Source organism: Sorex fumeus, unplaced genomic scaffold, assembly GCF_029834395.1.
Source record: "Sorex fumeus unplaced genomic scaffold, SorFum_2.1 ptg000001l, whole genome shotgun sequence".
Taxonomy (NCBI): domain Eukaryota; kingdom Metazoa; phylum Chordata; class Mammalia; order Eulipotyphla; family Soricidae; genus Sorex; species Sorex fumeus.
The window spans coordinates 15,324-76,271 of NW_026606058.1; the positions used below are offsets into that span (position 1 = coordinate 15,324).

The 60,948-nt window shown below is 53.3% G+C and overlaps 1 protein-coding gene across 1 annotated transcript; it reads left to right on the plus strand.

Annotated features, from left to right (window-relative positions):
- Nucleotides 1-7,216: 7,216 nt before the first annotated feature.
- GLB1L3 (galactosidase beta 1 like 3) lies at nucleotides 7,217-60,740 on the plus strand. Its single transcript, XM_056112824.1, has 22 exons — nucleotides 7,217-7,345; nucleotides 7,657-7,669; nucleotides 8,218-8,323; nucleotides 32,190-32,315; nucleotides 32,658-32,867; nucleotides 44,030-44,098; nucleotides 44,303-44,398; nucleotides 45,426-45,534; nucleotides 45,794-45,886; nucleotides 46,314-46,395; nucleotides 47,258-47,322; nucleotides 49,025-49,109; nucleotides 51,118-51,255; nucleotides 52,532-52,609; nucleotides 53,025-53,137; nucleotides 54,207-54,347; nucleotides 54,637-54,708; nucleotides 55,880-55,958; nucleotides 56,311-56,398; nucleotides 56,848-56,959; nucleotides 60,379-60,495; nucleotides 60,634-60,740. The coding sequence occupies exons 1-22, from the start codon at nucleotides 7,217-7,219 to the stop codon at nucleotides 60,712-60,714; spliced, it is 2,202 nt and encodes a 733-aa protein (XP_055968799.1). The 3' UTR covers nucleotides 60,715-60,740.
- The last annotated feature ends 208 nt before the right edge of the window (nucleotides 60,741-60,948 follow it).

The following is a 60,948-nucleotide window of genomic DNA, read 5'->3' on the forward strand; positions in this document are numbered from 1 at the left end:
GGTAAATGGTGATTTCTGCAAATGCATCTTATGGGAGGGTTGAATTTGTGAGAGCATCTGTGTTTGCTTACATCCAGGTCCTCCATTCATGAGGCCCCTGACCCCATAATTTTTCTCTCTTATTTCTGTCTCGTTCCTGAATCCTCAGTGTTACTGCTTCAAAGTCTTTTCACCTTGGACTGGTCCCAGGCCACTGGCACCAGAAGAGGGACCTCAACAGTAAGGACTGTCTGATATAGACTCTAATCAGAAAACCCCAATAAACTGTGAGGACTCTGAAGGAGCGGATCCCTGCTGAAACAGTAAGTGAAGCTCCAAGGGTGAGTGTGTTCTGGGAATTTGTTACTCAGGATAATAATCAGCCAAAGTACTTCCAACGACAGGGAGTACCTTCCAGTCCTTTGACAAGACTAAGGTATGTTGTCAGAAGGTTTTAAGAATGTTAAAACCAGCAGGAGGAAAATCAGAGGATTAAAGTTTGCAGTGACATAGGGTACTGTACATAGCAGAAACACCATTGTCATAGCAGAAACGTACACAGCTAAAGTATGGGGCTACTGCTTTAAAAAGAAAATACAATCTGAACAACTGAGAGTCATGAGGGGAACTTCACAATAAAAGGACGCTGCAACGGTTAAAAGTGTACAGTAATAGTAGGTCACAGCAGACTGGACCACTCAGATGGATGGCTTTATATGCTAATAAAGAGTCAAGCAAGATAATGGATACTACAAAAGGACCGTAGGTCATACCCATCATTTCCTAACAGCAACCTGAGCATCATGACAATTTCAAAGTCAGTGAATGACACACACTGGTAACAGTGCCTGGTTCTGTCCAGCTCATTGTGCCCCACCAAAAACACCTGAAATAAGATCACACAGCAATAGAATATGGAAAGCAAACGCAACAGGCAAAGCAATTATGGCAATGCTGCTTAAGGAAGTGCAGACAGGTCCTCTACCTCCTATCATTTCACTAGGAGTCTCAAGAGCTCCACACGGGGCAGAATCCAACCGTGGGCAAATGGCTATAGGTGGCTATTCACAGCATCACTGCTCAAAGGTGAGTAAACGCAAGACAATGGGCAGGTGAAGAAAGGGGGATCTCCAGAATCTGCTCTTCAACTCACTCAGCAATGTGAGAAGTAAACAGAAATTCTACAGGACAAGAGGATAAACTTTTAATAAAAGCAAAAGGACAAGAAATCCATTTACTCTAGCACGGTTTTGCACTGAAAGCACACATGCACCTACCAGCCCTCAGGGGTAATGCCTGGATCTGGGTTGGGGATCATGAAGTCAATGGCAGGGATGCAATCCCCTGAAGGCTGCAGTGTGTGCTCATTTAAAATCACTCATTTAAAATCAAGGGTAAAAATACAAAGAAAATACTTCAGCAAGGGGGGCATAGCCCTTGCACATACAAGATCCAGAGCGAAGTCTCTGGCATGTAGGTCCCAACCACAGCAAGGTCATGTGCAAGTCTGGGGGTCCCTGACCTTCCCACTCTGCACTCCCAGTGGCCAAGAGTGCCCTGGGGCTACCATGGGCCCATCTGCAGCACCTGGAGGGAAGCAGAAGTCCCATACTCCTGCCTTAGGAGGCATTTCTGGACCATACCCCAAGTGGTCAATGCCTGACCCTGTGCATATGCTCAGAAATGAACCCCAGTGCTATTCAGAGGACATATATAAAGGATGAAACTGGGTGATCTGGTGGCCTAAGAGAAAACCAGCACCTCCTAATGTGTAGATCTGGTCCCAGAGTACCAGGACTTTAGGGGGAAAAAACTAGAGCCTGGCAACTGTTACGCCTTCATGATGCAAATGGTGGATTTCTTAAAATCTAATCCCTTATCATGTTCTATAGTGATGTCAATGAACACACCCAGGAAACAGCTGCATGATGTAAATGAACACACACAGAAGACATGCAGCAAGGTTGTACACTACACGGGTTTTGCTGTATAGAAAAACTTCATTCCTGAATCATACTTAGCCAGTGTAAAAACTGGAAAAGATTCACCATAGTAAATGTAACAAAACTTTTCCACGTGATGTGAAAATGAGCATGTGACACACCTGCGTTGTGTGTGATCGGCGATGACTGACCTGCACAGTGCCTCCACCTCAGGCACTCTGGAGCGGGAAGCTGACAGTGTTGCAGCAGGAGCAGGCATGTGGGTCTCTGGTGGAACATGATGAACATCAGGGCAGGCATGCATGCCGGGGTTCTGGAGGCTGGCAGTAAAACCTAGGAAACAGGCCCGTAATGGTGGCTGAAAACCCCTGGATGGATATGGTCAGGACACACGTGTAAGGGCTAGAGTGATGTCACTGGCATGACGCCCAGAACACTCCATCTGTACGGATTTCTCCTTGAGCCCTGGGTGGGTGGGGGGGCGGTCACCCAGTGCTCTCAGACCTGGATGCTCCTATGACTGAATCAATCGCTGTGTAGAGGCAGAGTGGTGTGTGAGGACATGGGACATGCCGCCCTGCACCTGACACTGAGTGCTAGCCACTGTCTCAGATGGGGGGAGCGAACCTGCAATGCCTGGCCTGCCACATGCTAAGCCTGTTGCTTTCCACTGACCCTCACTGCAATGCCTTCGGTTCATTGCAACTGTGAATTAACTCACTGAGAATGGACGCAGTCTGGGGAGGGGTGCTCCCTTCTGCACTCCGTGACCTTTCAGAGCTGCTCCCCTGAGACCCGTAGGCTAGGGAAGGGCAGTGACGGTCTCAGAGTCACACTGGTCACCACGCCAAAGGGGAGTGAGAGGCCAGCAGGAGTCCTACCTGGAAGCCCAGGCGCTCTGGCCTCATCCTCTGGAGCCTGTCCACAGCTCCCAGTGGACCCTAGTGAAGAAGCACGCACAGAGTCAGGTGAGGCCTGTGTCTGGGGCAAGCAAGAGCCCCCCAGCCCCAGGAGGGAAGCTGGGGACGCCGGAGACAAGAAGCGTGAGCTGCAGAAGGGACAGGGTGGGGATGCTCGGATCTCGGGGCTGGAATCCAACCATCAAGGACGACTCACCGTGATCCAATTCAAAACGTCAAAATCAAAAACAAAAAAAGAGCTCTACTTAAAACAATGAAAGGCAGGGGCAGTTCCCGGCAGTGGCGAGACCAGCCGGGCCTCCCTGGGCGCTGAACCAGGGGCCGGTGTGCCGGGACACTGCCCCAGCCCTGAGCCCGGCGCCAATCCAGCGCCCGCGCGCCCGGCCACGACCCGCCCACCCCAGAGTGCCACGACCAACCCCGGCCGCGGGGGTCCCAGGGGCGCCCAGAGCAGGCGGCCACGGCCCTGAGGCTCCAGCCCCAGGCACCCGCAGGTACACTCCACACACACTGACCCGAGGGGCTGGACAGACCCATGAGGGGCGGAGCCTCCCGGGGCAGCCTAGGTGCTGCGGCTCCACCCTCAGCGCCTGCCCCTCCCGCCCACCACCCGCCCCTCCCCCTCCACTGCCCCAGGCAACTCTCGGGCGAGACCACGACCCCACGAGGCTCACACGGGGGGCCACGCCCCCAGGCGGTGCAGGCGTGGCCACACCCTGGGGGCTCACAGGTGAGGCCACTCCCCTAGGCAGGCTCACAGGGGGCGCACGGGCACGGGTGGGCACACCCCCGGGAGGCTCATAGGGAGGCCACGCCCATTGGCAGCTCAAAGGCGAGGCCACGCCCCCAGGCAGCTCCGGGGCGAGGCCACACCCGCACGAGGCTCACGGGGCTCCCAGGGAGGCCACGCCCACTGGCGGCTCAAAGGCGAGGCCACGCCCCCAGGCAGCTCGGGGCGAGGCCACACCCGCACGAGACTCACGAGGCTCCCAGGGAGGCCACGCCCACTGGCGGCTCAAAGGCGAGGCCACGCCCCCAGGCAGCTCCGGGGCGAGGCCACACCCGCACGAGGCTCACGGGGCTCCCAGGGAGGCCACGCCCACTGGCGGCTCAAAGGCGAGGCCACGCCCCCAGGCAGCTCCGGGGCGAGGCCACACCCGCACGAGGCTCACGGGGCTCCCAGGGAGGCCACGCCCACTGGCGGCTCAAAGGCGAGGCCACGCCCCCAGGCAGCTCGGGGCGAGGCCACACCCGCACGAGACTCACGAGGCTCCCAGGGAGGCCACGCCCACTGGCGGCTCAAAGGCGAGGCCACGCCCCCAGGCAGCTCGGGGCGAGGCCACACCCGCACGAGGCTCACGGGGCTCCCAGGCCCCCAGGCAGCGGGAATGGGGCCCAGCCCCAGGAGGCACACCGGACGCTATGCCCCCAGGCTCTTGCAAGCGAGACCCCCACCCCCAGTTGACCCCACCCCAGTTGCGAAAGACTAGTTGAAAGGCGTGACGCTGAGAAATGCGTCCCTCCTTCGAAATGGAACAGCCGGGGAGGTGGCGTGGGCGGGGCTGAGCCTGGCACGTGGGCGGCCCAGTTGGGGTGCCAAACGCCCCTCATTTCCCAAGCACCGCCAGGGGCAGTTCTGAGTGGGAGCAGACCTACCCCAAGTTGACTATAGGATAAAGGGGGTGGGGGGGCTCCCGGACCCCCCGGGTCTCTCTGCCCGTGATAGGACCAGGTCACACCCCCGCCTCCCTCTCTGTCCCCCCCCTGCTCTTCCCCCAGTCTCCGGCCGTGGTGGGCGAGACCCCCGTGCTCTGAGCCTGTCGCTGGACCCCCCACTGCACCGAGAGTCTCCGAGTCCCCCTGCACCCCCCTCCTTATCGCTGCCCAGGCGTCGGAGTCCAGCCTGACCCGAACCTCAGCCGGCCCTGCCTGCAACCGGCCGAGCTGGACCCGAGCAGCCTGCCTGTGCCAGGCCCTGGGGACGGAGAGCCCTACCTGACGCTGGAGACCCGAGAGCGAGAAAGTCCAAGAGCCGGCAAAAGGAAGAAGTGGGTCTGGGGACTGTCTTTTATCCACTCCCGCAGCCCACCCCCCAACCCTCCCATTCCCACTCTGATTGGCCACGTGTTGCCTGGGTGAGGTTTCCAGGGACACACCTGAATACACCTGGCCCGCATTAGTGAGCTCTGACTCCCCCGCCCCCCCTTGGCAACAATCCTAGCAACGGACTTGGGCAGCCCTGGGAACCCCTAAAAGCCAACGTGACCGCATAGGTGCCCGTGAGCCCAGACCTCCGCCGAGGCCCCGCGCCCGCCATGTGCCGTGGCTGTCAGCAGCCGCGACAGTTTCTCTGCTGGACCTCGGACCCCGTGGCCATGGCCGTGCGACGCTGCTGCAGCTCGTCGTGTGCTGGGCATGTGGCCCCCCGCGGGGGGTGGGGGGTGCGAGGAGCGTGGGCCTTGGCCGCCGGACTGTGCAGTTCCCAGCAGCATTCTCTGTCCTCAGTCTCCTCCCGCTTCCCTTCTGAGTGCGGTGCGTGTGTTCCCCAAGGCCGCGGCTGCCCCTCCGGGTTCTACGCCTGGTCATGTTTCATTCGGGGAGCGCCGCCCACTCAGCCCAAAAGGCCTGCCACCTGCAGCAGCTCTTCCAGTCCTCTCCTTGAAGGTGGGTCCACTGGCGGGGTCAGGCTGTGGGAAGCAACGCTGGGCCTGGGCACCTTACACTGGCAGCTAGCCACTGCCACCCACCAGTTTCCTGCTGCCTCGCAGTGTCCACCAGTATCCAGGCAGCATGCAGCCGGTCCCCCCAGGCTGTCTTCTGCAGAAACTTCGAAGCTGGTTGCAGTAAGAGGCTGGCTGGAAGGGTCAGAGCCCAGTTCCCAGCCTCTTCTGGGTTTTGATGGGTTCCACGTGTCGCTTGACAGTCCTGCCGGCTGGAGGGACTCGTGGCCAGCGTCATCGCTCTGTCTTCCGCCAACCGTTCCCGATGCCCACCCTCAGTTCCCAGTTCCCACTGAAAACTTCCTTCCCTTTGCGTGCACCCCGGGCTCCACGCTTGGGCCTCATTTGAGTCCCATTCTTTTGTCTGGCCTTTTTCTGTGGTTTGGTTCCGTTTTGGTGGAATGGGGTTGGGTGTGGAGGGGATCGGGGTAGAACCTAGGGGTCCCCCACTCCGCTGTTTTACCATGCACACCCCCACCCCTTCCCATGCCCCTGAATATATGAATGAGGGTTATTTTTTCCCAAACCTTTAACTTGATAATTCTAAGCCTTCTCTGATTGGCTCCCTGAACAGGCTTCTCACTCCCCATCCTTTCGTCCTTGCCTGAGCGTTCGTCAGACATGACAACACCCCTCCGTGTGACCGCAGACGCTGCTGCTCTTCTGCAGGCTCAGCACCTGCTTCAGCCCCTACTCCACCCCCTAGGAGTGAGTTCAAGGTCTCTTGGATCTTGTCTGCTTTGCAGACTGTGAGCTGCAGCTAAACTATGGTCATCGTACAGCAGGTATTAAAAACATTTTTGGCCAGAGTGATAGTATAGCCGGGAGGGTTCTTGGCTTGCACTTGCTAACACTGGTTGCACTTGCTAACTTGGGAGATCCTATAAGTCTCCCAAGACCTACCAGGAGTGGTTCTTGAGTGCAGAGCCAGGAAGAAACCTTGGCATTGCCAAACCCCAAAATAAATAAATAAATATACTTTTATCCATTGTAACTAATGAGTGGTACTCCCCCCACCCCTTTCTCTCACTGGCTATTAAGACCATTCCGTAGGAACAGGGATGTGACTCGGTGGCAAAGCGTAGACCTTGCCTATGTGAAAGCACTGCAGGAGGGAGGAAGAGGAGTTTCATAAATGTGTTGAGATTTTTATAGCATAAAATTCTTTAGCAATATAGTGACAAAGGGAACATTCTATAAAAAAAGTCTATAGTTGTGAAGGTGGTACTCTAGTTAGATCATCTAATGCAGAGGCTGGGATTACTACCTTCCCCACAAAAAAGAGTAACCCCATGAGAGAAATGGGTAACTTTTATAACTTGGAGAGCACCCACAGTTCTTGTCTATTTTTTGGTGTAAAAATACGAGTAACCCCTGAGCACTGCTGGATGTGCCCTTCCTCCAACCTCCCACCCCCCCCCCAAAAAAAAATGAAGAAAGAACGAAAGGGGCCTCCTGGGCAGGGAGACACCTGGAAAGGCCGGAGTGCAGGGATTCCAGGTACAGCCCCAGGCAGCGCCTGGTCCCCCAGCACCACCAGGAGTGACCCCGGCAGCGGGTCCCTCCTTTGCCAGTCCGTGGAGTCGGTGCAGCTGCCACAAACCTCCCCTGTCCTTCTCCCGGCGCCCAGTGCCTGCAGGTCAAGTTGGCCGTCATGGCTACGAGGCTGGTGGCCTCGAGATTGATGATCCGCAACGCGGCCGTGGCGCTGCAGGAGGACCGGGAGGACGCCGTGGCCCTGTGCTCCGTGGCCAAGCTCTTTGCCACGGGCGAATGCTTCGCTGTAAGTCCCCCACCGCGGCTCAGGTGGATGCAGGGCTCTCCCGGGACCAGGACACTCCTCAGAGTGCCCTGCGTGGGAACCTGACCTCCGTGTCCTCCGGTCCTTTCGCTTCAGCTGTTGTGATCCCCAGGTCACACCTCTTGGGTGTGGTGCTCACACATGCACGCTGCTGCTGGGTGGGCACGCGCGTGTGCTTTTGCACGGGCGCCCTCTGGTTGCAGTCACACCTCTTGGGTGTGGTGCTCACACATGCACGCTGCTGCTGGGCGGGCACACGCGTGTGCTTTTGCACGGGCGCCCTCTGGTTGCAGTCACACCTCTTGGGTGTGGTGCTCACACATGCACGCTGCTGCTGGGCGGGCACACGCGTGTGCTTTTGCACGGGCGCCCTCTGGTTGCAGTCACACCTCTTGGGTGTGGTGCTCACACATGCACGCTGCTGCTGGGCGGGCACGCGCGTGTGCTTTTGCACGGGCGCCCTCTGGTTGCAGTACTCGCATCTGTCCGCCAGGGGTCGCGCTGCACCTGCCCTCACAGCCCTTCTCAGACGCTGGCTGGGTGTATGCGGCTCCCTCCCTGGCTGCGTGCCGGCAGCAGCGATGAGCCTGCGTTGAGGCTGCTGCACCACTAGGTGGCGCCGTGGCTCTGCGCAATCTAACTGCACGGTTCTGTGTTGCACCCACCCAGCTGGAGAGAAGCTGGAAAGACTGAGCCCACCCCCTCCATGCAGTGGACTGAGGGGAGCAGACCCTCCAGGCGCAGAGCCACGCCCTGCTGGGATGGGCTTCCCCGGTTAGATCTGGGCGGGGTTGGAGGAGAACTGCCCGCTGGGTCTGCCCAGCACCGGTCTGACCTTGTGGCTGTGCCCACAGATCTGCAGCCAGGCCCTGCAGATGCAGGGGGGGGCTACGGGTACCTAAAGGACTACGCTGTCCAGCAGTACATGCGCGACTCCAGAGTCCACCAGATCCTGGGAAGGTGAGGCTCTGTCCGTCAGTCCCGGCTTCTCCTCCAGCCCAGCACTGAGGTGACCATGAGCCAGGACGGGGCCCTTGTGTCCTCTGTAACACCAGCAGTGGGGCCGAGAGACGGCACCGGGAGATGCGTGCCCTGCATGCAGCTGGCCTGGGAACCCCGTGGTCACCTAAGGACAGCACAAACTGATTCCTGAGCACTGCCAGAGGCAGCCCCGAATCAAAAGGAAAAACAGCAGTGATTCGTTGTTACTGCTTAGAAACGGTGGTACCAGCCCACAGGCAGGCCCAGCTGCTGCAGCCCAGGCCTCAGAGGTTCCAGAACCTCAGGACAGAGGCGCTCGGGGTAAGTGGCGGGCTGGAACCTTCAGACAGTGGGGAGGGCACTTGCTTTGCATTGGCCGGCCTGGGTTTAATACCAGACATCCCAAAGGATGTCCTCACCGGGGCCCCTTGGAGGGGAGCGGGTTGAGCTTTCCTCCCCGCCCCGACCAGGGCTGCGGCAGCCAAAGACCTCCAGGACAAACTCACGCGGGTTCCGGGGCCGAGATCTCCAAGCCTACTTGGATTTGGGCCGAGCATCCTCCACCCAGATCCTCCAAATTCCAGTAGGCGGGGGTCACACCCACCAACTGGCCCCTGGCGCCGGGTCATCCCATCAACGGCCAAGACTCAGAGACTATAAAAACCAGCTCCTGGAACCACGCGGCCATGACATCCTATTAAGACATCTTATTATCTCATTCCTACTTTGGACAAACTGGCAGGCTACCGAATGTAGCCTGCCCACATGGCAGAGTCTGGCAAACTCCCCGTGGCGTACCCAATATGACAAATACCAGTAACAATGATGGGTCTCATTCTCCTAAAGAGCCTTGAATATAATCTCAGGGCTAGGATGAAGGAGACGTTACTGGGGCCTGCTTGAGGCAATCGACGAATAACAGGATGATTTGTGATTTGTGATTGTGATCCCAAAGGATCCCCCAAGCTCTTCAGGAGTGATCCCTGAGTACAGAGCCAGGAGTAACTCCTCAGCACCCAGCATTGCCAGGTGTGACCCCAAAACAAACAAGCCAGCAGCCCGGGAGGCACATCCAGAGGAACTGTCTCCCTTGGCGTGACTCGGGGTCATTCACCTACAAAGTAAGTGCCTGGCCAGGCAATGGGCACTGTGGGCAGCAGGCCAGGAACGTGGCCACAGCCTGAGCATCAGCTGTGTTCCCCACACTTTTCACAGACCACCCCCCCCCAGAAGTTTGTGTCCTGCACAGCCCTAGGGCAGGGCTGGAAATACTCCCGAACTGATGTGCAGGGGTTATGGGTGCTGCAGGAGCCCCGGGACAGAGGTGGAGTCTGAGAGCTCTAGCCGCAGGGCATTTACAGTCTTCCAGAATCGCACAAGATCAGGGGTCTGTGCCAGCAGATGCCTGAACCTACCAGCCTGGTTTCTGTCAGGGCCTGAGCTCTGGCGCCCATCACCAGCAAGGGCCTCAGAGGAGGCAGCTGCTGCCTACTGCAAACTCGTACCCCCGTCTTGCTCTGTCCATTCTGCTGTGGGCCTCATCCCGCAGGCTCGCCAAGGGAGCCTCCCTCCTGCTGATGCCGCCTTGTAACCTTATTGGGATAAATGGCCCTTGTGTAAAGGGATAGGGCGATTCCAGGCCCCACCAATCTTTTTTGTGGGGTGGGATGCCACACCTGGAAGTGCTCGGGGCTTGCTGCTGGTGGGTTCAGATGATCATTTACAGTGCCAGGGTCGAACCCGGGTCGGCTGCATGCGAGGTTGGCTCTACCCGATGTACTGTTGATCTGGCTCCAGGACAGTTTGTTTTTATTTGACTGTTCTGTTTGTGGGGGCACACACCCAGCAGTGCTCAGGGACTGTTCCAGACTCTGCCCAGGGGTCCCTGGACAGTGCTCACGAATCTGGACCAAGCCTCCTGCACGGGAAGTGTCTGTGCAGCCCCCCTGTTGAGCCGCTCCCTGATCCTGGTTTGTATTTTTCTCTGCTTTTATGGGAGGGCTTTTGTTTTTTTTGTTTTGAGCCACACTCCAGTGATGTGATGCTCAGGCGTATTCCTGGCTCTGCACTCTGGGACCTCTCCTGGCAGTGCTTAGGAACCACATGGGATGCCAGGGATCAAACCTGGGTTGACCGTGTGCAAGGCAAGTGGCCCTGTCCTCTGTACTCACTCCCAATGGGAGGGTGTTTTTTGTTTGTTTGTTTGTTTGTTTTTCTTTTGAGGTTACACCTGGTGATGCGCAGGGGTTACTCCTGGCTCTGCACTCAGGAATTACTCCTGGCGTGCTTGGGGGATCATATGGGATGCTGGGAATCAAACCTGGGTCGGCCACATGCAAGGCAAATGCCCTACCAACTGTGCTATCGCTCCAGCCCCTTTTTCTTTTTTCAAATTGATTTATCACTGATTAAAAATAGTATAGAATTTCAGGATCATAACTTTATAGCTTTATGTGTATAAAAGACTCCTCACACACTCCACCAGACTTCCATACCTGGTACCACCTGAGAGAAACTTTTGTTTTAAATCATTTTGGGGTTGTTGTTGTGTGTGTGTATGTGTGTGTGTGTGTGTGTGGTGTTTTTTTGGTTTTGGTTTTGGGGCCACATATGGCAATATGCAGGGTTTCCTCCTGGCTCTGCACTCGGGTCACTCCTGGCCATGCTCAGGGGACCATATGGGATGCTGGAGAGTGAACCCAGGTCGGTTCTGTGTCAAGCAGGCACCCTCATGCTGTACCATCCTCTGTCCCAAGAGACTTTGTTGCTGTTGTTGTAATATAAAGTTCCTCCTCACTTCCTGCTACTTTTCCACCTGCGCCTGGCTGGGTTTTAAACCTAGCTGGGTTTAGGTGACACTTACCCCACCAGCACCTCCCAGAGCGTGGGACTGGCTGTAGTGTGTTTAATTTTTTATTTATTTTATTTTATTTTTTTGCTTTTTGGGTCACACCCAGCCGATGCTCAGGGACTACTCCTGGTTCTGCACTCAGGAATCACTCCTGGCGTTGCTTGGGGGAACCATATGGGATGCTGGGAATTGAATTCATGTCGGCCACATGCAAGGCAAATGCCCTACCCACTGTGCTATTGCTCCAGCCCCAAGGGACTGGCTACTCTGTCTCTCCCTCTTGCCGGTAGCAACGAAGTGATGAGGATGCTGGTGTCGCGCAGCCTGCTGCAGGAGTAGCACCCAGCCTGGGGGCTGCTGTGGTCAAAAACCAGGGCTGAGCCCCTGTGAGGGGTAAAGGGAGGAGGGCGCCTCCACAACTGCATCAGTGGCCCCTGCAGGCAGGGCTGGGCAAGCCTTTGCAGAGGGACAGTGTCCGATACCGACCACATGCGTGTCTGGGAAAGGTGGCTGGGAGGAATCCCCGCTCACGCCAAAGCCCTTCCTCCGACCCACGTGGTCTTGCTGTTTCTGCGTCTCGCTGCTTCACCAAATCCTTCCATTTGGCATGGTGGAGACGCAAGTGGAGACACTCCAGTACCCAAGTCACAGCCCCTCATCCGAGCATCCTTGAACAGTCCAGCCAAGGAAGGAGTCGGGAGGAAGTGCGTGTCTGACGTCTGAACGAGGTGTGATGTGGGGAACACCACTTGGGTGCTCAGCGCTGAGGGCATTGGAACTTCGTTGGTGGTAGCCTGGGGTCTGGAGTGGTGCTCAGAGCCCCTCCTTGCCCTTCCTGATCCGTTGCTTTGAGTATATATTTTTTCTGAATCGTTGCTTCCTTTTTAAAAGTTAGTTCTCTTTTAAAGTATTTTTAATCACTACATTGATAAATAAAATCGACTTCTCCATAATATCTCCAGTTCTACTGAAGTGGCTTTTAGATTATCTTTATTTCTCTCTAATACCTTTTACAATTATTTTAAAGGTTTTAGTTAATTAAACGTTTACCTCAGGGGCTGGAGTGGTAGTACAACAGGTAGGGCGCTTGCCTTCCACACGGCCGACCCGAGTTTGATTCCGAGCATCCCATATGGTCCCCTGAGCACCACCAGGAGTAATTCCTGAGTGCAGAGCCAGGAGTAACCCCTGAGCATTGCTGGGTGTGACCCAAAAAGGCAAAAAAAAAAAGTTCAACTCAATTTTACATTTTCTCAACCAAGTTGTCTTTTTTTTAAATTGGCCCTTAAAAGTTACTACTAGTTTTGCAAGCTAAGGTTTTGTGATTTGTGAAAGACCATGTAAAGTAATATTTATGATTTGTGAAAGACCATGTAAAGTAATATATAAAAATGGAAGCCTCGTGGAGACTCTGTTATAACTGATCTTCACATTATTCCAGCCCTTATCTGATGTCCAAGAGATGTGAGCTCCAGCCAGTGACAGGTAACCTGAACAGGAACCCTTCTCAGCGCAGACTCCATGGGAGGAAACGTGTGAGCTATTTGAGGGTACAAGGTGTGGGAATACTATAAGGTCTAAAATATGTTTCTCTCCGAAGGCCTTATTCTGAGGGCTGCACTGCCAGTGGCAACAGATTTACAGTAGGAAAGCATGCGTGTTTCCTGAGTGGAAATTCAAATTAAGCTTTTTGAAAGTAAGAAATGTTTGAGGAGACCGGAAAGAGCCAGGAATGGGAGACATGTGGGGTTTGCTGCTTCTGGCTTCTGGCATTGGCCTAGTTTGTGACGAAAATGATAAAAGACCTTCGTGTTTATTTTGTAAGCGAGGCAAAGCCACGGACTGGAGCGATAGCACAGCGGGTAGGGCATTCGCCTTACAAGCGGCCAACATGGCCGACCCGGGTTCGATTCCTCTGCCCCTCTCGGAGAGCCCGGCAAGCTACCGAGAGTATTCAATATGCCAAACACAGTAACAACAAAGTCTCCAATGGAGACGTTACTGGGCCCGCTCGAGCAAATCGACGATCAACTGGAGGGCCTTTACATTTACACGGGTTTATAATGGGTAAGAAATGGTAAGGTGAGGACTGGAAGGATAGTACAGTGGGTAGGCATTGGCCTCACAAGCTGCTCACAGGTTTGATGCCCTGAGCCATACCGGAAGAGATCACTGAGCACAGCGTGAGAAGGAAGCCTAAAGCTCCCCTAACCCCACCAAGTAAAAGTAGTAAAAATAGTAAGAAGAGTTGACTCTGAAGGACATTCTGGGATGTGTCTGGGCATGAACACGAGTGGGGAAGGACAGGTCAGCAGGTCCAGTCACCAGGTTCTCCTGAAAGGCCACCAACCACCAAGCCCTCCCCACCCCACTCTCCTTTATGGTTGTAAAGTATCCTGTAGATTCTCACCCCAGAGGTCGGCTGAGCCAGACTTGTTGGATTTGTGCCTCTCCTTGGTACCTCCCTGGGTCATGGTTGACTCTTTGTTGAGAAAATGGGAAAATATTGATAATGCAATCTGTATCAGAGAAAACATCTCTAGTGCAGTCCGTATCAGATAAAACAGAACCCTAATGTTGTTCATATCGGATAAAACATGTCTCTAATGCAGTCCATATGAGATACAACATGTCTCTAGCGCAGTCCATATCAGAAAATTTTTCTCTAACACAGACCTTCCATATCTAACACAGTTCTCAGCAGGCTGCTTGTACAAAGTGAGCCAGTCTGATGCAAATGTGAAGGGCCTCAGGGACTGTCAAGTTAAAGCACATCAGGTGATGGCCTGAGGGCGCCACTGTGCTGCCCTCTGCCCTGGGAACAGCCTGGGAGGTGTGTGTGTATGAGAGAGAGAGAGAGAGAGAGAGAGAGAGAGAGAGTAGGGAGAGAAGAGGGAGAGAGGGAGAGACGGTGAATGGTGGTGGTGGCCACAAAGCCAGAGCTGGGACACATGTATACACATAGTACACTCCATTCATGCTCACACGCTCACACATGCATGCACACACTCATGCATATGCACACACACTCACTCCTATGCATACGCACCCATGAGTACACACGCACTTCCATAAAGTCGAACACATCTATGCAAGCACACTTGAAGTTGGTGTACTGTGCACCCTCATGGGTGGCTTATGTGAGGCAGGGGGAGAGACTTTCTCCTGACCTGCCCCTGCTCCCCCAGACCTTCTGGGAAGGTGAGCACTGATCAAGCCTACAATGAGCCCCTGCACAACACGGGCCAACACAACCAGGTGGCTGTCAAGTCACACCTGACATCTACTTGGTCTCTGCACGGGAGTTGATCCCCAGCACCCAGTTTCTCAGGGAGCCAGGGACTCAGGCTGGAGTGAGGATTTGCTCTTTGCTGGAAAAGAGTCAGTCCTAGGACTTACCCAGGATTTTGGGTAAGGTTCCTGTCTTCCTTTGCTCAAGGTGACTTTTAGAGGGTTTCTCCAACCAGCCCCCACATGGGGCTTCTACCTAAGTAAAAGTTCATTGCTAGGGCAGTTGCCAAGCGGGTAGATGGTCTTTGAAATTCCTTTCCTGGCCTTTTGTTCCTGCCGGAGCTTCTCCCAGAAGGGGTCCAGCCTTCTCCGGGTCTGTTGCTGGGGCCAGGTGAGTCTTCCCATGGTGAGCCTTGGCCTCACAAGGGGGCTCTTAGTGTTCGGCTGTTGGTTTTCTTACATCCGAGGAATTTCATAGCCATGGGCCCTTCCCTGTCCAACTGCCTACGTCATACTCACATGCTCACACATACATACCATGCAACTTGTTCACACACCCAAACCCCCGTGTACAGTCACTCACATGTGCACTCTCAGACACACACACACACACAATACACATAATCACATGCTCACACACTCGCTCCCATGCACTCACACATGCTCACAAATATTGCACACATTTGCGCACACGCTCACATGACACTCTGGCACACGCTCGCACACACACTTGCGCACGCACACTCACACAAAAGCGCACACACACACTTGGACACACGCACACATGCACACTCATACATACTTGCAGGTCACATGCACTCGCACGCTTACACACACCCATTTGAGTGACAGCAGGTCCCCGCTGGTGCTGCCTCAGTCTCCCAGAGCTGCTGTCCTCTCTGTGGGATGTGATGTGGGCACGGGAGCCACAGGCGGTGCACAGTGCTTCCACGTCCCATGAATCTACAGTTACATCCAAATCCAAACCAGCGATGTCTTCCGACTGCTGAGGCAACCTCCCAGACCTGGCGACTGCACTCCCCCGCGGCTCTCCAGAGGCTTCTCAGTCTTGCTGAGCTCAGGTCCCCGGGCAGCAGGCAGCGGGGGAGGTGGCTGGCCCCGCCTCGCAGGAGATCTGTCTGGAGATCAGATCAGAGCCAGTGAGGTTCCACTGCTTTCCCGCGGCGCCCTCAGACGCCCCAATTCTGAGATCACGCTGGCCCCCTCTCCCCTCCCCGGGCATTGGTGGCAGGACATGGGCTGCACCCTGAGACCCGGGGACAGACACACTGGCTATAGAGCCCACGGAACCCCTGCAGTGGGTGGCGGAAGTAGGTGCCTTCCTGCCTGTCTGTTTCTCTTTTCTCTTGTGGTCTGGGGGCAGCACCCAGGGCCTTCCCAAGCCAGGATGTGCCCCTGAGCCTCTGGCCTCCTCAGGACGTGAGGAGCATCCTGGTCACTAAGTGGACGTGAGAGGGAGGGTGGCCCCAGGCTTGGGGAGATGGGAAAGTGAGGAAATGAGAAAAGGGTGGGAGAGCAGGTCGGGAAGAAGCTCAGGCTGGCTGAGTACCGCTCAGGGAAGTGAGTCTGCAGCATGGGCTGGATCGCGAGCCCGCCTACCTGGCCGCTTCCCTCAGGACATTGTGCCCTGCTGTGGCCACTTCCAGGCTGGAGTGGCCACCTTTGAGGACTCCAGGCTGTGTCACAGACACCCACTGTCCCCTGCACAGGGAGCTCTGGCCAGCTCTGGTCACTTTGCAGTGACTGCTCACTGTTCCAGACCTTACCACTGCCTCCAGCCCCAGCTGCAGGGCCCAGGAGAGGGGCTCCTGTGCAGTGTTGGGGATGAGCCTGGGTCAGACACGTGCACGGCCAGTGCCCTCCCCACTGTCCTATCTCAGCCCCACAGACACACAGCTGTAACCAAGGTGGTAGACCAGGAGTTTTCAGCCTTTGCTGACCTGTAGACCAGCAGTGGTCTGAGCTAGGCCGCAGCATCCATAAAGCCTGCTGGGCCTCTGGAGGAATGAAACAGAGCCGTTTCAGAGTGTCTCCACAGGAACCCATGTCTGACCTCATGTATGCTGGCAGCACCTTGCCATCTGCTTGGCCAGGAGCTGCGGTCACTAGGGCTGGCCCCCAGCCACCTCTTCTCAGCAGGAAGAGTGTCCGCACGTAGGGTGGGGGAGGGAGACAGGGTCAGCACAGGCTTCTGGGTGTGGTGTGGCCTAGGCGGGAACCCCTGGATGTGGTGCGACCCCCCAGGTGTGGGTGTGGGTGTGGCTGGGAGGGACCCTGTGGCTCCCCATCTCCATCCCTCACACCTTCCTCATGCTTCTGCATCCTCACCTCCTAGGCTCCTGCCTCTATGGAAAGCATTCACTGCTCCAAGTGTCCTCCTAAATGTTGGATTCACGCAGCACTTTCTTTTGGGGGATAGGGAGAACTCAATCACTTGATCACTTGATACCCCGTTACTCATCGATTTGCTCAAGCGGACGCCAGTAACGTCTCCATTCATCCCTGTTGCATGCTAGCGTAGCCCAATGGCATCTGCTTGTTCTAGGAACATGAAGACCTCAAACCAATCATTCAAGGTCTTGACGAAGAAGTCTGACCATCTTGTAGGTGGGCATCCACGCGATCTTTTGACGTCCCGTGGAATCCAGTCAGTAATGGCTCTAGTCCAGCAGTCATCTCTAAACCTCATTACGTGTCCAGCCAATCTGATTTTTTATGCCTTGGCAAATGAGACAGCATCCCTGATTCTTGAGCGTTGACGGAGATCCGGATTCTATCTCTCATTTGAGTAAAGTGTGATACTCCAAGCATAGTTCTTTCGATTCCTCTTTGAGAGACCCAAATAGCGTTCTCATCCTGTTTTCGTAGGGCCCAGATCTCTGAGGCATATGTTAATGCAGGAAGGACAGTGGAATCGAAGAGATGTGCTCGGAGCTGGAGGTTCTTTGTCCTCTTAGTTATTTCTTCAACGCTCTTGAAGGCATTCCAAGCCGCTCTCTTCCTCCTGCGCAACTCAGGTGCCAGATCATTCATCATATTGATTTCTTGACCTAGGTATATATAACTGTTGCATTCGGAGATGGTGGTTCCGTTGAGAGTGAATGGAATATCAGGAACAAGAATGTTTCTCATGAACATTGTCTTTGTGAAATTCAGTTGTAATCCGACCTTTCCACACTCACGGTCGAAGTCGATCAGCATTTGTGCCGCTTGGCTGATGTTTGGTGTTATTAGAACGATGTCATTAGCAAAGCGGAGGTGGTGTAGTTGCCGACCATCTATCTTCACTCCCATTCCTTCCCATTCTAGTCATCACATGATGTTCTTGAGGGTGGCACTGAAGAGTTTTGGTGAAATGGTATCACCCTGCCAAACCCCTCTCTTGACATGGATGATTACTTCTTTGTAGAATGGTGAGATCCTGGTAGTGAATCTGTAATAGAGCTCACGGAGGATCCTGATGTTTTGAGTTTGTATGCCCTGATTGGCTAGGGCTTCGATGACTGCTTCCATCTCAACAGAATAAAAGGCCTTCTTTAAATCAATGAATATTAGATAGAGTGGCATATTGAACTCCTGAGAAACCTCAATGAGCTTGGTTATTATGTGGATATGGTTGATGGAGCTGAATCCTTTTCAGAACCCAGAGTGTTATCATGGTTGTCCTTCATCTAGTGTTCTGCCAATCCTATTCAGGATGACTCGAGTGAACAGTTTGTAGATGACAGACAATGGGCAGATTGGGCGATAGTAGCCAATGTCATGGGTGTCTCCATTCTTGTATAGTAGTACAGTCCTGCTGGTTTTCCATTGGAATGGAACCTTGCATTCAGACAGGTAGTGTGTGAAGAGCCGAGCCAGTGTATTGATGAGTACTGACGGTAAGTTCTTCAGGTGTTCAGGTCTGACCTTGTCTGGGCCAGGTGCTCTTTGTTTCTTTACCAACGAGATGGCATGTTGGATTTTGGAAGGGAGAACATTGGGAATGACATATCCATCCTGCGGAATTTGGTATGTGTGCAAGTGGACGTGGCTATTAAAGAGATCTGAGTAGAAGTCATGAATAATCTTCCCCATTGCCCTTCTGGAAGATGTGATAGATCCATCAGGATGTCGGAGGGCAGTCATCTTGGTCTTTAGTTGGTGAAGGACAGGCGGGCATTACGAATGCTTTTCCCGGCTTCTGCCACATCTACCAGCACTGCTTCTCTTCTGTCTTTGAGGTCATCCTTGATTGCTTTTCTGCAGTTTTGCCAGCTCAGACGTTCGCTTGTGGTTGCCTGAGGCATGTGCCAAGCCACGTTGGCGAATAAGTTCAAGAGTGTTCGAAGAAAGGTGTTTTTTTGTGGTTATCTCTCTCTTGGCATTCCTCGCACAATCATGGAGGTGCTGAATCATTCGATCGTATTCCTCATCAATGTTGTCAATGACGGCATCTTCCCTCATTGCTGCAACACAGCCAAAGAGCTCCCAGTTGGCGGTCATTCAGGGAGTTCTCTTATTAAACTTTGCATTCTTTTCTCCCCGTTCTGTGAGGTAGAATTTTGCACGAAGGAGACGGCAGTCTGATCCCGTTTGGAATTTTGGGACAACAGCAACATCGGTTAGGCAAAACCGCCAATTGAATATGATGTGGTCTATTTCATTGTGGAACCATCCACTGGGAGACTCCCATGTCCAATGCTTAGATTCAGACTTTTGGAACTGTGAGTTACCATGGAGAATTGGAGAACTCAATATTTAGGGTTATTTCTGCACGTGACTGGGGATCACTCCTGCACTGCTCTGGGGACCATGTGGTGCTGGGGATCAAACCTGGGTCTCCCACATGTAAGTCAAGTACTGTCACCTTTTGTGCCACCTCCCTGACCCCAGTGAGCCTTTGGTGTCCTCCAGAGAGCAGGGGGCCTCGTGGGTAAGACAAGATCCTAGACAGTGCTCTGAAAAGTGAAGAGGCTTAAAAAGCTGAGGGCATTTGAGCAATGTGGCACATTTTCCATGAGCTTTAATTCCTGGGCACAATAAAAAAAATACCTTCCCCAGGGGGTGAGGAGGTAGCTTAGTAGTAAACACTTGCCTTGCAAGTGTGAAGCCCTTGGTCTGATCCTCAGACAGACAAACAGACACACACACACATAGCAAACAACTGCTAATGGATGTAATCTCTTATGAAACAATTTGGCAAATCAGTAGACCTGAAATGGGGTGTTCATGAAGATGAGGGCCTGTCTATCCCCCACTCCCACTGGTGGTTCTTGGATTTTCCAGTAGGGATGTGGTTGGGAACTGAGGGCTGTCCATGACACACAGATTGTCCATCACACACAAACTGTCCATCACACACTGTTCCTCACACAGACTGTTCATCACACACAATCCATCAACAGAGACAATCGATCACACATAAAATGTCCATCACACACATACTGCCTCTCATACACAGACTGTTTAGCACACACAGACTGTCCGTCACACCAGACTGCCCATCAACACTGAGTGACTGTCACACATAGACTCTCCATCACACACGGACTGACCATCACACAGACTGTCCATCAACACTGTCACACATGGACTCTCACATACAGAGGGTCCATCACACACAGACTGTCCATCACACACAGACTGCCCATCGACACTAACTGTTACACATAGACTGTATGTCACACAGTGTCCATCACACAGAGACTGTCCATCACCACAGGCTGTCCATCACACAGAGTGTCCATACACACAGACTGCTTACCCCCCACACTGCTGCGGTTTCAGGGATCCTGGCCGCTGTCCTGTCTCTCTGGCTCCTTGCCCTGAAGTTTCTCCTTGAGGCACTGCCAAGAGCCTGGACTCTGAACAAGGACTGTCCTGTTTCTGTTCTTTCTTTGCTTGAGTACCAGCTCGACCTTGTCTGAGCCCCTCCGGCTCTTCACACATCGAGGGCTGGAGAGAGAGTCTCAGTCCATGCTGACGAGCAGTGCCTGATCTGGGAACTGCACCAGCAGCATGAGTGTGGGTGCAGGTGCTTGTGACTCTTCCTGCTCTCTGGTTTTATCTCATGCCAACCCCCGCTCCTTGGTCCCTGAGACTCTTCCCCAGGCCCAGCAGATGAAGCTGGCCTCAGTGTGGCCTGATGGCCGGGTTATGGAGACTCTGAGCCAAAACCACCTGCTATCCAGGCACCCTAGTCCACACATAGCCACCCTGGGGCTCCAGGGACCTCAGTCAGGGTATCCCTCACCAGCCTCTGCACGTGTCCTTCTTCCTCTTCTCAGCGCGACCCCAGCCAGAACAGCCATCCTCCCCCTCCCCCCAGGCTCTCTAGCTGGCCATAGGAACCCAAGCTCTGATTGCTCTTTGAGCACTTTCCCACATACAGATGGGGATGTGTCTTTCTAAAGCTTTATGGGCTCGGATGCTGGTGGCAGGCAGCCCTACCAAGCTTGTGCAGAGGGAGTGTTGGCAGGGCTTCAGTGAAAGAGACAAGCACGTCTCACACCATTACACTAGCACAGCCTCCCAAGAGGACAGAGGCACAACTCACAATGGCCATGAACCTATGAGTGGACATAGGGAAAGTGTTTGTAAAGTGTACAAAGAGCATCTGAAGAGAATGAGCCCAACACCTCTCTGTCACACGTGATAGCAGCCTGTCGTTAGATGTGACTGATAATCTGGTAGACCTCAGCAGCCTTGCAGCAAAGACTGGATTAAATAGGAGATTTATGTGCTTCTTGTCAGACCAACAGGCTGGGAATATCGAAGCTGGAAGCATCAGGACTGGCGTGGGTGTGGAATACAGGCATAAACTGGGTGTGGGGTACAGGCATGGGCTGGGTGTGGAGTACAGGCATGGGTTGGGTGTGGAATACAGGCATGGGCTGGGTGTGGGATACAGGCGTGGGCTGAGTGTGGGATACAGGCGTGGGCTGGGTGTGGGGTACAGGCATGGGCTTGCTGTGGAATACAGGAGTAGGCTAGGTGTGGGATACAGGCGTGGGCTGTGCATGGGGTACAGGCGTGGGCTGGGTGTGGAATACAGGAGTAGGCTGGGTGTAGGATACAGGCATGGGCTGGGTGTGAAATACAGGAGTAGGCTGGGTGTGGGATACAGGCGTGGGCTGGGTGTGGAGTACAGGCATGGGCTGGGTGTGGAATACAGGAGTAGGCTGGGTGTGAGATACAGGTGTGGGCTGGGTGTGGGGTACAGGCGTGGGCTGGGTGTGGAATACAGGAGTAGGCTGGGTGTGAGATACAGGTGTGGGCTGGGTGTGGGGTACAGGCGTGGGCTGGGTGTGGAGTACAGGCGGGGGCTGGGTGTGGGATACAGGCGTGGGCTGGGTGTGGAATACAGGAGTAGGCTGGGTGTGGGGTACAGGCGTGGGCTGGGTGTGGAGTACAGGCATGGGTTGGGTGTGGAATACAGGCATGGGCTGGGTGTGGAATACAGGAGTAGGCTGGGTGAGGGATACAGGCGTGGGCTGGGTGTGAAGTACAGGAGTAGGCTGGGTGTGGGATACAGGCGTGGGCTGGGCGTGGGGTACAGGCATGGGCTGTGCATGGGGTACAGGCATGGGCTGGGTGTGGAATACAGGAGTAGGCTGGGTGTAGGATACAGGCATGGGCTGGGTGTGAAATACAGGAGTAGGCTGGGTGTGGGATACAGGCGTGGGCTGTGTGTGGGGTACAGGCATGGGCTGGGTGTGGAGTACAGGCATGGGCTGGGTGTGGAATACAGGAGTAGGCTGGGTGTGAGATACAGGTGTGGGCTGAGTGTGGGGTACAGGCGTGGACTGGGTGTGGAGTACAGGCATGGGCTGGGCGTGGGGTACAGGCGTGGGCTGGGTGTGGGGTACAGGCGTGGGCTGGGTGTGGGATACAGGCGTGGACTGGGTGTGGGGTACAGGCGTGGACTGGGTGTGGAGTACAGGCATGGGCTGGGCGTGGGGTACAAGCATGGGCTGGGTGTGGAATACAGGAGTAGGCTGGGTGTGAGATACAGGTGTGGGCTGGGTGTGGGGTACAGGCATGGGCTGGGTGTGGAATACAGGCGTGGGCCGGGTGTGGGGTACAGGCGTGGGCTGGTTGTGGAGTACAGGCGTGGGTTGGGTGTGGAGTACAGGCATGGGCTGGGCTTGGGGTACAAGCATGGGCTGGGTGTGGAATACAGGAGTAGACTGGGTGTGAGATACAGGCGTGGGCTGGGTGTGGGATACAGGTGTGGGCTGGGTGTGGGTGGGATACAGACGTGGGCTGGGTGTGGAGTACAGGCATGGGCTGGGCTTGGGGTACAAGCATGGGCTGGGTGTGGAATATAGGAGTAGACTGGGTGTGAGATACAGGCGTGGGCTGGGTGTGGGATACAGGTGTGGGCTGGGTGTGGGTGGGATACAGACGTGGGCTGGGTGTGGGATACAGGTGTGGGCTGGGTGTGGGATTCAGGCGTGGGGTGAGTTTGGAATACAGGCATGGGCTGGGTTGCCACGGAATGCAGGCGCCTACTGGAAGAGCAGTAGCTGTTTCGTATTCTAGTGCCTTGGGTGCACTCTTGCCAGGATTGAATGACGTATGAGGGTATAATTCAATATGAAAACCCCTATCCTTCCCTCTCCCCTCCTATAAAAATTTTATTTTACTTTTATAGTTGTTCACAATAATTAATTACATTTAATATTCAAACACCAATCCCACCACCATTGCACTTTCCTACCACCTTATTTCGAATGTTTTCACCCAAAATTCCAAACTATGTCCCCCAAAGCATAACCAAAACAATTAATTTTGTATTTCTTTTTATATGAATAATCCACTAAAAATGGTCTAATAAAGTTTCCTTAGAGGAAAGTGTGTGAAGATTGTTGTATTTCATCCTGGAGCCATTGAGGCCTTGTATAAGAGATTACTAATATGTTTGTTAAAGTTTGGGACTGTGTGCTTACACACACACACACACACACACACACACACACACACGAGACAGTTGCCTTCTACTTTAAATCCCATCAAATGTTGTGCGCTACTCTTGGTACATCAGTGATGTAGATTATGAGAGGTCACGTGGCTGCAAATGCGGGTGCATGCTTCAGAAATCTAAAATTTTAGTATGATTATACAGCAGATTCACTCATGGGTGAGGCTCCTCCGAGCCTGTGGAGAGCGGCCCTGAGCATGGTGGTGATTGAACTCTGGAGATTTTCATCTGTCTGGGCTCTGTTGGGGTGGGGAGGGAAACTCACCTGCCCCCTCTGATTTGCCCTGGTCTAGGCAGCCTGGTGCAGGGTCTGGAGGCATCTCTGCGGCATGTTGTTCTATGTTGCTCTCTTCTGGGAGCTTTATTTCTGAGTCTCTCCTTTTTTAACTTAAATATTTTTAAGAGTTTTTAAAGGTTTTGGGGGGCTGGATAGATACTACAGCGGATAGTGCCTTGCACATAGCTGACTGGGGCTCTATTTCCAGCATCCCATAATGTGCCCTGAGTACGGCCAGAAATGATCCCTGAGTGCAGGAGTAACCCTGAGCATCACTGGGCATGGCCCCAAAACAAACACAATAAAAAAGTTTTACAGTTGTCTAGGCGTATCAGGTGGCCCCAGGACCAGCTCCTTTCTGATGCCACCTACCGCCAGGGGGCACTCTGCACTGACTTGGCCTTGCGCCAAGTATGGAGTGCTCCAGGCACCGGATTCTCCATGCTTCTTTCTTGCCTTGCAGCGGGAAGAGCTGGTCTGCTGTGCAGATGTCCCTGTGGGCTCCTGCTGCTTCTGAGGTGCCCGCAGGCAGCGGGCATGCTCTGGGCCCTGGACACAGACCGTCTTCTTTGTTCTGGTACCTCCTTTTATTTTCCAGGCATTTCCCTTAGAAAAACCCGTTCACAGTTGCTCCTAGCATCTGTGTGCCCAGAAGGAAGAACAGGAGAGTTCAGAACCTCCTTCAGCAACTCATTTCCTTTTTTAGAAAATCACTCCATGTTACCCAAGTTACATGCTTGGGTAAGAATAACAGTCCAACGAGAAACTGACCCTTCTGTTCCCCTCCCCGGCTTACAGAGTCATTTCCAGGCTGTCACTATTTTTAGTTTTCTCCAGATTTCAAAAGTGCATACGTATATTCCTTAGTATGGATTTCAGTTTAGATCATTGCCTTTTTTCCGTTCCGTTTTTATTGCAGTACTATGATTTACAGTACTTTTTTTTTTTTGGTTCCTTCTGTTTTTTGGACCACACCTGGCAGTATTCAGAGCTCACTCATGGGCCTGTGCTCTGACATCTATCCTGGAGGGACTCAAGGGAGCTTATGGGGTTCCAGGGATCGAACCCAGGTTGGCTGTGTGCAAGGCAAGCGCTTGCCCTGCTCTCCTTGGCTAGGGCAGTTGCACCCCATTAGCCTTTGCCACTGGGCCTGTATTTACCCGGACTGTTCTAATGTGTCTCTTGTAGGCAGCAGAAAGTTGGGATCTGTTTTCTGATCCATCCTGCCACTCTCATCTCTCAATTGGAGAGTTCAGGCCGTGGATATTGAGTGAGATTATTGAGATGAAGGAATTTATTGCTATGCTTTTGTAGCATTCATGCATGTTTGTTACATTTGTCTTTTTTTTTTAAAGAAGCTCCTTTAATGATTCTTGCAAAACTGGTTTCAAGGTTACGAGTGTCCTAAGCTGCTGTCTGTCAATGTTTGTTCATGAAGCTCTGTAGCATTCCATGGAATTGTAATGGGAATGTAGCTTGGTAGAGTATTCTTGGTGACATATGTATTTCATTGAGTTTTTTCTTAAGAACTTTAGTCCACCATTTCCTTCTGGCCTACAGCATCTCATTTGATAGATCCATCTGTTGTTAATCTGATCAGCTTGGATTTTTTCAATTTGTGTATACCTATACTGGGACCCTTTGAGTCTCTTAAATCTGGGTGCCAAGCTGGAGCGGTGGTACAGCAGGTAGAACATTCACTATGCACGCGGCCCACCCAGGTTCGATCCCTGGCACCTCCTATGGTCCCCCAGCACTGCCAGGAGTGACTCCTGAGTGCAGAGCCAGGAGTGACCCCTGATCATCGCTGGGTATGACCCAAAAAGCCAAAAAAGAGAACCTAGGTTGCCCCCTCATGAGCAGGACAAATCTATCTTTGGGGCTGGAGCGATAGCACAGCAAGTAGAGTGTTTGCTTTGCACACGGCTGACCCGGGTTCAATCCCCATCATCCCATATGGTCCCCCAAGCACTGCCAGGAGTAATTCCTGAGTGCAGAGCCTGGGGTATCCCCTGTGCATTGTCAGGTGTGACCCAAAAAGAAAAAAATCTGGGTGCCTGCATTCCTCATCTTTGGGAAATTCTTTTTGTTGTTTTTTGTTTTGGAGCCATACCCGGTGGTGGTCAGGGCTTACTTCTGGCCCTCAATGGACTTTATATGACCAGCAATTCTACCCTGGATGTTCATCCCAGAGGAGGAAGATGTGTGTTCTCACAAGTGCCTTCCCCGTGAATGTTTTCTGATTGTTGTGTGCAGCTGGAAACAGAGCAGCTGCTCTGGGACATGAAGGAGAAAGATCCACATGGCAGAATGCTACTCATTCAGCACAAAGGAAAAGGCTGCTGCGGGAGCCCTGGGGCCTGAGCAATTCCCAGAGAGTCACGCCTGTTGGAAATGCAGTTCCCACAGGTCGCCTGCTGTATGCTCCCGTTTATGCCACAATCCCGACATGAGCTGCTCTCATTCTGGAAACAGTGCAGAGCCTAAGTGCAGAGCCACAGGTAAGGGCTGGGCTGGAGAGAGAGTGGGGTGGGGAGGGGCTAAACCAGAGGAGGAATTCGGTGTCTGGAAATTGTTCTGCAGCTTAAATGCATCAGTGTTAATACCCTAAAGGGGGCCAAGGATCACAACTGTATGAGAATCTAGATTTTTTTTCAGAATATGTAGCTTGATTAAAAAATTTTAGGTTTCAAAGGCCTTACCATAAAACAATAAAACACTTGCTAAGAAAGCGACAGAGATTCAAATATATGAACGAAAAAATCAGCAAAGTGAACCAGAGAGATAATATAGGGGCTAAGGTATCACCACCTTGCATACAGCGGACACTGGCACCAAGTATGAACCCCCCAGAAATGACCCAAAGCATAGAGAAAGGATTAAGTCCTGAGCACTACTGGGTGTGGCCCCAAAACAACCCCCCAAGTCAGCAAAATCTAAAGTAGAAACAGATATCACCAGAATAATAGTGGATCTTTTCTTATTTTGGTCTTTGGGCTTACTCCTGGCTCTGCACTTAGGAATTAATTACTCCTGGTGGTCTTGGGGGACCACTTGGGGTGCCAGGGATCAGACCCTGGCCAGCTGCGTGCAAGACCAGCACTGTGCCTGCTGTGATATGTCTCCACAGAGACGCTGGTTGAGCACTGTCACATTCAGCAATCTAGGCAGAACGTCGCCTTTCAATAGAGAATTCCCACATTTCCAGGATGTTCGCATAACTTGATCACTTGATGGTGAGCTTTGGCAGAAGTTTTAAAATTGTCCCAAAGTCAATACCATAGAAACTCTTCTCTCTGACTCCCCAAATATAGTTTAACCGCCGCCATTATTTGCCACGACATGCAGATATACATACACACACGTGCACACTCACATACATGTGTGCTCACATGCCACACTCATAAATTACGCATGAAGGGAAAATCAAAATAGATCTTGAAAAAGACTTAGAATGGCGTGGCAGTGTCACATACCAACAGTTACATCACGGATGCCGGTGGGGCTCGCAGAGACTTAGCTGATGTGGGCAGGAGAGAGGGGGCAGCCTCGAGAAGGGAACCTGCCGCTTTCTCTCTGTCCCCCTCTGCCACCCAGAGATGGCTGGGACATTGAGCTCAGGGGGCTGCTCCTGGCAGGAAAGGGGTCCGCCTTTGCCCAGGCCTTTAGGGTCCTCGCCTTTCCCTCAGGAAAGAATTTCGGGAGGAGACAAGCGGTGAAGCATAACAGATTCTATTTGGAAGTTTTGAGAAGGGGTGGGGTGCAGAGAGAGAGACAGAGACAGAGACAGAGAGACAGAGATAAAGAACGTGGGAAATGCATGACCTGTCTGCGGCCCTATGCTCTTGCCACACGCATACTTGTCTGGCTGCTCGGGCACAAGCTGCCCACATCTCCCTCTTGGGATGTGTACTCTCACTCTCTGTCTCTCTCTCTGTCTCTGTCTCTGTGTCTCTCTGTGCCTCTGTGTCTCTGTGTCTGTGTCTCTGTCTGTCTCTATCTCTGTGTCTTTGTCTGTCTCTATCTCTGTGTCTCTGTCTCTGTCTCTCTCTCACTCTCTCTCTTTCTTTCTCTCCTTTCTCATAATCTCTAAATAAAAGCTGTTTTCAAATCACTATCTCGTCTCCACCTGAAGTTCTTTTCTGGGAAAAAGATGGTGGGCCCAAAAGGCCAGGTAAGGTGAGGACTGACTCCTTTCCTGTCAAGGCCAACTCCTCACCATGCCTGAGCCCGGGGCCCTCTGAGAACTTGGGTGCAGGGATTGGATGGTTCCCTGCACATGCAGAACAAGGGTACACCAGGTGCAGCTTGGTGGCTTCCTGCAGGGTTGGTGGGCTGTGAGCATCCATGCCAAGGATCTGTGCTCACCACAGACTATTGACGATCCTCAATTTCCCAGGGGCTCCCAGGGTGGCAGAGGTGATGGAGAGGAAGCAGCAGTCTCCTCCTTGGTGCTGCCTCTTCTCTTCCCCCAACTTCATAGTCACCAGGGACCCACTGACAACACGAGTGTTCATGGTCACTGCGGGTCCAAGGAGCCATGGACCATGAGTTTCCACTGGCTTCGTGGGTCTGGACCTTCAGGTTCCTGCTTCTGTTGAGAAGCTCCTGGCTGGGGCTGGAGTGATAGCACAGCGGGTAGGGCGTTTGCCTTGCATGTGGCTGATTCAATTCCCAGCATCCCATACGGTCCCCCGAGCACTGCCAGGAGTGATTCCTGAATGCAGAGCCAGGAGTAATCCCTGTGCATCGCTGGGCGTGACTCCCCTCCCCCAAAAAAGAGAGACGCTCCTGGCTTATGTTGATTTCCGGAGAGTCCTGGCTTAGCTGACCCAGCCTCTCCTTGACAAACTCTCATGATGAAACTTCCATTTGGTGGGGATTCCACCAAATTCCATTTGGTCCATTGTGATATATAATGGCACCCCCTCCCCCCATTAGGAACTGCATGGACCCAAAGACCAGCGTCCCTTTACACAGAGGAGCAGCTGCTTCCCCCAAAGACCTTTTCCTAAGAGACTGCCGGGCAGGGCCTGGGGTGCAAGAGGGAGCCCCTGTAGAACTTTGCCCCCGCAGGAAAAGCCGATAGCATCAGGGCCTGGTGGTTCAGTCTGACTGAGTCACAGGCTGTTTCCTGGGCTCCAGAGCAGAACGGTCTTGGGAAGCCTGGACCCATTTTCCACAGACCAGTGGAGCGGCACGGATGAGTCCCCAGTGTTGGAGAGCCAAGGACTCCGGAAACAGATGCAGCCCCGAGGACACTGGGCATTTGTGTCCACTGGGCAGTGGACAGGTGGGAGCTGCTCCAACTAGAAAATGGACTCTGGGTGGGGTAGGCCGGGCCTGGTGGACTCTGCCATGAAAGAAACAGCCCCTCTCACTTGCTCCACCTCCTGCCCTGGGTACTCAGCTCCTTGGCCTCCCAGAGCCACTGGCCTGTTGCACACGGACAGGGCCGCTGTGCACCCTCCCCCACCCCCCCCCCCCGTGCCAGAACTCAGGAGAATTCCTCTCCCTCTAGAGCCACAGAATCTGCCTGAGTCTGCTCAGCAGGAGAAGAGGGATGGATGTGGGTTGGATCATGCTTTCTGCCTGAAGTTCCCATATGAGCTCAGAAACAGTCCCCAGGGCCTGCCAGGGATGGACACAGGGTCATCGCCTTTGGGGCCCAGAGGACATGTGTGAGGGCAATGTAGCAACTGGGGGGTGGGTGCATTGCCTAGGAAAAGAAGAGGGGAGGCTTTACCTGGGGTGAGACAATAAACTTCACCCACTGCCATCATTGGAAGGTGGGCAGAGAGCAGAGGATGAGGGAGCGAGACCCTCTCACCTCCTGTAACAGAAATGAACAAGGACAAGGCAGCCTCCACGGAGGATGTGGGCAGACATTCTGTGGCCCTGATAAGGCCAGCCGGCCAGTGACCCATAGGGGCCAGAGTGTCCCTGCTGAGATAATCTGCTGATAAACCCAGGTCCTGCTGAGATAAACTGGGCTCAGGTCCTGTCACCAGTTCTCCCTTCCTGCACTCCCCAAGGCAACGCAAAATTCTGATGAAGCAAGTGAAAGATTTGACTAAGCATTAGGGAGACAATCACATGCTCATGGATTTGAAGACTCTACAGTGGACATGCCCACACAGTGGACATTCCAATTTCCCCCAGCGGACCTTATAGGCCTGATCAGTCAAACTTTTAGTTCTGTCGACATAGATGAGCTTATTCTGAAATGTGGATGGCAAGGCTTGGACCCTAGAGGAGCTCCTAAAAACTTTCACAAGGCACAGATTTGTGGCTGCAAAACTATAAGACAGGGAAGAAAGAATATTTGGAAGATCAGAGGGAAGGATAAATATTTTTCAAGGATGGCATGGAGAGAATAACCATCTTCAAAGGAATCTATAAAACAAGCCATATTTATAAAACATTGTTTGTATGCAAGATGCAGGATGTTGCCAGAGTCCATTGTTTCCAGTATGAGAATGAGCAAGACATGGAGGGGCCACGACATTTGCTGGTTTCGAGGCAGCAGGACGGGGGCCAGCGGGATAGAGCACCCCCCCCCCAGGTTCCCTGCAAACCCTGGTCTGGGTATCAACTTGATGCTGCAAGCTTTGGCTTCTCCAGAGCTTGCCTTTGGTGCTTTAGAGTCTAACAGCTGGAGCATGTGCTTGGTGTGCAGGAGTCCTGGGTTCCCCAGACCTCAGTCCCCTGAGCACTGCACACAGGAGTCCTGGGTCCCCCATTCTACACAGTCCCCTGAGCACTGCATGCAGGAGTTCTGGGTCCCCCATTTTACACAGTTCCCTGAGCACTGCATGTGGGAGTCCTAGGTCTCAGACCGCAGTCCCCTGAGCTTCGCCATAAGCAGCCCCCACCCTGCGGCTGGGAGTTGCCCCATCTTCGCCAGACACTCCAGCACCAGAACTTGGAGGCCAGCATGTCCCCTGTGCCCACTCTCCTCCTCCCAGCCCTTGGCATTCTGACTTCGTCTGTGTTGGAACAGGGCCAACCCTCAGATGCCCCCAGTTGCCCTCCAAGCCCACTCATGAACCTCAGCCCCGTCTTGCCTTTCTGGGCCCACGTCTCTGGGCCCGGCTTGTCTGCTGCTTTCTGCAAGCTTCCCTGGCAGTGGGCACAGCCCTCCCTACCCACCCTGCATGTCCCTGGGGGGCTGCCTGGCTCCTTGCCTGCTACTTTATAACCAAGGCTCCAAGCGGTCCCCATCACTGGCAGCTCAAGCTGCCCAGGCAGAGCCGCTTCCCAGCTTGTCTTGGCTCTTTTTTTTTTTAATTTTATTGAATCACCATGAGATAGTTGCAAGCTTTCATGTTTGTGTTATTTGCTTATAAATGGGTAGACATGGAGAGTATGATGCTAAGTGAAATGAGTCAGAAAGAGAGGGACAGACATAGAAGGACTGCACTCATTTGTGGAGTTTAAAACAACATGACATGAGGCTGACACCTAAGGACAGTAGATACACGGGACAGGTAGATTGCTCCATAGCTGGAAGCCTGCCTCATGAGCAAAGGGGAGAAAACAGACAGAACAGAGAAGAGATCCCTAAGAAAATGATGGCTGGAGGAACCGGTTGGGATGGGAGATGTGTGCTGAAAGTAGATAAAGGACCAAAGATGATCACCTCTCAGTGTCTGCATTGTCTTGGCTCTTACCACTGTTCTTAACAATGTACCAGGCTGGGTCACTGTGTTCCTTGGAGCCGCCCATGTCCCTGTCCACCCCTAGGTCTCCTGGTGCCCACAGAGCCCCTGCTGGCTCCCTCAACACGACTGGCTCCCAGGGCCGGAGCTCCGGCTCTCAGCGTGGGGTGTTGGTGGATGATCCCCGCCCCGCCTTCGTGCCCTTGGGCGGTGGACAAGCGGAGGAGGAAGTTCAAGCCAGTGAAAAGGCAGGAACTGCCATAGGCAGCACAGCGCAGACAGGCACCCGGGAGCACACTGGACAGCCACGCAGACCCGGCTCCCTGCGACTGGCCACTGTGAGGTGCCTGGACTGGCCCAGCTTATCCCCTCTTCCCAGCGTGATGACCTCGCTGAGGCTCTGCAGGTGACTTCTGCCACTGTCCCCAGGGCCAGGGCCACATGCCTCCCTCATCCGGGACCCCCTCAGCCAGGGACGCCTTCCTGGACCTCCAATCTGCTCTGCTGCCCCCATCTCCCAGACGTTACCCATGAAGGTGCCTGCTCTCCGAGCCCCTAACTCTTTTGTGCCCTCCCCTCCCCCTGGCCCCTCCCCCACAGCCAGGGGGTCACTTCCCCCAGGCAGGGCTGGAGAATAGGGTTCTGTCCCACTAGGTAAAGGTGTTGGGGAGCAGAGGATTTGGGGGGTCCTTCAGGCTCCCCCATGAGGCCCTGCCTTCTGGCTCCTGAGCATTGCTGTGGGGTTGGGTGGGGGCTGATCATGGGGCAGAGCTTAGGGCCTCCTAGGTGTCGTGCACCCCCTAAGCCGCATGGCCCCCCTGACCACTGTCCCCTTGCAGCCTGGGTCTGTCCCAGATGACTTTCATCTGCGTCCTCTTCCTGCCGTTTGTCTTCTCCGGTCTGGCTCCCCGGGCAAAGGACAGCTTGGCCACGAGGAAGACGGAGGGGAAAACCTTCCAGAGCAGGTCAGCTGAGGCCATGCTGGCCCATCCCTGGGGAAACACCGGTGGGGACCAGCAGAGAGTGTCCTGCCCTCAGCTTTGCGTCTCTCTGTCTGTCCCCCTCATTTCTCTTCCTCCAGCTCTCTCCCTGCACCTCTCCCTCCTCTTTCCTCTCCAATCCTCCCCACCTTTCCCCTCCCCTCTCTCCCTCTCTTCTTGTCTCTCCCTCCCTCCCTCTCTCTTTCTCTCCTCTCTCTCACTCTGACTCTTGCTCTCCCCCTGCCTTTCTTTCTCCCCCCTCACTGTCCCCTCCCTCCCTTCCCCGTCCTTGCTCTAGCTCTCTCTACTTCTGTGACTCTTGCTCAGTTTCAGCCTGTCTCAGCTGAACCCCTTGGACCTACGGAATCGCTCTGTGGGGCTCCAGGCCCAGAAGGACAGCTCTGCCCCGCACTTCACCCTGGAGGGCCAGAAGTTCCTCGTCCTCGGGGGCTCTATCCACTATTTTCGGGTGCCCCGGGACTACTGGAGGGACCGTCTGCTGAAACTCAAGGCCTGTGGCTTCAACACCGTGACCACGTGAGTGCCAGCGCGCCTGGAGGCTAGGACTGGGTGCCCTGGAGCTGGGCACGTGGGGACTGGGGCGTGGGGTGCCCTTGGAGTCATTTCCAACCTGTCCTATTTAAGCATTCCAGGGCTTGGGCTCAGGCTTTGTGCTGTGCGGGTTTCTCCTTGGTGGGTCCTGTCAGATCTCCAAGGAGCACCCCCAAGCACCCACCCTCGGCTACGAGGACAGTCCTGAGAGGAGGGAAGTCGCTCCCCCCACCAGCCTCCAGTCACTGCCTCCGGTGGGCTGTATCCATTGCTCTGAATCCTCCCCTTGGCCACTGGGCATGGGCAGAATGCAGAAGAACACGAGCAGGTGGGCCTGGGGCTGGACCTGTGGAAGGAGGCAGCTGTGCATGCCCACTCACTCCTCTGGGCCTCAGGGCTCACTAGGGCTGGCTATGTGGACCGGGAGAGCTGCTCACAAGCTCACTCATGGTCAGCGTCCCCCGAGCCCGAGCAGGATGCAGATGCCCTTCAAATGGGAGGAGACCTGGAGAACAGGGGAGGCGCACGGGACCCCTACTTGATCGCCACCCCTGCAGGACGCCCAGGTTCTGCCAGGTGCAGCTCTGGTGTCCCCTGAGCATCCTGGGGTAGCCCTGGTGGGCGCCGAACACTGAGCTGCTTGCCCGTTTGGCTGAGTATCCCCAGGAATGACCTCTGGCCCCCCCCTGAGCACTGCTCAAGAGGTCCTACCCCTCCCCCAGCCAAATAATAAAACACACAAATATAAGAAACAAAAACCATGTTTGAATGCGGGACCGTGATTTCCATTTCTCTAACGTTGAGAGAAACACCTGGTGATGCTCAGGGCTCACTCCTGACGGGGATAGGGGGACCCTCTGGGGTGCCGGGGATCAAACCTGGGCTGGCTGCGTGCAAGGTGAGTGCCCCACTGCTGTACTACTGCTCCAGCCCCTTGCCAGATACTTGTTGAGGAAACCCTGAAATTCTAAGTCAGCAGAGGCGGGGAGCAGGGCCAGGGGGAGGAGGATCCTCTGGGAGTCTGTGTTGTTGCCGCCATGTGTCTTGTGGGGCTGCGTTCCTGAAAGTTCCAGGGAAGGCAGGAATCTCAGTCCCTCTGCCAGTGTATACTGGAATCGGCCACTTTCCTGGTGCGATTCCCACAGCAGAGGCACCTTCCACGCTGGGTAGGATGGTTGCAAACCACCTCCAGCAGTATCTGTGCCCTGGTGAGGAAGTCCAACAGGGAAGTTCAGCCGCTTCCCAGAGTCACATAGCACGACAGAGAGCAGCTGGGACCAGCAGGGGCAGAGCAGCCTCCCTGTGTCCCGGCGACTGGCATCAGGACAGGCTGCCTGTTCACAGCACTTTGGACCCAGCCTGGAAGTCTTGTTTGGTTTATTTTGGGTTCATACCCAGCAGTGTTTAGGGTTGACTCCCTGCTCTGTGCTCAGGGATCACTCCTGGCAGGGCTCGGGGTACCCTATGGGGCTCCAGGGTCAGCCGTGTGCAAGGCAGCCGCCTTGCCCACTGCACTGTCACTTCGACCCCTCCTGTGTAGGCGGTGAGGGCCACGCACTCAGAGCAGTGCTCCTAAAATTCCTTCACTGCAGGAGGGTGGGTTCGGGGCCTTCCCCAGATGCCTGTCACAGTGGGAAAAGCCTGTCTCAAGGTCAGGCTGTGTGGTCTGATTAGCTGAGGTTCAGACAAAGTCAAAATGCTCCCGAGAAGCTCCAGCTTACCAACTAGAAAGGGGAAGAGCAGAAAACACTAGTTGTGGAGCATATGAAACTCTTTATCTCAAACGGCATTAGCTACTCTGTTTCCTCAGAATGTGAATTCCTCTGTTCTTTAGCATCTCTGCAATGCTGCTTGCCAGAAGGACAGTGCTCTGACTGTTCTCAAAAACAGACTCCAGAGGCCTCGCACACGAGGTCACCAGATTAACACACTACACTTGCATTTTGCAGACATGCAAAGACTGAATTTCAGAAGCTCTTTTTTTTTTTTCTTTTTTGCTTTTTGGCGATGCTCGGGGGTTACTCCTGGCTCTGCACTCAGGAATTACCCTGGCGGTGCTCAGGGGACCATATGGGATGCTGAGGATCGAACCCAGGTTAGCCCCGTGCAAGGCAAACGCCCTACCTGCTGTGCTATCGCTCCAGCCCTTTAGAGGCTCTTTTCTCCCCAGGGCCTTTTGCTCTCTGGTGGCCAAGCTGAGCATAGCCCTGAGAGCGAAGTAAAATGCTTGAAATCCATGGCAGAGTTGGTAGTCAAAGGGGAATTTCAAGCCGAGATGCACAGCACTGATCACCCACTTGCTTATTTTACAAACACTTGAGTCAAAACAAAACAAACAAACAAAAAAAACACTGTTGATTAGCTCGAGTGGGCCCAGTAATGTCTTCATTTTGAGACTTGTTACTGTGTTTGGCATATTGAATTTGTCACGGGTATCTTGCCAGGCTTTGCAGTGCGGGCGAGATACTCTCAGTGGCTTGCTGGGCTCTCTGAGAGGGGCAGAGGAATTGAACCCAGCTCGGCCGGACTGGCTGCGCACAACGCAAACACCCTACCGCTGTGCTATTGCTAATAGCACGGTCCTCCCGTTGTTCATTGATTTGCTCAAGCGGGCCCAGTAACGTCTCCATCGTGAGACTTTTTGTTACTGTGTTTGGCATATTGAATACGTCACGGATAGCTTGCCAGGCTTTGCCACCGGTCAAGATACTCTCGAAGCTTGCCGGGCTCTCGGGAGGCGGAGGAACTGAACCCGGCTTGGCCCAGCCGGCTGCGTGCAAGGCAAACGCCTTTCCGCTGTGCTATCGCTCCTACTTGAGTCAAAAATTTGTTTGAATTTTCATTCAGAAATTTTATTATTTATGCATTAATGAAAGTGATTTGAGGTTTTGCTCCATTCTGTAGTGAAAGCAGCAAATTACTGGATGTTTTCCAAGGGCCAATCCATCTTGGCCCCTGAGACATGGTTTATTTCCTCGGGGTCATGCCCATGTACACAGAGATGGTGGCCTGTGCAGGCCTGATCCTGAGCCCGCTCTGTTATTGGAATGATAATTGATTAGTTTCTGGGCCTCTCTTGATATCAATCTTATAATAAGGTGACTCTCTTATTTTCTAGTCGCTGAAAAATCTCATAAAAATGAATTTTTTTCTGAATGTTTCCAATATACACCATAAAACTCTTTGAACACTATTTTCACAACCCATTTTTTTTGCATGTGTGGTTATAATGTAAAAAATTGGGAGGATGGTATACCTATTGCTTCTCAAATATATCTGATTTTTATTTTAGAGCACGTTCTCCCATCCTCTTGTGTTTTGGACTGACTGGAACTTTATTACCTTTGCTTTCTTTTTTTTTCTTTTTGGGTCACACACATTGATGCACAGAGGTTACTCCTGGCTCTGCAATCAGGAATCACCCCTGGCAGTGCTCAGGGGACCATATGGGATGCTGGGAATTGAACCCTGGTTGGTCGCGTGCAAGGCAAACACCCTACCCACTGTGCTATTGCTCCAGCCCCTAACTTTGCTTTCTTGAAATTCTCATGTCTGTGTGTTACTATCTTTCATGAGCTCAGTTACATTTTCAGTCTTTTCCATGAATTAATTTGTAACTTGGTTAATCATCTCTGTATTTTTTTTTGTTTCTTTTCCACAGTCTCTTAATTTCATGTCTTCTTTTTTTTTAATGTAGGAGTATTGCTATTTATTCAGCCATTGATTAGGCTGACAGAATTGTGCATGAACTCCACCTTACTTTTTTTTTCCATTTTTATTTTTTATTTTATTTATTTATTTATTTGTGGCTATCTCTCTCTTGGCGTTCCTCGCACATTCATGGAGGTGCTGAACCAGTCGATCGTATTCCTCGTCAATGTTGTCAACAATGGCATCTTCCCATGTTGCCGCAATAGTACCAAAGAGTTCCCAGTTGGTGGTCGTTCTGGGAGTTCTCTTTTTGAACTTTGCAGCCCTTTCTCCCCGCTCTGTGAAGTAGAATTTTGCACGAAGGAGACGGTGGTCCGATCCCGTTCGAAATTTTGGGACAACAGCGACATCAGTCAGGCAAAACCGTCGATTGAATATGATGTGGTCTATTTCGTTGTGGAATCGTCCACCGGGAGACTCCCATGTCCATCGTTTAGATTCTGCCTTCTGGAACTGTGAGTTACCATGAATGGTCTTGGTCGACATGATGAACTCAGACAGTCTCTCACCCTGTTCGTTCCATTCTAGGCCATGGGTTCCGATGTGAAGTTCTTCAGCTGATCTTCTCGGTCCTATCTTGGCATTAAAATCACCCACAATGATCTTGTAGAAGGTGTGGTCTTCTTTATAGAACTTCTCTAGCTCCATGTAGAACTTCTCGATTTCTCTTTCATCATAATGAGATGTTGGTGCGTAGACAACGAAGATAGAAACTGCAGGCAGTGAGCCACATCTATTCAAATGTAAACGTCCGATTCGGGTTGTTAGGCATTCGAATGAATCAATGCTCTTGGCCAAGTTTGTGTTGACAAGGACACCGACGCCTCCAACACCTCTTTTATCGCATGTTCCGAGGAACAATTCTTCTCCAGTGTCGAAAACGGCATGGTGAGATTCGTGTCTTCTTGTCTCGGTCAGACCAATGATGTCGTACTTGATCATTCGCGCTTGTACCATCAGGTCCTCGATGGATGCATCTGATGCTAGAGTACGTGCATTGAAAGTACAGACGATCATTTTTGTCTTCCTTCGTTGTGGCAGCCTAGGTCGGCCTTGAGATTTTGTCGGCCTCTCCTTTCTCATCCTTCTCAGTGCTGCCATGTCGGTGAAGCCTTCAGGGTCAGGTGAATGAGACCAGTTGTAGTTACTGGTTTTGGCATATCGAATACACAGCGGATAGCTTGCCAGGCTCTTCCGTGCGGGCGGAATACTCTCGGTAGCTTGCCAGTCTTTCCGAGAGGGATAGAGGCTTTTGGGGTGACCTCTAATCACCCTTGTAGGTGTTACCATATTTGAACCCTATCAAATATGGTACGACAATTCCAGAAGACGGGTATTTAGTGTCTTATGATGTGTCGCGCGGCCGCAAGCGGCCGCGCGAGTCCGGAAAGCGTCCTGGAGTGTGGCGACGGCTGGGTAGTGGAAGTAGTGTCGAGAGTGGAAGTCTGCCAGTGGGGTATTTATCTGGGTAGGGTGGGTCTCCTGTGCACAATTCGATCCCTGGGTGGTTGATGGAAGCAGACAGGGTAAGGTAGGGTGGGGCTCCTGATTAGAATCCCTTTGTCACCTGTGGTGGTGGGAGCAAGCAGAGAAGCTCTGTCCCTGGGTCCGCCGAGCCTGGAGTCCAAAGTCTCAGAGAGTTCCGCTTACCTTGTTCTGTGGGTCTTCAGTTGTGCGTGGGTCTCGGCCGGAGCTGCCGCGCGAGTCCGGAAAGCGTCCTGGAGTGTGGCGACGGCTGGGTAGTGGAAGTAGTGTCACAAAAAGTGCCACAAAAAGTCGCCTATCTTCGAAAACTCTTGAGCTAATTCGCCAGCGTGGTTTGGCACATGCCTCAGGCAACCGCAAGCTAACGTCCGAGCTTGCAAAGCAGTGCAGAGATGCGATCAAGGAAGACCTCAAAGAGAGAAGAGCAGAAGTACTGGTAGATGCGGCAGAAGCCGGGAAAAGTATTCGTAACGCCCGCCTGTCCTTCGCCAACTATAAGACCAAGATGACTGCCCTCCGACGTCCTGATGGATCCATCACATCCTCCAGAACGGCAATGGAGAAGATTATCCATGACTTCTACTCAAATCTCTTCGATAGCCATGTCCACTTGCCGACATACCAAATTCCACAGGATGGGTATGTCGTTCCCAACGTTCTCCCTTCCGAAATCCGACACGCCATTTCGTCAGTAAAGAAGCAAACAGCACCCGGCCCAGACAAGGTCAGACCTGAACACCTGAAGAACCTGCCGTCAGTACTCATCAATACACTGGCTCGGCTCTTCACTCGCTACCTGTCTGAATGCAAGGTTCCATCTCAATGGAAAACCAGCAGGACCGTACTACTGTTCAAGAAGGGAGACATCCATGACATTGGCAACTATCGCCCGATCTGCCTATTGTCTGTCATCTACAAGTTGTTCACTCGAGTCATCCTGAATAGGATTGGCAGAACACTAGATGAAGGACAACCATGTGAGCAAGCAGGGTTCCGCAAAGGATTCAGCACCATCGACCATATCCACACGATAACCAAACTCATTGAGGTTTCTCGGGAGTTCAAGATGCCGCTCTGCTTAACGTTCATTGATTTAAAGAAGGCCTTTGATTCTGTTGAGACGGAAGCGGTCATTGAAGCCCTAGCCAATCAGGGCATTCAAGCCCAATACATCAGGATCCTCCGTGAGCTGTATTGCGCATTCACTACCAGGATCTCACCATTCTACAAAGAAGTGATCGTTGATGTCAAGAGAGGGGTGCGGCAGGGTGATACCATTTCACCAAAACTCTTCAGTGCCACCCTCGAGAACATCATGCGACGACTGGAATGGGAAGGAATGGGAGTGAAGATAGATGGTCGGCAACTACACCACCTCCGCTTTGCTGATGACATTGTTTTAATAACACCAAACATCAGCCAAGCGGCACAAATGCTGGCCGACTTTGACCGTGAGTGTGGAAAGGTAGGACTACAGCTGAATCTTACGAAGACAATGTTTATGAGAAACAGCCTTGTTCCTGACGCCCCATTCGCTCTCAATGGAACGACCATCTCCGAATGCAACAGCTATGTGTACCTAGGTCGAGAGGTCAACATGAGAAATGACCTGGCACCCGAGCTGCGCAGGAGGAAGAGAGCGGCTTGGAACGCCTTCAAGAACGTCGAAGAAATAGCTAAGAGGACGAAGAACCTCCGGCTCCGGGCACATCTCTTTGATTCCACTGTTCTTCCTGCATTAACATATGCCTCAGAGACCTGGGCCCTACGCAAACAAGATGAGAACGCCATTCAGGTCTCCCAAAGAAGAATAGAAAGAGCTATGCTTGGAATATCACGTTTCACTCAAATGAGAGAACGAATCCGGAGTTCTGACATCCGTCGACGATCAAGGATCAGGGACGCTGTCTCATTTGCCAAGGTGTCTAAAATCAGATGGGCTGGTCACGTAATGAGATTTAAAGACGACCGTTGGACTAGAGCTGTTACTGATTGGATTCCACGGGATGTCAAGAGACCGCGTGGCCGCCCACCTACCAGATGGTCAGACTTCTTTGTCAAGGTCATGAACGATCGGTTTGAGGCCCTCCATGTTCCCGGAGCGAAAAGATGCCATTGGGCTACACTAGCACGCGACAGGGACAAATGGAGACGTTACTGGCGCCCGCTCGAGCAAATCGACGACTAACGGGAAGTTAAGTGATTAAGTGATTTATTTATTTATTTATTTATTTATTTTATGTAGGAGTACTGCTATTTATTCAGCCACTGATTAGCTGATTGAATTGTGCATGAACTCCACCTTACTTTTTTCTTTCATTTTTTATAAATTTATTTATTGAATCACTGTGAGAGCAGTTACAAAGCTTTCGGTTCTAAGTCTCGGTCATACAATGAAACACCCATACCTTCACCAGTGGCCATTCTCCACCACCAAAGACCCCAGTATACCCCCATCCCACACCCTCCCCCTACCTGTGGGGCAGATGATTTCCACTTTACTCTCTCTCTACTTTGATCACATTCAATATTTTGACACCAGACCCACCATTATTATTTGAGATTTTACCCCAACACTCAGATCTGCTGAAAAGGCAACAGTAGACAATTTGTTTTCTACTGCTGGTTAAGAATATCATATGATGCCGTGCGACTACAGTAGTGGCCTCGCAATTTTGGAATTCTGAAATTTTAACAATTAAATCTGGAGGGATTTCTGCCAAAACCTGCTGGGTTCTGAGATTTGTTCCTGAGTCTCTTGGATCATGGCCAGTAAGCAGCTTGATCAGGAGCCAGAGAGGCCGTTCGTTGGTCAGCGATTCAGGATCTCGTTGGGGCGGGGAAGAAAGGATCGGCTCCACCCCCATCCCGCAAGGCCCCACTTGTCTCATCACTGCAGGCCCAATCCTGACTGTTCAATGACCTCTGGAGAATGGTGGTCACCGAGCCGCCAAGGGGGAGCAGGCGGAGGAACAGCACCCTGTCACCCTGGGGTGGCCCGGTGACAGTAATCTACTGTGGGGTCCGGACACATTTTTGCCAAAAGCGGCTGGGTTTCAAGATTTGTTTCTCAGTCTCTGAGATCATGGCCGTTAAGCAGCTTGATCAAAGGCCAGAGAGGCCATTCATGGAAGGCAACTCCGAGTCTCACTAGGGCAGAGAGGAAAGGGCCGGCTCCACCCCCATCCTGTGAGACCCCACGTGTCTCATCACTACGGGCCCAAATGGCCTCTGGAAGATGGTGGCCACCGAGCCGCCAAGGGGGAGCAGGTGGAGGAAACCCTTTCCCCCCTGGGGTGGTCTGGCACCAGTAACCCGTTGTGGGGACCGGATGCATCTCTGCCAAAAACCGTTGGGTTTTGTCTCTGAGTCTCTGGGATTATGGCCGTTAAGCAGTTCGATCAGGAACCAGAGAGGCCATGCCTCCAAGTATATAGCTGAGCTGGAGGTGGTTTGTGGGTGTGTCTCCCACATACCTAACTTTTGGCCATTTACTTTCTTGGTAAACTTTGCCTCAAGTTTTTGGTGTCTGGTCAAAGGCACAGAAGCAATTTTGGGGTATCTGGGAGTCTGAAGGCGCCATCAGGCCGCTGATGCACTCAGGTACATGTACACAGGTACAGATTGACCTGATGTGATGTACACAGGTACAAATTGACCTGATGGCAGAACCACACCCCCCTATTTTCAAGTCTTCTTTGTTCCTTGTTCCTTCCCTTCTCTCCAGCAGAGGAATCTAGCTTCAGTTTCTCTACCGGCTTTCCCCTTATCCAATGGAGAGCATGAAGGACCCCCTAAGACATGGCAATGGTGATGAGCCACAGATATTTCCTAACATGACTTCGAAAGCTCTTTGTTTTCAAACATTTCATAATTTATTATTATTTTGTTTGTTTTGGGGGGTCACACCCTCCAATGCTCAAAGGTTACTCTCAGCTCTGTGCTCAGGAATCACTCCTGGCGGTGCCCGGGGAACCATATGGTATGCTAGGGATCCAACGCAGGTTGACCACATGCAAGGCAAATGCCCTATTCACTGTACTATCATTCCATCCCAATTCATAATGTTTTAAAGTTTATTTTTTGACCCACTAGCTCTTAGGCACGATGTTGTTTTAGTGATTTGTTTAACTATGTTTAAAGTGCAACAAAAATTTTAGTTTCAGGGCTGGAGAGATAGTACAGTGCCTTGCACACAGTTAATCTAGGTTCAATCCTCGGCTTCCCATAAGGTCCTTGAGTCTGCCAGGAGTGAGTTCTCAGCACAGCCAGGTGTGACTCAAAAGCAAAAACAGAAAAAAAAAATTACTTTCATTGTAAATATGACTTTGCGTTTGACAAGTGCTTCATGCTTTGGGCTGTGGATGACTTTCTCCTCCTCCTCCTCCTCCTGTTCCTCCTCCTCTTCCTCCTTCTTCTCCTCCTCCTCCTCCTTCTCCTTCTGGTCCTCCTCCTCCTCCTCCTCCTTTTTCTCTTCCTCTTCCCCCTCCTTATCCTCCTCCCCTCTCCTCCCCTCCCCCTCTCTCCTCACCCACCCTCCTCCAAAGAGGGAGGGAGGATGGGAGAAAGGGACACATAATGAAGTCCTGTTTGTTTGAGTTGGGGCCACACCAGCTCCCTCTCAGTGCTTGGGGGACCACGGGATCCAATCTGGCCTCCAGCTCTGTGAGCTGTCTCCTCAGCCCTTTGTTTCTTCTTTGTGTGTGTGTTTGTGGGGCGTTGTGGTGGTGGGGTCATACCCAGCAATCCTCAGGGTCTCAAACCCCAGGTGCAAAGCCAGCTCTCCAGCCCGTTGAGATGCTCCCTGGAATTGTTTCTTGGTGAGAAGCATTTTAAATTTTTCTGTGTTTCTGGGCACCTGTGGCTGGTCCTGGGCTTCAGGAGCTGCTTCACTGGCATTTCTGCCACCAAGATCACAGAAGAGGATCTTCTTCACAGATCACAATTCCTGTTGTTATTGTTTGATGCCTCCTTTGTCAACATCTGCTTAGAGGACATTATTTTCATTTATTTTTGCCTTAAAACCTGTTTTGTCTGCTTTTGATGAATGCTAGACTAATCTTGTTTAATCTATATTTTTCTTCATCCTTTAAAAAATCTTAAATGCTCTTATCCCAAACTTTTGTAAGGAGTTTATCTTGACGGGGCTGACACAGCTTGGATCCCTGGCACCACGTATGGTCTCTGAAGGCCACCAGGAGTAATTCCTGAGTGCAGAGTAAGGAGTAACCTTTAAGCCTCACTGGGTGTGACCCCAAAACAAAACATGTGTTTGCGGGAGGCAACTGTTTGGGGGCAGGCACACCCAGCGGGTGCTCAGGGCTGACTCCTGGCTCTGCACTCAGGGAGCACTCTTGGTGGTGCTCAGGGACTTTGTGTGGTGGTGCAGGGATGGGCGAGCTAGGCAAGTGCCCCGCCCATTGTGCTAGTATTACTTCCACCCCTGGGCACTTTTTTTCTTTAATTAAGAAGTTTCACTGCAGCAATCTGATTGTTTGGGGCGGAAATTCTAAACAATAATGGTGCGTCTTTTGTTGAAATAATGAATGTAATCAATGTAGAAAAGAGTTAAGTAGAAATCATCTGCCTCACAGGCATTTGGAGGGGTGGGAGGAAGGGTATACTGGGGTTCTTGGTGGTGAAAAATGAGTCCTGGTGAAGGGAAAGGTGTTTGATCATTGTATGACCGAGACTTAAACCTGAAAGCTTAGTAACTTTTCCCACAGTGATTCAATAAATAAATATAAAAAGAAAAAAATAAAATTAAAAAAAATAAGGTGGAGTTCATGCCCAATTCAATCAGCTAATCAGTGGCTGAATAAATAGCAGTACTCCTACAAAAAAAAAAAGTTTCACTGCCGTTGGGTCCCTTGTTCCATATGTCAGGATCAGTCACTGGTGTCTGTGCTGCATGGTGGACACTAAGGAACCCGCGTATTTTTCTCTGACAGCTACGTGCCCTGGAACCTGCATGAGCCAGAAAGAGGCGCCTTCAACTTCTCCGGGAACCTGGACCTGCGGTATGTGCTGGGGTCGGGGGCGCAGAGAGGCAGCTGAGGGGGGCTCATGGATCAGCTGAGGGGCCGTAGAAACCTGCCTGTCATCTGCCTCCCCCTGGCTGTGCGGGGTCCCGGGCTGGGGCTACGTGACCTGCTCTGGGGCAGCCCTGGACTAGGAGGGGGCAGCGGGCATGGGCACCCCGAGAGCTGACACTGTCCCCGCAGGGCCTTCGTCCTGATGGCCGGGGAGATCGGGCTCTGGGTGATCCTGCGTCCAGGCCCCTACATCTGCAGCGAGATCGACCTGGGGGGTCTGCCCAGGTGAGCGCAGCTCTGTGTGTGTGTGTGTGTGTGTGAGTGAGTGTGTGTCAGTATATGAGTGTATGTGTGTGAGTGTGTATAAGTGTGCGTGAATGTGAGTGTGTGTGAGTGAGAATGCAGGTGTGAATGTATGTGAGTATGTATAAGTGTGTGTGAGTGTATGTGTGTGCATGTATAAGTATATGTGTGTGAGTGTGTATAAGTGTGTGTGAGTGTGTGTCAGTGTCTGAGTGTATGTGTGTGAGTGTGTATAAGTGTGCGTGAGTGAGTGTGTGAGTGAGAATGCATGTGTGAGTGTATGTGAGTATGTATAAGTGTGTGAGTGTATGTGAGTGTGTGCATGTATAAGTGTATGTGTGTGAGTGTGTATAAGTGTGTCAGTGTGTGTCAGTGTCTGAGTATATGTGTGTAAGTGTAGCGCGAGTGTGAGTGTGTGTGCATATGTGAGTGTATGTGTGCGAGTGTGTATAAGTGTGTGAGTGTATGTGAGTGTGTGCACATGTGAGTGTATGAGTGTGCGTGCATGTGTGAGTGTATGTGTATACGTCTGTGAATGTGTAAGTGTGTGCATAAGTGTGTGTGAGTGTGAGTGTGTATGGGTTGTGTGTGAGGGTGAGTTGTGTATATGTGTGAGTGAGTGCGTGTGACTGGGGGTGGGGACGGGGTCCTCAGGCCCAACCCACGAGTGCATGTTCGCAGCTTCCTGAGCACACGATTGCCTTGTGTTCCCGGCTCCCTGAGCTCATGTCTTTGGGCTGCAGGCCCCGGGCACAGTTCGGCTCCAAGCACAGTGCTGTGGTAGAGGCTGGCTCAGGCAACCCCACCTCACTGATGGTGTCTATGTGTGTGCCACCTGGAACATGGGGTCCCCACAAGGTGGCGAGAATGGTTCCAGAGTCCTAGGGGACTCTTTGCAGGACCCCCAGGTGTAAGCTCAGAGGCTGGACACAGCCCAGATGAGGCGAGGGTGGCAGTGTGGCCCCTGGCGGGCATGAGGCCTCTGGTGAGCGCCCCCTGTCTCCCACAGCTGGCTGCTGCAGGACCCCCGAATGAGGCTGAGGAGCACATACAGGGGCTTCCTGGAAGCAGTGACCGTGTATTTCGATGAGCTGATCCCCATTCTGGTGCCCCTGCAGGTATGAAGACCCCCATCTCTCTCCCCCGGTACTGAGTGAGGGAAGGGGCCCCAGGGGAGGGAGCTGGGGTGTGGGGGGCTGGAAGCAGGTGTGTTTCCAGTCCCAGACCTGCTGAGACGTGGCGCAGAGAGGATGGTGGGTGGCTGAGCCATGGGACAAGGAGGAGACCAGGGGCTGGGGGGAGGCTGGGGTGAGCCTGGGTCTGGGCTGTGGGTGGGGCAGGCAGGGAGGAGACTGCAGGGTCCCTGTCTGATCTCAGTACCGCAGGGGCGGCCCGGTCATCGCCCTGCAGGTGGAGAATGAGTACGGTGCCTTCATGACTGACAGCAAGTACATGCCTCACCTGCACCAGGTTGGAGACTCTGGCCCTCCTGCGTCCCCACTTCTGCTGACTCACCCCCGAACCCCGCCCCACACTGGGCAGGAGGTGCCTGGCAGCACCTCTGCCCCTGTCTCTCTCAGCTGCTGGAGATTCTGGAGCTTGGATGACCTTTGCCAGGGCTAGTGTCTGCTGACCTGCCAGCCAGACGCCCCCTCCTGTGACCTTTGTGCCCCACGGTGGCTGAGCCCCCAGAAACGCCGAGGTGACCTTAGGGGCTTGGAGCCTGTAGCTGAAGCCTCTGTGCTCTCCAGGAAGGAGCTGCCCCGAGGGCTGGGCACTGGGGCTTTGCTGAGGGGCAGGTTGTCTGTGTGTGCAGGGCTTGCTTGTCCTCTTCCCCCGACTTGCGCCTTCTCGAGGGACAAAGGGCTGTGGCCCACGTGCCTCATTTACTCCACAGGCCCTGGTGGAAAGAGGGATCGTGGAGCTGCTCTTGACCTCAGACAACGAGAACGATTTCATCCAAGGCTCCATCAGAGGCGGTGCGAGCTGGCCCCCAGGGGGGCCGGGCAGCAGGGCAGCTCAGGCTCTGCACGTCCTGGTGGAGCTCGGAGGCCTGTCCCCGGGGTTTCCCATCCTGGGGGCCAGACCCCAGAGATGCCGGCTGGAGGAGGATTCCGGTCAGAGCTGCCCCCTCCGAGGCTGGGGTCTCACCCAGCCACTCCCCTGCCTCACGCCTTACCTTCCTGCGAGGAGAACTGGAGGGGCCGCTGTGGCCCGGAATCCATCCCCCCTGCCCCTCCTGGGTGCCCCTGGAGAGGGCGAAGCTGGCCCTCTCTGCACACATGGCAGGGGAGAGAGAAAGTGGCAGCAGGGCCATTGGGGGCAGAGTCATGTGGCAGGAGGGGAGGATGGGCTGGGGGTGCCCTCGCCCCCACCTCTCACGCTTGTACCCACCCACTCTCCGGGGTCCCTCCCCAGTTGCTGGTCCTCTGCACAGGGACTGCCCTTGGAGTGGGGAGACCAGCATTCAACCCCCGCCTCACCCCTGCACCACCTCCCCGGCCCCAGCCTCACCCCTGCACCACCTCCCTTGCTCCAACCTCACCCCTGCACCATCTCAATGGTCCTAACTTCCCTTCTTTGTAGCTTTCAGTTTTTCATTTATTTAGTCCATTAAGTTTTATCATTTTTACCTTTGGGGGGTCTCCTAAGAGACCCCCCAAAGAGCTTGGGGCAGTCCTGGTGAGACTCAGACCAAGCTCTCTGCTCCTTGTCCTGCACCCCCCCAACCCTGCCCCCCTCCCCTCTACTCTTCTGTCCCTACCCCCACCTCCACCTCTCCTCCCTTTCTTCTGGCTGGCCCTCCAGCCCCTGCCCCCGCCTCACGCCCTGTCTTTGCAGTGCTGGCCAGCATCAACATGCAGACGCTGTCCAAAGACCTGTTCCAGAGGGTCAGCAAACTGCAGGTAGGGCCTGGCCCACCCCTGGAGGGGGCACGGAGTGGGGGATGTTCTGCTTCTCTCCCCCCTTAGGGGGCACCTCCAGAGATGCCATATGGGGGCTCGGGGAGAGGGGGTCACTCCTCTGCCAGGACAGGGCTTACAGCCCCTCTGCTGGGAACAGACACTGCAGCCCTGACCTGGGGCTGTTCTGAGCTGAGGCCTGTGAGCTGGCAGTGCCCTCCTTTGCCCCGCGCCTGCACTTTGCCCCTGGACACCCTCTATTTTCCGGTTATTTCTGGTTTGGGGGTCACTCCTGGTCAGCAAAATGCAGAGCCAGAGAGGGGTTCAAAGCACTGGAGTGTAGACTTGGCACGTGGGGCCCCCGGTTCCTATCTCTGGTATCAAATGCCCTCCAGGCACCATGGGGAGTGCCCCCCTCAAGTAGATAAAGGCCAACTGCAGTTAGCTTTGGAGGTACTGGGTGCTAGGACTCAATCCTAAGAACTTGGGGGACACGATGCAACCATGACAGAAGCAACTGGGGATTGTCCCTGGTTCTTGCTCAGAACACCTGGTGGGGTTTGAAATGGTGTCATGGGTCAGACCCTCCCAAGTCTTCAGACTTTGGCCCTTGCCCCTTTGTAGTGGGAAGCAGTCCACTGCCACTGTTCAAAATGCAGTGCTGGTTCCAGACACGCCCACATTTGCCGCTGTACCTTAATTCTGGCCGCCAGTGTTCTAGAGGGATTGCAGAGGACCAAGCAAATGGGCGTCATTCAAAATGATGGAAACCAAATGGCCTGACTCATTCTAGTCTCATGGTCTACTGCATCTCAAGCGAAGCGTGAGAAATGAACAAGTTCGCAGGTGTTTAGAGGTAGAGGTGCACGAGAAGCCACCTTGGAAGGGGAGGCAACATTAAGAAGGGGCGGTAAGCAATGCAGACCCCACGTATTGGAGCTGCACGTCCTACTGCCCCCAACTCACACAGCCCCCTTGCTGTTCTAAATGCTGTATAGGAAGCACACCCAGCAGTGCTCAGGGCCTGGTTCCGTGCTTCGGAGTGACCCCTGAGAGAGCTCAGGGGAACATATGAGGTGCCAGGGATTCAACCCAGGGTCAAGCTGCTGTAGCCCTACGCAAGGCAGGTGTATTTGTTCTTTCTCTCTGACCCTCTTCTTCATTTAAATGCAACAGTTGCTTTATGTATATAAAAGATTCAATCCAAAAACATATAGTAGCATTTATTAGTAGTCATATGTCAAATTAGTAAAATTCTACTAATGATTTTCAACATGTAATAGATGAAAAAAAGAAAAAGAAAATCGTGTAATAGAATGGCCACAGCAGCACAGATGAGGTAGAATAAAATTAAATATGAAGAGAAAATGAACGATCTCCTGAACAGACCTGAGAACCTCATGCCAGCCGGAGCTTACAGGCGTGGCCCTGTGCTCAGTCCCTGGCTGCGCCCTGGGCCCCCCCAGTGAAGGCACGACCCGCCCTTGCTGTTTCCAGAGCGGCTCCTTCCGCCCTACCTTGGCCTCACCGAGGGGACCTGGAAGGTGCCAGGAGCATGTTTAGGATGGGAGGACAGTGCTGTGGGTGACAGTGCAGAGGTGGCCCAGGTGCGGCAGAGGGAGGGAGCAGGCCAAGGGTGAGAGCCGCCGGCCCGTCTCTCTGTTTCCTGGCCGCAGACTTAGTAACGTGTGTGCTTTGTTTCCAGCCAGGTATGCCCATTTTGGTCATGGAGTTCTGGGTCGGCTGGTTCGACACCTGGGGGGGCACCCATGCCACTCGAGGCGCCAAGGGTAAGTGTGCCCTAGCTGCAGTGACCCCGGCTCACGGGGCCTCACGCTTGCCTGTGCTAACCACTCAGCTCTGGCCGCCTCAAGGACTCTCTCAGCCCTGCCATGTGGGAGTGGGGGTGGGGGGCTGTGAGGTGCCAGTGACGCAAATGGCCCGGTATCTGCCCTCCCAGTGTGGAGAGGACCAGACCGCGAGCTGCTCCACTCCCTGCCCGCAGGTAGAAACGCATGGATGGAGGCGTAGACAGAAGGGCTCCAAAAAGAGGTCATCTCTGAAGAAGGGGATGCATTCAATACAAGTTTCATGGGGGACTCCCACACAGTGCTCAGAGCTGGGGTCAACCCCTGTCAAGCAACTAGGTCTAATGGTTCAGTGCTCAACCCCACGATGCAGTGCTGCTTACCTGGTGGTGCCTGGGGAGCCGAGTGGTGTTAGGGCTTGAAATCAGTTCCCAGGTGCCAGGCTTTTGAGTTCTCTTTCCCGCCCTCGAGGTCTGCATTGTCCCTGGAAGAGGTGCAGGCAGGGCTCTGAGCGCTGCAATTGTTAGACGCATGCAGAGGGGCAGAGGGGAGTCCCAGCATGCAGAGGGCAGAGGGGAGTCCCCACCTTCACTCCCGGCCCTGCAGTACCGGCTGGCCCAGTGCTCCTCTGTGTCCGAGTCTCTTTCCAGCCCTGCTCTGGGCTCAGGGGTTCCTTCTGGTGGTGCTGAGGGAGGGAGTTAGGGCCTCTCACGTGCAGAGCACGTGCTGTGTGTGTTGTCCTCTCTCCAGCCCCAGAGGTTCTCAGAGCTCACTGTGAGGATTCAATGTGGAAATTTCCACGAGACCCTCACAACAGTGGCTGGTAGATGTGGTTGATAAACGTGTTCTGCTACTAAAGATGGTTTGCTGTTGCTGCTATGAAACTAAGCCTCTTGCAGCCAACGTAAAGAAAATCACTGAAGGATCAGAGTAAGGAAGGCCGTCTTGGGGCTGAGCCCTCCATTGCTGCCTGACATCCACCATCGGACCAGCACTTTTAAATGCTACCACCATCACTAACATGCCATCATCACACCAGCCACCACTAACTATATCACACCAACTATCACACCAACCACCAGCACCAACTCACCATCACACCAACCATCATCACCAACACCAACACACCATCAACCCAGCCACCAGCACCACCAACACACCAACATACCAGCCAGCACCATCACACCATAATACCAACCACCACTAACACATCATCACATCAGCCACAGCCACCACCCCATCACCAATACCCCATCACAGCCACCACCACTGCCACCACCAACACATCATCACACCAACCTCAACCACCACACCATCACACCAACCACCTCCACCAGGAACACACAATCATGCTCAACCACCAACCCACCATCACACAAAACTCCACCATCAGCAACACACCATTGTTTCTACTTATCACCACCACCACTACCATCACCACAAAAAAACGTGTTTTCAGTCCTATCTGTCAGGCGGTTTGAAGGGCAAGTTTCTTAAGATCTAATGTCACCCATGAATTTGCTCCTCAGTGATGTCATGGGAATTCAGACTTTCATGAACATATAAGGAAACAGTAGCGTGGGGAGAGAAACTCTGACATTCAGGGTCATGCAACCAGGAAGGAGCAGAGACTGTGCTGAACAGAGCGATAGCATACCTATCTGACTTCCTATGACAGTCCATGAAGGATGCTCACTCCTGTTCAAACAGCCACCAAAGGGACAGGGAAGATGGCTGGAGTGCTTCAGGAGCCCTGACGTTGACCCTCAGCACCAATGAGTGTGCGCTCTTGCCCCTCCAGAAAGAAAGAAAACATGAAAGCAGTAATGAAAGGAGGGTTCCCCCTCCATTTGGGGGTTAGAATTTTAGTGGAAGTTAAAAGATAAAACAGTGAAGTTACTTGTGGGCTGGGCTGAGAAAGAGGATTCCCCCCAAAGAATCCTGCCTTCATCTTTAACTTTTTCTGTGTTCTCATCTCCCTTCTCTGCAGATGTTGTAAGAGTTGCAAATCAGTTTCTCAAATATGGCATCTCCTTCAATACATACATGTTCCATGGTGGAACTAACTTTGGGTTCATGAATGGGGGTGTGAGCTCCAGAACACACCTGAGCGTGGTCACTAGCTACGGTGAGTGTCATGGTGGAGCTGCCCATGGTGGGGCTGAAGGATGTTCTGATCTCCTTGGGCTTCCTGACGCACAGCCTATGTCAGTATTGCATATCTTCCCTCCCCCTCTTCCCTTCTTCTTCCCTTCTCCTTCCTTCCTTCCTTCCTTCCTTCCTTCCTTCCTTCCTTCCTTCCTTCCTTCCTTTCTTCCTTCCTTCCTGCCTTCCTGCCTTCCTGCCTTCCTGCCTTCCTGCCTTCCTGCCTTCCTGCCTGCCTTCCTGCCTTCCTTCCTTCTCCCTCTCTCCCTTCTTCTCCCTCTCCCTTCCTTCTCCCTCTTTTCTTCCTTCTTTCCTCTCTTCCTCCCAGCTTCCTTCCCTCCCACTCTCTCCCTTTCCTTCCATTCCCTCCCTCCCTCCCTCCCTCCCTCCCTCCCTCCCTCCCATTTCCTCCCTCCTTCCTTCTTTCCTTCCTTCCTTTTTTTGGTTTTTGGGCTACCCATGGTAATGCTTAGGGTTTACTCCTGAGTCTATGCTCAGGGATCATTCCTGGTGGTGCTGGGGGGACCATACGGGGTGCTGGGGATCGAACCCAGGTTGCATGCAAGGCAAGTACCCTCCCTGCTTCCCTGTCTCTTAACCTCCTCTATTTCCCTTTTTTCTGTGACTGGCAGTTTCTTTGGTCCCCAGGACTGCGTATGACCTGGAGCCAGGCTCCGCTCATCACTGCCTCCTCCACTGGAACTCTCTAAAAGAGGAACCCGGGCTGGAGTGATAGTACAGCGGGGAGGGTGCTTACCTTTCATGCAGCTGACCCAGGTTCCATCTCTGGCATCCCATATGGACCCCTGAGCACTGCCAGGAGTGATCCCTAAGTGCAGAGTCAAAGAGTAACCCCTGAGCACCACCGATATGGTATGGGCCCTGATACAAACAAACCAAAAAAAAACAGAAAAAGGAAAAAGAAAAGAAAAGCTCAGAAATAGGATCCCTGGGGGAGCTTCCTGGGCACCAAAGTGCTCTATTGGGCAGTCCAGATTAGGGAAGAAGGGAGTCCACTAGGAAAAGGAACATGCAGTATCAGGCAGCCTCTGCGGCTGAGAAGTTTGAGGAGAAGGCCCCTAGGTGGCGCTGTTCGCCATCACCCCAATTTTCCCAACACCCAGTCTGAGTAGCCCTGGGCGCCTAGTTTCAGGAACCAGGAGGCTGCATCTCCTGACCTCTGCTGGCGGTGCCCACCAAGGCCCTGGGTCAGGCCCACAGGAAGGGGGTGGGGGCCTGAGCAGCCTCATGTCTTGCAGACTATGACGCGGTGCTGACGGAGTCTGGGGACTACACGGAAAAATACCACGCTTTCCGGAGACTCTTCAGGACCCTCGGTATTCCAGCTATGCTCCGCTTATTTGGGAGGGCTAGGGGTACTGCTTGCAATTAGTGCTTAGGACCTGGGGGCCACTTGTGGAGATCCTCAGCTGACAGGGGTCTGAAGATGCCAGTCCCCCACCTCCCGGTCACCCCAGAGGTCTTGGGGCTTTCGGGGGGCACAGGAGGTGATGCCGGCAGACCCTGTGTTCATAGAGAACTACCAGATGCAAGGAGCTAGCCATGTGCTAGCTCCTGACACACCTGAGCCCCTGTATTAATTAGCTCTCCCGGCCCCCCAACGGCCAGTGACACCCAATGCTCTCAGCCAGAGAGGCGTTGCCCTGCTTCTGTGAGAAACTCCAGAAGGGTTTGGGGTGTCTGGGAGCAGGAAGCCAGAAATTGGGGCTTCTCACCCTGGTCCTCTGTCAGTTCCAGGGCTCTCTCTGCTCTCCTTACCCGAGGAGAGTGCCAAGGCCCAGTACCCACCTGTGAAGCCCTCCCTCTTCCTGTCCCTTTGGGACGTTCTCCAGTACTTGGAAAAGGTGAGTCTGGGGGTGGCTGGTAGAAACTTGGGGTGCCGTGAGGCCTGGACAGGCCTCAAGGTAGCTCCACAGGGAGGTGAAGCCCAGGGGTCTGCGTTTTGCTCAGATGTAGACTCGGGGGGCAAACACCTGCACCCACCCTCGGTACACAGTGGGGGGTGATGGGAGGTGGAGGCCACAGGTGGTCCCCATTCCCAGTTCCAACGAGCCACTGCATGCAGTCACAGGCCCCGTGGAACAGTGTTCTGCGGTGATTGTCCTGTCAAGGACAAAGCTCAGATGCTCTTGGGGTCCACTCTCCCCTCCACGTCAGGAAGAAGGTGATGCCATGTGGATGATGCTCTGACTTGCCCCCACTCAGTGCTCCTGAGAAAGAGTGTGATGGAGCCGGGGGAGGACTCCCGTGAGGAGGCACATGCCTGGCATGTGTGAGGCCCCCAGAGCACAGGGGTCCCTGGCCTGTACCAGATGTGTCCCTGGTGGCCCCCGGGTGGACAGCCGGACCCGAGCAGCTCTGTCCTGCCAGGTTGCTGGGGCCCTGGGGTTGCCAAGTGCCACCAGGCCTGTCCTGTCCTGCAGACAGAAGTAGGCACGGGAGGACTGTGGTGGGCATGCTCCAGTCACCTCTGAAAACATGTTAAGAGAAAGCCCTGGGATCCCAGAATATTGCAAACTAAGGACAAACCAGTGAGAATGTGACAACAGCAAAGCCCCAAGGCGCCCTGAGCATGAGCTCCAGGAAGCCGCCGGAAGCAGAGCCAGTCCCAGGTGCCTTTGCTGGTGTGCATCTGCAAACCTGTGAAGAACAGGGCCACTGGGAGAGAGAAGCTGTGTGCAGAACACCGTTCCCACCAATGGCTTCTTGGCGAATAGAGTTCTTGGAGATGAGCGATGGTGGCAGTGAAAAGGAGGGTCGTGGCTGGTGCCTGAGTCTTTGCTGGATGTAGCTGGTCTGAGTGCTGCTGTCCTGACTCACCTCAGCAGCTGCACCCTCCCCCATGACCACTGGCAGGCAGAGCCCAGAGGGAGAGGCTTTGGGGCGAAGGGCTGACCCCCATTTCTCTCACAGCCAGTCCAGTCCAAGGACCCCATCAACATGGAGAACCTGCCCATCAACAAGGGGAATGGCCAGGCCTTCGGGTTCACACTCTATGAGACGACCATCTGCTCTGGAGGCCGGCTGGAGGCAGAGGTCCACGATGAGGCACAGGTAAGGAAGTTTCGGCCTCTGCTGCTGGCCCAGGTGGTCAGCGTCCCCGCTTGGAAGGATCCTGCCACTCGTGCTCTGTGCACGTGCAAGGCTTCGAACATGTAGTCACCCCAGAGAGGCCACTTTCTGCTCTATCCCAGCTTCAGCCTGCTGTGGCCTCTCGGCCTGCCTCCAGCCAACATGCGATCCCAGACACCTGTTTTCTGCTCAATCTCCAGCCTCCTGAGCCTGGGCTTGGGCCTCCCTTCCCCTTTGGACTGACAGCCCAACACTAGTCCCTGTCTTGCAGGTGTTTGTGAACCAGATGTACATCGGTGACCTGAACACTAGGGCCAGGGAGTTGATGCTTCCTGAGCACAAGGTGTGCAGCACTCTGGGATCCCCCCAGCTATACGTGAACTCCACTTGGTGTCCCCCAGCACGTGGGTGTGACTCTTCTCTGAGGGAAGGCCCAGCATGGAGACTTTAGGGCTGGAAGCAGAGCCATCCCCGCCTCTGGGCTCGGAGAAGGCCCTGCTACCCCTCTGCCCCAAACTGGTATCCTGGGACAGGCTCTCTTCAGACACAAATGGGTGGTGTCACCTCAGCCAGAGCTGCAGGGAAAGGGGGCTGAGTGTGGATGAGCGAGGGGGTACTAAGGTAGGTACTGAAGAGGGACTGAGGGGGCATTGAGGGTCTGAGGGAAATACTGAGGAGGGACTGGCGGGGGAGCGGCTAAGAGACTGAGGGGAGACTAAGGGAGGGACTGAGGGACTAAGGGAGGGGCTGAGGAAGGGGCTGAGGGAGGGACTGAGGGACAGAGAGGGACTGAGGGGGGGCTGAGGGTGGACTAAAGGGGGGACCGAGGGAGGCTGAGGGAATCTAAGAGAGGGACTGAGGGGAGCTGGGGTGCTGGCGGGAGACTGAGGGGACACTGAGAGGGAGATGAGAGAGGGGGATTGGGAGCTGATGGAGGACTGAGGAAGGACTGGGTAGGCCCTGAAGAAGGACTGATGGGAGGACTGAGGGAGCAAATGAGTGTGGAGGGACTGAGGGGATGCTGAGGGGAGATGAGGGAGGGACTGAGGGAGGAACCAAGGGAGGGACTAAGGGTAAACTGAGGAGGAACTGAGGAGGGATTGATGGAGGGACTGAGGGAGGGACTGAGAAGAGATAGTCTGAGGAGGAAGGGAGGGAGAGAGAGGGAGAGAGAGGGAGGGAGAGAGAGAGAGAAAGAGAGAGAGAGAGAGGAGGAAGAGTTTGAGAAGGGAGGGAAGGATAATCTGAAATGGGAGGGAGCAACTGAGGAGAAAGAGTGAGAAGGAAGAATAGTCTGAGGAGGGAGGGTTTGAGGAGAGAGAGTCTGAGGAGGGAAAACTGAGGAGGGAGGGATAGTTTGAGGAGGGAAGTCTCCTGAGCTTCCACTTCTCTCTGGTCATTGGGTCATTGTCTTCCTGTCCCTCCCTTGGGACTTTGAGGACAGATGGCAGGAGGGCACTGGGATCCAAACCTCTAGGGGCCAGGAAGGCCCTAAAATATCTCTGTCCCAGCAGGATTGTCATCCTCTCAGGATCCTGGTGGAGAACCAAGGACGAGTCAGTTATTCTATGAAAATTCTAACTGAACGGAAAGGTGGGCACTCAGCCTTTGGCACCGCAGGGGTCTTTCTACCTGCTCTGTGGGGGTGTGCGTGGGGGGGGGCAGTGGAGGGAATGGGTGACATGGGGGAAACAGGGGCGAGGACCAGCTGCAAACTCCCTTTCTCCCTGATGTCTGGTCCAGGACAGAGGTGCCTTTGTGTGTTGGATCCTGGAATGCTCTGGCAAAAGTTTCAGCACAGCCTGGGGGACCTGGAGGTGGGGTATAGACTCTTGGGGCTGGCTTGTGCTTCTGCAGGACCCTTCTCCAGCGCCCACGGCCTTCAGGCCTTTGTGTCTCAGACGCTGGTCTCAGCTGACTGGCTCTGTCTTGTCTCCCATTACAGGCATCATTGGGCCGGTGAAGGTGAATGAGCGGCCTCTGCTGGGCTTCACTATCTACTCCCTGGAAATGAAAGAGAGCTTCTTTAGCAGGTGTGCTCCTACCCACGCACCCCATACCACCCAGTACTCTGTCTGTCTGTCTGTCTGTCTCTCTATCTCTCTGAGAACCCCAACATTCTCTAGCAATGGGACAGAAAGCCTGGAACCAGCCCCGAGTCTAGCTTGAATGAGAGGCTGGAAAGGGGCTTTCCTCTCCCTCAAGGCTTAATCTTTCTTTCTTTCTTTCTTTCTTCCTTCCTTCCTTCCTTCCTTCCTTCCTTCCTTCCTTCCTTCCTTTCTTTTTTCTTTCTTCTTTTTTCCTTTTAGGTAACAACCGGCATTGAACAGGGGTTACTCCTGGCTCATGCACGCAGGAATGACTCCCGGTGGTGCTCGGGGGACCATATGGGATGCTGGGAATTGAACCCGGGTCGGCCACAAGACAAATGCCTAACCCACTGTGCTATCGCTCCAGCCCCAAGGCTTAACCTTCCTTTCAGGCTCCGGGCTGCCACCTGGTTGCCTGTCCCCAAGAAGTATGTGGGCCCTGCCTTCTACCTGGGAACCTTGCATGCCGGTCCTTCCCCCAAGGACTCCTTCCTGGACCTTCAGGTAAGATGGCAACCCCCTAGGTGGGGAGCGGCCTCCTGCTCAGGAGGGGGGACCTGAGGGTCCCTGTTCCCCAAGACTGACTTGCGAACTGCCTTTCTTTCTCTCCCTCACACCCAGCAAGGCTGCCAGCCACCTCAGTCCTTGTTTGTCATTATTCAAAGAAGAGTAGATCAGGCTGGGTGGTGACACAGAGGGACAGAGTGTCTCACAAGTGTGAGTCTTCCATGTTGGGGTTCAAGTTCTGGTGTTTGACCCTCACATGTGATTCGGGGGGTAACCCTGCTGCTTCCTAACATACTGCAGCAGTATATGAGTGCAACTGCGGGGACCTACACTCTCCCTGCAGAATAGTTTGAAGTGCAAATTAAATTCCTTCTAGGTAAAAGCGCTATTTGGATTTTCTGTTTCTGTGAAAGTTATCTGATAAAATCTGTTTTTCTGGGAATTTTTCCATGCATGATATTTGGGGGGAGATGGTGTGGTTTGGGCCACTCCCACCTGTGCTCACTCCTGGTTCTGTGCTCAGGCATCACTCCCTGTGGGCATCAGGGGACCATGTGGTGCTGAGGATTGTCCTGAGGTTTGGCATAGGCAAGGCAATTACCTTATTCGCTGTATCATCTTTCTAGCCCTCAACTATCTTAAGTTTAAATTATTTAGACATTTTTTAATATATTTTCTTGGTTGGGAATCCAAGCAGTGCTGAGGAGGTTCTAGAACCCCACTGGATCAACTTAACCCATGCCAGGGCTGAGGCTGTGATTCTCCTTGGGCCCACTGATGCCAGGTGGGGCGAGCACTGGGGGACTCCAAGGCCATACCCAGTATGGCTCAGGGGCCTCTAGGGTTGCCCCCAGTGATGCTTGGGGACCATGAAGGCACCAAGAATTGAATCCCAGCCATCGTACTATCTCCCAGTTCCAAAATGATGTGCTTTCACTGTCTATAGAAATACAGAGAAGAGAATTGTCTGTCGTAATAGTCTCTTCTCTGTGAGACCCATGGGAATAGCATGCAGTGCACAAGAATTGGCTGGTGCTCAGAGCTTACAGGGTGGCACTGGAGTTGGTTTGTGGCGGTGACTGCCAGTGCTTCCAACTCCGTGAAAGCCTGGAAATTTCAGTCACAAAACCCGCATACCAGAATTTTCAGCAGATTATATCTTGGCGAAGTCTGTCCTGAGACGATGGAGTCAGGCCAGGAATATGGTGGCGATTTTGGATTGTGGAAGCAAGCGGCTTCTGGGGGCTCTTCTTGGGCAGGCACAGGCCAACCTGCCCCCTCCGATTTACTCCAGTCTGTTCAGCCATGCACGGGTCCGAGATTAACTGTGGCTTTTGGTCTCTTTTGGGATTTATCTATGGGTCTCTGAGATAAGGCCAATAACTGAGCTTGTATAGCTGAGCTGGAGGTGGTTTGTGGGCGTGGCTCCCACATACCTAACTTTTGGCTGTTGAATTTCTGGGTAAACTTGGTCCCAAGTTGTTGGGGTTCGGCCAAAGGCACAGTGGCAATTTTGAAGCGTCAGGAAGCCTGAAGGCACCATCAGGCTGCTGATGCACTTGCCCTGCAGGTACAGGTTGACCTGTTGGCGGCATCATACCCCAAACTCTCTGTTTCCTCCCCTTAGATCTTGGAAAGATATTCCTTGAAACAGCTGCAGTTGGGAAGGACAGACACCAGCATGGGCTGTGGAAGAACTTCAGAGAAGGGGTGGGGGCTGGGGCTCTGTCCAGCAGAGACAGAGTGACATCACAGCTTCTACATGTTCTAGCAGCATTTCAGGAAGTCACGCAGGAGCACATGAGCATGAGCAGTCGAGGGTCACGCAAGGAGCACACATCACATGATCGGAAAGGTTGGAGAACTGTGGTGGGGTGTGTTTTTAGAACGGTCATGAAGAGCAAAGAGACTAGAGGTCGAAGGGCCCCCCTTGCTGGTCCTGGCTGGTGGGGCTGGAGCCTGGTCAGTGCAAAAGTTCATCAAGTGCCCACTTGCCCCCTCAGAGCCAAGAGAACACAGAGGGGGCTTCTCTGGGGGGCGGAGGGGAGGCACACCTCAGAGCACAGGCCCGCCGGTCCCATGTAGCTCCTCCTTGCCACAGAGCTCTGCCAAGATATTTTAGGGGCAGGGAGAGCAGGGACAAAATGGGAAAAATACTTTGATAGAAGTTCACTGTGATGGGTAGGGGCTGACCACCTGCCAGAAGATACACTTGTCATCACCTCACTTTGGGAACAAGGAGTGAAGTGGCATGAACCGGTATATCCAGCCAAAGACCACACTGTTTCTAGACCATTCTTCCCCTGGAGCATAGCCCCTCAGTGTCACAATCCAAGGTCCAGATTATTTAAATACAGTCCCCCCATAAAAATGGAGGGTGCTGGAGCCATAGTACAGCAGGTAGGGTGGGGGTGCAGCCAACCCAGGTTTGTTCCCTGGCACCCCATGTGGTTCCCCTGAGCATTGCCTGGACTAATTCCTGAGCACAGAACCAGGAGTAACTTCTGCATGTCACTGAGTGTGACCCAAAAGCCAAAGGAAAAACAAAAGTGCCTAGTACTCAGATTCTGCTCTCCTAAACTTGTGAGGTTGTAAAGAAAACTCAGCCCTCACTCCCTAAGGAAGCGACACGTCTGCTGGAGAAACGGCCTCAACGCCTCCTTTCTCTGGGTTTGCTCTCCTTGGGTCTTGGACCTGTGGCTGCACGCTGCGCTGCCTGTAGATGGCAGTCATGCTCATCTCTGTTACCTTATTTCCAGAAACAAAAATATGCTTAAAGAACACAATGTTCCTTGCACGTGGCCAACCCAGTTTTGATCCCAAAGTACCACAGAAATGCGGTCCCCAGCACCACCAGAAATGATCCCTGAGCTCAGGGCTCTGAGCACTACTGGGTGTGGCTCCGAAACAAGCAAACAAAAAAGCACTTTTTTTGTGGGACAAATGGTAGCATCGGCATTCACGTTTGGCTTCTGGGGGGCCGGAAGATAGCATAGCAGGGAGGATGCTTACCTTGCACACAGCTGACCTGGGTTTGATCCCCAACACCCCATATGGTCCCCTGAGCACTCCCAGGAATGAATCCTGAGTACCAAGGCAGGACTAACCCCTGAGCACCCACCGGGTGTGGCCCCCAGCACCCCCCAATAAAAACCCCAAAACAAAAGAAATCAACTGATCTTCTCTCCTCCCCCCAAAACCAACAACAATAAAAAAACCAATAAAATCTGGCTTCTGTTTGTATCTGTCGTTTGGAGACTAAGAGGCAGCCTAGAGCTGCAGAGCGTGTCCCTGTAAGCTCACTCACGTTTCCAGTGTTCCAAAACAAGTCAGTGTTGCCCTTTTACCCAAGTCCACTCACTTTTCCCTGCCATCAGGGATCTGCTCCCAGGTCTCAAAGTCTCCATCCCTTTCAGAGTTGGAATTATGGATTCGTGTTCATCAATGGACATAACCTTGGGAGATATTGGAAGATTGGGCCTCAGAAAACACTTTACCTTCCTGGTGCCTGGCTTATCCCAGAAGACAATGAGGTGAGCCGCCTGCTGCCCTTCTGTCCCTCTGACGTCTGGCCCTGTTCTCACTGCCAGATGCAGTCGGTCACTGTGTCTCGTGATCCTCTATTGGGTGGGCACTTCCTGTTTCCCAACTAACCATTCTTTTCTTTCTAGATCATACTCTTTGATAAAAGGGAGAGTGGTTTAGACATCAGAACCACAGAGAAGCCCAATCTGAATGGATCTCTGATTTGACACAATTCTTGGATTGCCAGGGTTCATCCAAAAGTAATATTCCAAGTGGAAATTCATGTGAAGACTAGTAAACACAACAAATACATATTAGCAATAGATTTTACTATTACTGTAAATGACCTAAAATAGCAGTGATTAATAAACTCTAAAAAAAGTAAAGATGAATATATGTTACAGTCTTTCTGAGTGATGAATCATTTTAGGCTTAAAAAATTTTACAGCTGGGTCTGAGTG

Bases quoted from the DNA above. Each gene is read 5' to 3' on its own strand.
- GLB1L3 (XM_056112824.1), top strand. From the start codon at position 7,217: ATGGCTACGAGGCTGGTGGCCTCGAGATTGATGATCCGCAACGCGGCC. The intron at 8,324-32,189 runs GTGAGGCTCTGT...GTCCCCTTGCAG, and splicing joins GTCCACCAGATCCTGGGAAG to CCTGGGTCTGTCCCAGATGA. The intron at 32,316-32,657 runs GTCAGCTGAGGC...ACTCTTGCTCAG, and splicing joins GGGAAAACCTTCCAGAGCAG to TTTCAGCCTGTCTCAGCTGA.